This window comes from Mirounga leonina, unplaced genomic scaffold (assembly GCF_011800145.1).
Source record: "Mirounga leonina isolate KUSES-001 unplaced genomic scaffold, KU_Mleo_1.0 Mir_166, whole genome shotgun sequence".
In the NCBI taxonomy this organism is placed as follows: Eukaryota; Metazoa; Chordata; class Mammalia; order Carnivora; family Phocidae; genus Mirounga; species Mirounga leonina.
The window spans coordinates 26,545,718-26,606,665 of NW_023270418.1; the positions used below are offsets into that span (position 1 = coordinate 26,545,718).

The 60,948-nt window shown below is 40.7% G+C and overlaps 2 protein-coding genes across 2 annotated transcripts in view; both read right to left on the reverse strand.

Annotated features, from left to right (window-relative positions):
• The window catches only part of LOC118016300 (olfactory receptor 5B21), a 1,178-nt gene extending 698 nt beyond the window's left edge, over positions 1 to 480 (reverse strand). The window contains 2 exon segments of the mRNA XM_035013736.1: positions 1 to 72; positions 75 to 480. The exon segment at positions 1 to 72 is cut by the window's left edge and continues 698 nt beyond it. Coding sequence (XP_034869627.1) covers positions 1 to 72; positions 75 to 258 — 256 coding nt within the window. The 5' untranslated portion in view covers positions 259 to 480.
• Positions 481 to 19,252: 18,772 nt separating this feature from the next.
• LPXN (leupaxin) lies at positions 19,253 to 60,742 on the reverse strand. The gene is made up of 9 exons (XM_035012913.1): positions 60,637 to 60,742; positions 56,084 to 56,241; positions 51,083 to 51,129; positions 42,455 to 42,554; positions 39,229 to 39,396; positions 38,134 to 38,307; positions 37,961 to 38,042; positions 20,740 to 20,888; positions 19,253 to 20,454 (listed from the first exon to the last, which is right to left on the reverse strand). The coding sequence occupies exons 1-9, from the start codon at positions 60,647 to 60,649 to the stop codon at positions 20,185 to 20,187; spliced, it is 1,161 nt and encodes a 386-aa protein (XP_034868804.1). The 5' UTR covers positions 60,650 to 60,742; the 3' UTR covers positions 19,253 to 20,184.
• Between the last annotated feature and the right edge of the window lie 206 nt (positions 60,743 to 60,948).

Genomic DNA, 60,948 nt, shown 5'->3' on the forward strand with positions numbered 1-60,948 from the left:
CCGTCTTAGGGGCTACTGCCCCTAAATAACCCAGGTCTATGAAGGAGAGGTTACCAAGGAAGAAATACATTGAGTGTGGAGGTGGGGGTCTGAGTGGATGATCACCATCATCCCCGCATTCCCAACCAGAGTAATGAGGTAGATGAACAAAAATACCAGGAGGAGGAGGACCTGAAGATTAGGGTCATCTGTTAATCCCAAAAGGATGAACTCTGTGGCTTCTGTGCTATTGCCCATTGAGGTCAACTTGAATTTCATCTGGTGATTAAAGAAGAGTCAATGAAAATGAGAAGAAAGTGTAGGAGGGATAACGGGATGGTATGAAAATAGTAAACCAGTATGTGTTGACAATGTATAAGGCACATGCAAGACCCTTACATTATATTATAGCATCGAATCTTATGAGGTAGGTGCTACTCTACCCATTTTACAGATGAGAAAGTTAAGGCTTGAAGAGCTTAATATTGACCAAAATAACCTAATCATCAGGGGTCAGAATCAAATGTCACACCTTTATATTCCTGAATCCAAAGTCCCATACATTCACAGCTTGAATTATCCTGACTGCTTACATCATATAAAATAAATTATGAGAAGTCCAGTACCATAGTTTTTAAGATTTTATTTATTCCATTTTTAAAAATCAAAAAGAGAGGGGCGCTTGGGTGGCTCATTCGGTTAAGCATCTGACTCTTGGTTTTGGCTCAGGTCATGATCTCAGAGTCCTGGGATTGAGCCGAGCCCCGTGTTGTCGGGCTCCCCACTCAGAGGAGAGTCTGCCTCCTCTCTCCCTCTCCCTCTGCTCCTACCCCTGCTCGCACACTCTCTGTCTTATATATAAAAGATATAACTAACTAAATAAATAAATAAATAAAAATCTTTCTTAAAAAATCAAAAAGAGAATAGTAAGAAGTAAAAAGTATAAATCCCTCATTTCTTGTCTTCTTATTCCACTCCCAAAAATATAGCCTCCAAGGAGATTTCCTAACATTTTCCATGCACATATAACTAAATAGTAGTAATCACAGAAATCCTAATAATGGCTCACTATATGCTAGGCTTACTCATAGTTAACTCATTTAACTCTTCAGGTTTGATCCTGTTATTTTCCTCCTTTTACACAAGGAGAAAGTGCATAATGATAATACCCCACTCCCTCAATTCCATTTTTTCACCTTTATAAACAGTGCTCCATGATAAAGCATTTGGCTCTCTTTCTTAGATTATTTCCAGTTGGCAGTATATTTTATGCTTGCTCTCCCTTTCCTGGCTACTATCTGCTCTTAATATCTAGTAGCTTTTAGATGGGACCGGAAAGCTACAATAATAATAATAATAATAATGATAGTAACATTGTCCAAAGTCACGTAACTAGTAAGTGTTGGAAGCAGAATGAAAACCTTGGTCTTCCTGATGTTAAGTCCAGATGTGTTAATCACAACCCTTAATGTCTTTTGAGTTTATTCTTCAATAGCAATTCAATTGACATTTATGTATTTATATGGGGATATAGATGTCCTCACCTCCTATCAGAAATCAGAAATCTTTATTATTAACTCAGGAAACAGTGATGTTAGTGAGGATGCAGAGAAAGGGGAACGCTTTTACACTGTTGGTGGGAATGCAAGCTGGTGCAGCCACTCTGGAAAACAGTATGGAGGTTCCTCAAAAAGTTAAAAAATAGAACTACCCCATGATCCAGCAATTGCACTACTAGGTATTTATCCAAAGGATACAAAAATAGTGATTCAGAGGGACACACACACCCCAATGTTTATAGCAGCAATGTCCACAATAGCCAACTATGGAAAGAGCCCAGATGTCCACGGACAGATGAATTGATAAAGAAGATGTGGTGTATATATATGCAATAGAATATTACTCAGCCATCAAAAAGAATGAAATCTTGCTATTTGCAATGACATGGATAGAGCTAGAGGGTATTATGCTAAGTGAAATAAATCAGTCAGAGAAAGACAAATACCATATGATTTCACCCATATGTGGAATTTAAGAAACAAAACAGATGAACATAGGGGAAGGGAAGGAAAAATAAAATAAGATTAAAAACAGAGAGGGAGGCAAACCATTAGAGACTCTTAACTCTAGGGAACAAACTGACGGTTGCTGGAGGGGAGGTGGGTGGGGGATGGGCTAACTGGGTGATAGACATTAAGGAGGCCACTTGTGATGAGCACTGAGTGTTGTATGTAAGTGTTGAATCACTAGATTCTACTCCTGAAACTAATACTACACTATATGTTAACTAAATTGAATTTAGATAAATAAAAAAAAGAAATCTTTGTGATTGATACTGGTTATTATTAAGTCCTCCCTTCTCTGCTCCCTCAAAGCTCTAGAGTCTGGCTTGATTATCACACAATTAGTTGGGCAACCACCCAGCTCCATAACTAGCTCTAAGCCTCTTGGGATCTTTGTCTTCACTGGCTCTGGCCCACTCAGCCTACTGTGGCCCCTTGGCACACATAAATAAACACTTGATGAATAGAGCAGAACTTCAACAGCAAAGTGTTTAAACCTTTTTCATGCTACCTAACTGCACGGCAAACAGCTTACTGTTCTCTTGTCTAGCTGGACCCATGTTTCCTGCCAAAATATTAGCTTAGACTTGTGGTATGAAAAACATTCAGAAACAACAGCGTGAATGGAGCCAGCAGACCTGGAGAAGGGCTTGTGTCCTGATTCGAGTGCATGGTCTCTCTCACTGTTGTTTTCCCTCAGCCTGAGGCGATTACAGGCTTTTCCTGTCCCTGGAAGCAAAGCAGGGGAAGGGCTCAAACAGGGAGACAGAGAAAGTGTGGAGGAAGGAGAGGATGGGAGAAACAGGGATGAGAAGGGGAAAATGCCTCAGCTCTGCTTGACCTTGGCTTACCTTGGAAAGCAGCTATGGTCATCAGATTGAGGAGCCTTTTTTGGGGGGGGTGTAGTTAACACACCACATTACGTTAGTTTCAGATGTACGCAATAGTGATTCAAGCATTCTGTACTATATGCTATGTTCACCACTAGGAGCCTTTCTTATAGCATCAAACAAGGAGACAGCCAAGCCTGTCCTGTCTAGGCGAGGGTTACACACACCAGTGCTGTGCTGGGTCACAAGGACGAGCTCAGCCAGCCCGTGAAATGCTACAGGACAGGAACCAGCATCACCATTCCACTCCTTGCTTTTCAGTGTTTCCCCTTTACAAACAATGTTCCAGTCAATACCCCTGCACATGACTCCTCGTTCTTTTCTTTTTCCTTAGGATAAATCCTACAATTGTATATTTTTCATCTGCTTTTGCTTGTTGATAGATTCCCATCCCTTAACGTACCAACTAACTTTCCAAACTGTAGCACTTTCCATTACGTTGATCCTGCCCTTTGATTTTTTGTTTCCTTTTGACTTTTGGCATGTGCTTGTTCTCTATAATTTCACGGTTACTATATCCTATCATCTATGATAGGCAATTTCTTGATCTTACATATTAAAAACTGAGGTATGTGGTGCCCCCTTGAGATCACACAATTACTTAATTGCAATATCTATGCAGTGCCCCAGAGCAGGATTTCTCAACCTCCGTGCCATTGACCTTATGGGCTGAACAGTTCTTTGGTTGCAGGTGTGTGTGCAGGGGGGTGCTGTTCTATGAAGTGTAGGATGTTGAGCAATATCTCTGGCCTTTACCTACCAGTTGTGACCACCGACAATGTCTCCAGACACTCCCAAATGTTTCAAATGTTCCCCCCGGGCGGGCGGGTGGCAACATTGTCCCCAGTTTTGAGAACTACTCTTCTAGAGCTTATAAGACTCTATTTGTGTTCAGTTCTACATTTAATCACAATTCCATGAGTCACGTATACTGTACATTTTACATCACATGCACATATATATAAAAATACCTATATTCATGTAAATATATACATGAAGAAACTAAGACTTAGTGAGATAAAGTGGCTAGTTCAAGGTTTGGAGCTCTAGCCAAATATTGCTGCTCATTGGCGGCGGGGAGACCAGGGAGGGAAAACCACTTATTAAGTACTGTGATCCTTTGACTAACAAGAACTTCATCCTCCTAGCTCAGAAACCAACCTCTTCCTCAACCCAAGAGAGGATAAACAACCTGGAAAAACTCCAAGAATGAAAGGCAGCTGACAGCGTGGATTCTGAATTTTATTCCAAAGCATCTTCTCAAAATGTTTGCTTGATCAATTTCCTTGGTTAGAACTGACCACTCGATTATATTCACCTAAGCTATAGTTACCCACAGTCCCTTTACTGAACTGCCCCAGACTGCCATCTTCATATGTTAGCAATTAATATTCAAGGCATTTTCTTTGTTCTCATGATGGACAACCCTTTCCATTATGCATTGTGGTCACTGTTGATAAATGTGTCTGGATCCAGAGCAGCAAGGAGAAATCTGGAGGCTTCTTTAGCTCAGTGCCATCCCTCAAGGGTTTCAAGGACAGAATCCAAACCCCGTGGTGCTCCTGCCACTGTATTTCTCTTACCCAAGTCCTGAAAAGGCCTAAAATAAATATCAGAAGGAGCCTTGAAAGAATAAAGGCATTTTTAAATATTTAAAGATAATATGGGATAGACCACTTTCTTTAAGAAATAAGAAAGTGTGTTGAAAACTGAAAAACATTAGAACTTAAGGAATTTTAGAAGCTTAAATCACCAAGATAGAGAGTCTGGAAATAAAAGTTTCATCACAGTTGTTTCTAAAGGGGTTTGAAGACTCACCCCTGGCCATCACATCCCATTTGGGGAGTTCCAAAGAAGGTTCTCCATGGAAAAGGACTAGGCTGAATTTCACGAAGAAAGAGACAAGGTCTGTCACTGCTTTTGTGCATCATTATTCACCATCTAGACTGGTGCCAGGCACATGGAACTCTCTTATATATTTGTTGAATGAATGAATGGACTAGAAGCTGAACAACTGAGTTAGAATAATAGTTTTAATGTTTACTAGCTGGGCAACTGTAAGCAAGTCAATTTCCCTCTATCAATAGAGGAGTCAGTAAGATAAACTATGGAAAAATCCAGCCACTATGTGGTCTGTGGTGGGTGCTCAATACAAACTAATTTATCTCTTTTTCTGTTAAACTGTTGGTCAATCATACGCACATGGCTTCTGGGTTTTATTAACACCAACTGGTATCAGTATTCTATCTGGCAATGACTATGTCAGTTCCTGTTTAAGACAAGGTGAGCCAAAATTACCTATGGGAGGCTCACTCCGTCTCCATTTTTTATGAGCTGTGGCAGAGGTGAATGAAGAAAATAGAATTGAGTCATTTTTTTATACCTACTTCTGAGCCCCTTTCTCCCCCAGGACAAACCCATTATTTTCACCCACAGCGTGAAGAATGCCGCTTCAGAAAAGGTCAGGGAAAACATACCTGGTTCCTGGGGAATTATGAGATCTCAATTCAGATCTAACTGCCTTCAAGTACCAGACTTTTTGAATCTGAAAAAGAAAAGCAAAGTTGTTTAGGCTCCGAGAACCTCAGGTTTCAAATAGTGAAAGATTTCCTCAGGCTACGTAGTAAAAGTGTAAAGGCAGCTGGGCGGCTTTTAGTTTGTTTCAGAGCCCAAGGGAGTCATCCCAAACTGTGAGGGGGCTGGGGCCAACCAGGAATGGGCAGCCAGGCAGATCTGGGATCCTCTGGAGGGATGTTCCCCAAGGTCTCAACCCCAACCCAGGGCTCATCTCATGCAAACAAGCAGTCAAAACACCACTTTCCTGAGGGAATGAAACATTGGCATGATACGGAAGAGGCTTCAGGCCCGGGGGAGCCCCAGTTCTTCAAGCACAGGTGAAAAGTATTGATCTCAAGTTCCATCAAAAATGTCTTCAAAGGATCTGGACGGTCCAACTGTCCCTCCTCAGCCCACAGATTTCTTGTGGGTTCTTTCTCCAAGACTAAATGGGGAGAACTTTTTAAATGCCAAATACAGATGGTAAACATCAGAATCTCCACTACCTAAACTCAGCTCGGATTGAAGAGCTCCAAGTTTCGAGGAGCTTTGTGGATCAAAACACTTTCAGGACATTTTTTCCTCCAATCAATCTGGTTTTCAATGTGCTTTAACATGGAGCCTAGAGGAAGCAAAGGATTCTATCCTGAGTTGTCAGATAATAGGTGCTTCCTATGGTTCAGGCCCTTATTACATACATATGTTATTTCACTTAAAGTTCACACAACTCTGTAAGAAATGCATTTCCTTTCCAATTTTACAGATACGAAAACTTCAGTATATACCTGGTGCCCAGGTCTTGTTTTCTAATAATGTTTTCCAAGAGAAGGAACCAGGGTTCCTTGGAGAAATGACTGGTTTTAGAATCAGAATATACCAGACAAACCTGGAGCATCTTGTAGTTCCAGTGAGGGCATGCTCAAGTCAGTCTGACTCAGAGTCTATGTACTTTTACACCATGCAGTATAGCTCCTGTGGGAGTCAGTGTGGAAGAGCAGGGAAGCTCTCAGAATCTAGAAAAGGGTCCTATTTCTCATAAGGTCTCACAAATGCCTGTTCCAGTAAAGTCGGCCACATAAATTAAGTTTATTTACTTACTTTTTTCATGAAAATATTTTCATGGAAAAATTTCCCGTTAGAACAAATTAAAAAAAAATTCTTATTAAAAAAAAAAAAAGAAATACAAAGTGGCCAAGTAAGTGGCAAGTTAGGTCAAATGAGACCAAGGAGTTTTTGCACGATTCTTGGAATTTTGTAGCATCTAATCTCCTGATCCACACATCCAACTCTGAAGATTAGACGTCCTCCTTATTATTTTATTTGATCAATACAGCAACCAAGGGGAAAATAGAGAGAGGAAGAGGGAGAGATGAAAAAGAAAGAGAAGAAAGAAGAAGAGCAAGAAGGAGGAGGAGGAGGAGAAGGAGGTCAGAAAGGGAGGAAGAGGAGGAAGAGGGTGAAGGAAAGAAAGAAGAGGAAGGAGGACAAGGAGAAGAAGAAGGGGGGAGAGGTGGAGAAGGAGGAGAAGGAGAAGGGGGGAAGAAGGGGGAGAAGAAGGAGGAGAAGGAGAAGAAGAAGGAGAAGAGGGGGAAGGAGAGGAAGAAGAGGAAGGAGGAGAAAGAGAAGACGAAGGAGGGGGAGGATGGGGAGAAGGAGGAGAAGAAGAGGAGGAGGCAGAGGAGGAGGAAAAAAGAAAGGAGAAGAAGAAATGGAAGAGAAGGGGAGAGAATACAGAAGGGGGGAGGAGGAAAGCAGAGAAAACTTCACTTCTAGGACCAACACTAACAATTGAGACAATTTAGCCAAAACACCTGGCTCTATAAAATAATTTAATACTCTCCTTTATCAGTGTTTAATATTTTAAAAAATATTAACAGCTAAAAATGAAGACTATTGTCATGGTGAAGTGGAATGGTCCTGGGCAGTGGTGAGTGAGAGACCTAGAATGTGCTGCTTACTGAATGGATACTTCAGATACATGATCTCTCTGAGCATCAGTTTCTCACAGCACTGAACGTGTCCTCTTCATTTTCCCTCTGGAAGACCCTTGAGTCCCAGGGAATACGTCTGCTTTGACTTCTCTGGCTCCTTCAACAGTTGGTCTCCTCACAAGATTAAATAGTGGCTTCACATCCAAATAGTTATCCCTTGGGTTTTCAGAAAAATGAAGGGCAAGAAAGGGGCCAATTCTGACTCGGGGGGCTAGTTCAAGCCCAGGCAGCGGTGTCTCTCCTTCCATATTTGAGTTAATGCTGCCACCTTGCGGCCATTTCATGCCTTCCGTGTGGTGAGCCATTCCCAGTGGTGCTGGCTAGGAAAGAGAGCTGGTCTTCATTAAGTTAGAATCAAGAAGCTACTAGTCTGGGGCGCCTGGGTGGCTCAGTTGGTTAAGCGACTGCCTTCGGCTCAGGTCATGATCCTGGAGTCCCGGGATCGAGTCCCGCATCGGGCTCCCTGCTCGGCGGGGAGTCTGCTTCTCCCTCTGACCCTCCTCCCTCTCATGCTCTCTGTCTCTCATTCTCTCTCTCGCAAATAAATAAAATCTTAAAAAAAAAAAAAAAGCTACTAGTCTGTCTAAAAAGTTAATTTCATGGACACAGCCTATGTCAGCACATTTTACGAACTTAGAGATCACTGGGTGTTATGATACACAAAACACCAAAGCCCAGAGGAGATAAGCACAGCCCCCCGAGCAGCTGCGTGGGTTCGAATCCCAGCTCTCCCCATTAATGCCTGGAAGGCTCATAAAGTCAGTTAGCCTCTCCATTCCTTGCTTTCTCATTACAGGGTTCTTGTGAGAATTAATTAAGTTAATGGATGCAAAGTACTCGGAATACTAAGCACCGTATAAATGTGTGTTATTTTGTAAATATCTAATTTTCTCCAGGAATAAACAGACTCATACAGGTGAAAGTGATCCACCTAAAGCCATGCCACTGATTAGCAGCATAATGGAAACCCAGGGCTTTAAGATTCCCAGCCTGTGTCTATCCATTGATTCCCCAGAATTTCCTGAGCTTCTCAACTACCCTACCCCTTCCACTGAAACAATATATTTTTTTAAAGATTTTATTCATTTATTTGACAGAGAGACACAGCGAGAGAGGGAACACAAGCAGGGGGAGTGGGAGAGGGAGAAGCAGGCTTCCCGCGGAGCAGGGAGCCCGATGCGGGGCTCGATCCCAGGACCCTGGGATCATGACCTGAGCCGAAGGCAGATGCTTAACGACTGAGCCACCCAGGCGCCCCTGAAACAATATTCTTAAAGGTCACTCCAGGGCCAGCTTCACAGAAACATCCAGTGGAGTCACGCAGGGCCCTGTGCCAAGAAGGGCCCCATTCTTGGGGTTTAATGCTCTGCAGTTCCCATCTTCAAATTATTAATAATTTTATCTTCGAATCTGTGCTTTGTAACTAAAACCCAGTGGGACGATGGAGCGTGCATGGGAAGCTTGGAACCTCAGCTCGTGTGTGGCCAGTCCCCCTCCCCCACTGCCTCCCACTCTCTTCAATCCACCATGTTCAAAACCATGATGGCTCGCTTGTTGCCCATGGGATAATGTGCAGCTTCTGCCTCCTGACGTTCAAAGCAAACTAGACCCAACCAACATTTCCAGCTTGATTTCTCTTCATAACCACTGTGTATTCTACCTCTTATCCTCACAAACCCCAAAACGGCTACCACAGTGGGCGGTCCAAAGAAGATCCTCAACAGATGAGTTCCTTTCTCCAACTCCCACACCATGCACATTTCCCCCTTTGCCTTACTTCATGCTTTTCTCTCCGGTTGGAATGCTCAATTTTATCTCTTTCACTGGTAGGTTCAAATTATAGCCATCTCCACCATGAAGTTTTTCTCTGGGGTTATGGAAAACCCATGTGGCCTTCTATTTATAACACTTTCCCAAAGTGCCTTATAATATTTAGTTCTGTACATTTTCTCTCTCCTTTTGTTTCCTTTCTCAGAAGTTAATGCAGACAGTCCCCAACTTATGATGGCTCGATTTATGATTTTTTGGCTTTATGATGGTGTGAAAGTGATACACGTTTAGTTGAAAGTGTACTTTGAATTTTAAATGTTGCTCTTTTCCTGTGGCCAGTGGTATGCTATTCAATCCTCTCTCAGGATGCGGGGCTAGGGCTGCAAGTCACAGCTCCAAGTCAGCCCCACCATCACAAGCGCCAACCATCAATATACCCACAACCATTCTCTACCCACACAACCATCCTGTCTTTCACTCTCAGTTCAGAATTCAATAAATTACATAAGACCGACAACACTTTATTTTAAGGTAGGCTTTATGTGAGAATATTTTGCCCAATGGGGGGCTAATGTCTGTGTCTGAGCACAGGTAAGGTAGGCTAAGCTAAGCGAAGATCTTCCGTAGGTTAGGTGTATTACGTACATTTACAGTATTTTCCACTTAAGATGGGTTTATCCAGATGTGACCCCATTGTAAGTCAAGGAAGATCTCTACTTTCGCTTCTCCCACCCCATGTCCCTATGTCTTTCATGACCTTGTTGTCAGGGAAGAAATTATCCTGTGTGGACAAGCTCATATTAGGACTGAATGTGCAACCCACCCTTCCTCAAGCTCCTTGAGGAGAGAGACTGTGTCTCACTCCTCCTAGGCTACCTCCTGGAACCTAGAACAGTGCAGGCGTAGACAGTGTAAATCCCACCGGATTCTCTATTTAATAAATTGGATGAGACACAGAGACCTAGGCACAGAAATGTCACTTGAGGGGTCATTTATGAAAAATTTGTCCTTAACTCACCAGACACGGTAGTTTAAAAACAGCACTATGTGATTCTCACTAGGAATAAAAATGGAAAGGGGCACTTGGCTGGCTCAGTAGGTAGAGCATGAGACTCTTGATCTCAGGGTCACAAGTTCAACCCCCACGTTAGGCATGGAGCCTACTTAAAAAGGGGGGGATAAAAATGGAAAATTATCTCTTTGTAAGTTTGTAAACCTTGAAGGCTTATTTGTTAGTGAAAAATAAAAAGGAACAGTTTAAATTGGTGCCTTGAAATATATCTCCCACCATTGAAAAGGAAACCAACATCCATCCTCTGTATCACAGCCCATTTGCATATATAAACACATAGAAGATAGGACCATCCTCCTTCCTAAGGATAACACTCTCATCTGGGCTCTTGCCTCCACCTCATCTGTCTCCTCTAGAACTTGGTTTAATTAAATTTTCATCTTAAATCTCCATATTCATCTTAATATTCACCTTAAGCTCCAGCATCCCCATTGCTGCAGCCCTCACCCTCTCAGCATACAAACATCTAGAAAATACTTCTCCACTCAGGTTACCCTTAGAGCTACCTCTCTGATGCACCTTTCTTTTCCACAAAACATCTCAAAAGAGATGTTCATGCTCATGAAATGAATGAACAAATGATCAAAACTCAAGGGATGCTGCACGAGGTAACAGAACGAGCAAGCAGCAGAGCTGGATGGAAACCCACACCCGAAGGCAAGACCCACTCCCAAGGTCGTCGCAAGTGAACCATGACTTCTTGTGTTAACTCAAAGAAAATGCGATCACCACACAACAAGCAGAAATCATTATGTACTATATATACATCGGTCAAGACCATGGAGGCCAACAGGAATATCATGTCAAAGATTGGTCACCAAGATGCAGCCGAGATCACTCTTCGGCAAATAACATCTCGGGGTGCTAATGTGGAAAAGGGAGTAGCTGTTTTGGAGAAGAACAAATTTTCATCCCTCAGAGCAGAAAGTGAGAAACTAAAACGGGAACTGCATCTGTTAAAAAAATAAGTAGTGGATGAAGCAATGAAAATCTGAACAGAGAGCAAGTTTGATTTCAACCTAGAAAGAAGCAGAGTGAAAGAATTGTGTTCAATGAATGAAAGGAAGCCTCTGGAAGTGAAGACAGAAAGGGTGGCATTTCATGCCAAGCAAAATCACACCCTCATCCAGACAGACAGGAAGATAGACCCGTGGTCGACAGCCTCAGAACCATGCTCCAGTCACACATGCTTGATAATATTAAACATTTAGCAGGTCTGTATTTACCTGCCTATCGGTGGCTCTGGAATTTCATCACCTGTGGAGATAGTAAGCTGTGTCTTTAAAAAAAAAAAAAAGACCAAAATTTGCCCATTGGTGAGTTTGGGATTAGCTAACAGAGCGACACCACCGATCTGGCCATCAGAAAGCATGTAGAATCGTATCTTTGCCACTGTGTTCTTTGAAGTAATGTTTTGGACTGAGTCATGTCCCCATAAAATTCCTATGTTAAAGCCCTAGTCCCCAGTGTTTGGAGAAGGTGTCTTTAAAGAGGTAATTAAGGTTAAATGAAGTCAGAGGGTGGGGACCCAATCCAATAGGACTGGTGTCCTTACAAGAACAGGAAGAGATACTAGAGAGGCACGCAGCAAAAGGGCCATGTGAGGACACGGTGAGAAAGTGGCCAGAGAGAGAGGCCTCAGGAGAAACCAAACCTACTGACCCCTTGATCTTGGACTTCCCACATCCAGAACGGTGAGAAAACACATTTCTATTGTTTAAGTCACCTCGTCTGGTGTTTTGTCATGGTAGTCCCAGCAGACTGATAGAAGTGATGATGATAAGGATTTTCCTGGGTATTTCCCTTGAATTATGATTAGGCCAATGACAGGCAGTGAAAATCATAACATTGGAAGGTTCCCGAACTTCCTCCCTGTGGCTCTGCTTCCTCAACCCAGGTTCTCTGTTTTCTATCTGTGGCAAGCAGCTAACGGGATGGATTTCCTGCGCAGTGGAAATCACTCACTCGAGAGCATTGCTTTGTCAATATGTTGCTGCACAGGAAGATTATGGGCTCAAATTCAAGCTCTTCTAATCTCCCAGCATTTTCAATTCCATCAGCTTTCATCCTGAGCTTTAAAAAAGATTTCTAAAATCATACAGAAAGAACGAAAAGCCTGCCATGGTTTCACAGTCTCCACGGCAATGCCAGAGATGGAAGCGATGTTGACTTCATGTGGCTTGGACCCTTTTGTCAATGCCTTTTATGTATGGCTTAGGGTGGTTTACAAAGCCCTTTTTTCACTTATTATCTTGGTTAATCCTCATGGCAAACCCACGTGGGAGGTATTATTCCCCACATTTAGCCTATTATGAAACAGGTTTGGAGAAGATAAGTGGCTTAACCAAGGTTTACACAGTTTGCTAAATGGAAGAATCAACATTTGAACTTTGATTTGTCTGGTGCCAAAGCTACTGTTCTTGATACCATAACCAAAAACAGCCCAGGCTGCAGCAGTGGATCACTTTCCTGCCCTGGTGCCCTCCCTTGTCTCCTGAAAATGTACCGCCCAGGGCCATATTTCTGAGATGGGCTTTAAATCATTGATGTAGAGCCCCAGCCTAAGAGCCAGTGAGTGTCCCAGGCAAAGACGAGGCAAACTTTGGTCTGGTTCTAGTGTTATCGCTAAAACTGAGTGATCTTGGCCTATTCGTGTAATTGATCATTTTTTCCATAGGTGAACTGGAAATCATAATCCTTGCCCCCTCTCCTTCTCAATCCCCTCTACCACTTACTACACTAGATGAAATTCATTAATCTTCCCAGAGCTGGGAATATTTTGAAGCTTTGCAAACAAAAGTATTGTTTCAAAGTATTATGATTATCAGTGATCAGAAGAACTCTCTAATGAGTATTTGCTCATATGCTCACCCCTTCGTAACTTCCCCAACAGACGCTGTGAGTTCCCCACCCGTATCTGTTGGCATTGCTGCAGGGTGCACACTGATGCTCTTTGAAAGTGCTCAAGCACCCGTGACTTTGATGAAGGTCTTTCTTTGCCCACAGAAACATGTCCAGCTTGCAAAGTGGTGCAGGCTAGAAGACGCAGAGGTGGGGTACGGGCACTGGTTGACATCCCATGGGTCCTACAGTAAATTCCAGAGATCCTCAAGAACACTGAACTCCATCTTCCCGCACGCAGCAGTAACCTGTTCATCAGTGCACAGTGAATTGGCCTGCTTCCCTTTGCTCTCTCATTTCCCCCTCTCTCCTACCTATAAATCCAGAGATCCCCTCCTCAATAGACTATTGCACACAAATCCTAGCCTCAGGATCCACTTCTAGGAAAATCCAAACTCAGAGACACTCCAGAATAAGTGATAGCTTCCCCTGGCAGTTTGTATAAGGGGACGAAGTGAGTGACAGACAACCCACTCCCCGCCCCCGCCATCCTCACTGCCTTTCTTTACCTCACAGAGAGTGTGTTGTATGTCACTTTCTTCTTACCCATGTTTCTTCCTTTGCTGGAAGCTCTGGAAATTTCACCTTGTCTAACTCACAAGTTCCCTTATATATCCTACAATTTTCTCCCCTCCCACTTGCCCTGCTTTTCAGATTTTTCAGATTATTTTAGGAAAATGTCTCTCCTAAGCTCCTCACTTTATTTTTAAGCCTCTAATATTTCTTAACTCATGTCTGAAAATGCAAGAGCACCTGGAGAGGGAAAGTCATATTTTCCAAGTGTCATTGAACATAATGAAAATCATCACCCTCAACCTCCAAAGCACTGAAAAGTATCCTAAGATTGCCTCTCAGAATCACTATAAATGTCTTCCTTCTTTCTCTTCCTCAAACTCAACCTCTTGTAAACCCAATTTCTGTCAAGTACCAACTTTTAGGTTAAAGGTAAATCCAATCTCCTAAAATTTTCTAAATTTTCTTTTTTTGTTGTTTGCAAGTAAAACATCAAGATTTTTCTAAAATTATTTTCCTTATAAATACATAGCATTACATTAACATTAAAGCTATAATAGTTTTCTATGGATGAGCACTAGATAAAGCAGCACATTTAACATGATTTCGAACACATTTTTGCATAGAGAATGACAGCACCCTCTCCTCCCTCCTTCCCCTTAGAGATATTGATACACATTACTCAGCTTTACTAACAACTTGGGACAGGAACAAGAAGTTTGTATTTTAGGTATACAGCTATCCACAGGATGCCTCAGACTTAAAATACAAAGTGTTTCTTTGTGCTCTCATGTAAAAAGCATTGGGAAGATCAGATGTTTGTCTAATAGTTTTGCAAGGTGACATGCAATGTACATAGAGTGTCACTCTTGGGTTTGTTCATTCATTTATCCATTCTTTCACAAGACTTTAAGTCTATAAAGGAGACTTGTTCTGCTTACACAATTCTTTGGTGATAGTATTCCAACTCAAATCAGTATAAGCAAAAAAGATTTATTTGCTCACGTAACTTCCCAGTCTGGGGTTAAGGTGTTAATATGGTAGGACTGAGTGGCTCAAGAAAAGAAGGCATGGCCTCTTTTTTTTTTTTTTTTTAAGATTTATTTATTTAAGAGAGAGAATGGGGGGGAGGGGCAGAGGGAGAGAGAGAGAATCCCAAGCAGACTCCCCACTGAGCATGGAGACTACTCGGGGCTCGATTTTACAACCCTGAGATCATGACCTGAGCCCAAATCCAGAGTCCAACGCTCAACCAACTGAGCTACCCAGGCACCCTGAAGCATGGCCTCTTCATGACTCAGCAATTCTTTCCTCTGTGTTGGCTTCTTTCTCTCAGGCAGGCTCCCCGTAAGTGACCATAAAGCTATTTCTCAGCAGAGATGGATTTTTATTATGGTCAGAGCTAGAATCTCAACAAAATGAGAATACTTCTTTCCCAATAAACCCAGCAAAGGTCCTGGGAAAATCCAGTTGGCTTTGTTTGGGTCACACGACTATTCTTGATCCAATCACCTTGGTCCAGAACAAAGTACACTTACTGGTCAGGCCTGAGATGTGTGTCCATCCCAAGAGCTAAGGGATGGACAGCCCCACTTAACCACCCGTGCCAGAGATGGGAGCAATGTGGTACTCCCATTCAATTTCACATCCCCAATTATGTCCAGTCATAGGACATAACTTAGGTTTAATTAAGTTAAGTTGACATACTTTAAGTCAAGTTCAAAGGAAGTCAAGTCCTCTTTGATTTCTTGGTCTGCTCATGCTGAGCTATAGAAGATTTTCCATCAGCACTTGTGACCTGAGATATCGTCTCAGTGGAATTGAAATAGTTATCCCAGGCCAAAGTGTTCCTGCTAGAATACAGTCTTTGTTGAGATGTGGTGATATTCAAAATAGGAAGGAAGAAGAATTGCTCAGCAGGATGCCAGCAGGTCTGTTCAATTGTCCAGAATCCACGATCTGTGAACCTAAATGCAATTAGGATATATCTTCCCACAGAAAATTAATTTAGGTACCGTGTGTTTACTATATCTAGGAAGGAGAAAGCTCTTACATAAACTGTCTCATTTCTAACAGAATAAATTTGAGATGTTGCTGCCTCCTGGCAAAGTTATACATTTGTAACAAGCACAACTCAAGCCCCAGCTCTTATCTGAGATTTCTTTCTTTCTCATCCAGTGGATCCCAGTAGATTTCCATTTCTCCTTTGAGCTCTGGGTTCTCAGCACTTAGGTGCTGCCCTAATAGTGAGTTCTACCTGATAACACAGCCTCCACAGGATTTAGGGGGCAGGTGGTCACTTTTTCAGCCCTGGGTGTGAGTGGCTGTCACCACTGCTCTTAGTAGGGACCTGCTTGTGCCCAAGACACTTGCCCCTAAAGAAAGATGTCACTCCTTCTCATCTTCATTTCAGCTGGAAGAGCTCCCTCTTCAGATTCACAGACTGAAGCTGCTTTTGATGCTTCTGAATGCTGTATCTCTAGGGTCCCAACGAAGACTAGTACTTCTGCCCCCTGTTCTTCATGACACCATCATTCCTGGTTGTCCTCTGCTTTGGATTTCTGTTAAGTTCTCAGACATGTTCCCTTGGGGCACTAGAAATATCTGCTTGTTTACCTTCTGTATTACCTTGAAACTCAGAAATATTTTAATATTTTTGCTTTTAAATACATATAGTCATTCAATTTTGAGATTCATTACCCCCTTCTTACCAGTACCCAGATTTTTAAAGTATTCACATCTCCTGCACACAGCCCTTGTGCTTTCAGGAACTTAGCCCTGCCCCTAACTCTAGGAATGGTATGGTTTGTCTTAAGCCAAGCTGCATAATCCATTTTCCCAGTAAAAACTACTGGTGAGTAATGACCTAAGCTACTCCAAGTGAGGATGAATCTTAGGACTTTCACTTGCAAAGCTGGAGAAAGGGCTCTTCCTCCCTCTACTGATGATGAAAGAGACAGCATGTGGCTGGTAGACATCCTACCACTATAGAAGAACTTGTACAGAAAAATAATTGTTGGCCTCCACCTTGGAGTACTCTATATTTATCCCAAAGAATAACTGGCCAAATGAATGGAGAAATTTATCTTTGAAAAAAATATATATGTGGATATAGATATATAGATATAGATACAGATATATAGTGCTCACTGGTGGAAAAGCCCCGTTCCTTCAAGGTAGATTTTATCTTTTCAAGGCTAGAAGTTACTTGGAACCAAGAGTAAACAGGTAGATAATCAGCTTGAATAACAGTATTTCTCGTTTTGTTTTGTTTTTTTTTAATTTTTTAAATTTATTTATTCATGAAAGTCAGAGAGAGAGAGAGAGGCAGAGGCAGAGGGAGAGAAGCAGGCTCCCCACCTAGCAGGGAGCCTGATGCGGGACTCGATCCCAGGACCCTGGGATCATGACCTGAGCCGAAGGCAGACGCTTAACCATCTGAGCCACCCAGGCACCCCTCTTTTTTTTTTTTTTTTTAAGGAAAACTTCTTGTGAATGGTTTCCTTGCTGCTGAAACGCCCTGAATGCAGCAACTCTTCTTGAGCAAATATTACCACTTACATTCACTATTGTAAGGAGAAAAAGTCTTCACTTCTTAGTTGCACCTGGTCAACACTGCCTTTTCTCTGGCTTTTTAAGTCTATAGATTCTGCCCATATCTCAAAATAGCCAATCCTTAAAAAAGAAAAGGGTTAGCACCTGAACATTCTTTCTTTTTTTTAATTTATTTTTAATTTTTTTTATTATTATTATTTTTGGACATTCTTTCTTAAGGGCTACAACCTCAAGCGAACTTTGTCAAAGTGCCAAGACAGCCATGAACGCTGTCATGTTGGCGCCTGCACATGACATCATAGAGTGCAGCTACTGTAAGGACGGTGTTTGGAAGAAGGAATACTCTGCTGAGTCTGGTCTCAACCAAACAGGGCAGGAGGCCTGACAGCTCCCTGCACAAAACTCCCACACAGCTTGGCTATGTTGAAGTTCTTGTTAACTGGTACTGCTTCCTTGTAATTCTCAAAACCCCCTTACGATCCATTCCCATGAAGGAGACAGATGTGATCACGTTTAACAAGAATCATTCTCCAAGAAACCTGTTCCTATACCAGTCTAAAGACATTAAATCGGTCCTATTTTTTTTTGGTTTTGTTTTTGGTTTTTTTTAGATTTTATTTATTTATTTGACAGAGAGAGAGACAGCCAGAGAGGGAACACAAGCAGGGGGAGTGGGAGAGGGAGAAGCAGGCTTCCCGCGGAGCAGGGAGCCCGATGCGGGGCTCGATCCCAGGACCCTGGGATCATGACCTGAGCCGAAGGCAGACGCTTAACGACTGAGCCACCCAGGCGCCCCTCGGTCCTATTTTTTTTATTAATATATAATGTATTATTTGTGTCAGGGGTACAGGTCTGTGACTCAACAGTCTTGCACAATTCACAGCGCTCACCATAGCACATACCCTCCCCAATGTCTATCACCCAGTCACCCCATCCCTCCCACCCCACCCCCCACTCCAGTAACCCTCAGTTTGTTTCCTGCGATTAAGAATTCCTCATATCAGTGAGATCATATGATACTTGTCTTTCTCTGACTGACTTATTTCACTCAGCGTAATACCCTCCAGTTCCATCCACGTTGTTGCAAATGGCAAGATTTCATTTTTTTTTTTTAGATTTTATTTATTTATTTGAGAGAGCGAGAATGAGAGAGAGTACATGAGAGGGGGGAGGGTCAGAGGGAGAAGCAGGCTCCTCGCTGAGCAGGGAGCCCGATGCGGGACTCGATCCCGGGACTCCAGGATCATGACCTGAGCCGAAGGCAGTTGCTTAACCAACTGAGCCACCCAGGCGCCCAGCAAGATTTCATTTTTGATGGCTGCATAATACTCTGTTATATATATATATAAATTGGTCCTATTTTTAAAAATACCCCTGGTGAAGGAATTTTCCTCAGTACCTTAAACTCTGGGTTTTGTTTTTTTTTTTAAATAGTCACATGGGGCGCCTGGGTGGCTCAGTCATCAAGCATCTGCCTTCAGCTCAGGTCATGATCCCAGGGTCCTGGGATCGAGCCCTGCATTGGGCTCCCTGCTCTGCGGGAAGCCTGCTTCTCCCTCTCCTACTCCCCCTGCTTGTGTTCCCTCTCTCACTGTGTCTCTCTCTGTCAAATAAATAAAATCTTTAAAAAAATAAAATAAAATAGTCACATAATTATTTTAAGGCCATGGTAAGAAAGACATAGTACAGATCTTATCAATATCCTTCGGGGAAGCAGGACTCCTGAAGCTTACTTGAGACAGGACATGAGAAAGATTTGTTAATAACTGACAAGCTTTTCTACAAATATACTTTGATGTTTTGCAGAGGAACAAATAATTAAATGGAGATTTCCTTTGGGGCTTAGATTTCCTAATCCAAACTGGAAATTATCAAATGATCATTTATAGCAACTTTCTTTAGAGATAAAACAGCCATCTTGTTTGTCTTTTGAGATAATTGTGAAGTTGAGGAAGATGTATGTTTCATTCTTTAAAAACAGCTTTATTGAGATATAACTGATATAGAGAAAAACTGAACTTATTCAATATACACAATTTCATGAGTTTGTAGAAATGCATACAAACATGAATTTTCAAGTGTCTAGTGGAGATTTGGTTTTTCACTTTGGGTAAACAATTTTAAGAGGCTTTGCCACCTTTTAAGATGATTCAATCATCTCAGTTCAAAATACAAAATAAAATGAATATTATGGGCCCAAACTAAGAGAAAAGTTAGTGAACAGGAGTCCCTCCTTTCAATTCCTTTCGATTAAGAAAAAGTGCCTATTGTATGGAAGTAAACAAGAGATATGATATGGATTTAACTGCACACAGTGCTGAGTATGTAACACAGGAAGCACTTTATCTCCAAACATGACTGTAAGACATTAAAACTGAAAGCCGTTTTATTTATCAATGATGTCAGGACTCAAAGTAGCCCAGTTAAAATCTACTTCCTCTTGAAAAAGAGAAGTACACTGAAGAGAGGTGCAGAGAGCTTTGGAGGGGCATCAGGATTCCTGACAGCGAGGATAATGCACTGGTCATGGGAAAGTGAGTCACGGGGAAATGAGGGAGGTGTGAAAAGGCCCAGGGAAGAGGGCCACCGCAGGAGTGGAAACGGGAGAAATCTGAGGAAACCGGGGGTGGAATGCATGTGTGCATGTGGAAGATGCACCTGTAGAGGCACGAGCAACAGGACCCAGATCTAAACCCAAGTACCTGATTGAGAAAAAACACAAGACTGGAAATCTAAAACCTAAGACTACAAGCCTAGCCATGTAACAACTACAGGTTCATTACCTTTACTTTATACGCCCACTGAGCTGAAGAGCAGTAACAACAAAGTATACTCCTTCCCCTCCTGGTTTAAACTCTGTAGGGGATCTGTGGGGACCGTGGGTTCAGCTGAGATTACAGTGGGAAGAGTTTCACGAAGCAGGGCTGACAATAGGTCTTGTTGTCCTGCTCCTTGAAGACGCCCTTTGACAGCTGTGTCAGGCAGAAAGCACAGACGAAGTGCTCGGGATGGAACTTGTGGCCAATGGCACTGATGCAGCGGCCAGTGATGGGCTGCCCACACCCGTGGCAGAGCGTGCCCCGCCGCTCATGGTAATGGAGCTCGCAGTAGGGACGTCCGTCCAGTTCAAAGAAGGAGCCGGAAGGAAAACTGCTGAAGCAGTCCTGCGGCATAGAGCAAAGGGGAAGAAAAAGGGGCAGATGTCAAGAAGCAGAACATCAGCCAAGTAAAACTTGCAGCTTTGAAACTCCTGCCCGTTACCGGACCAGTGGAGGCGAGAATATTACCCACTTGCAAAAGACATGAGCCAGTGCCCCCAGCCTCCTTTACCAGGCCTGCATCAATCCCTCACCCCAAGCTGTGGACCCTTTTCCCAGTTGCTGTTCTGCCCCTCAGAAAGGAAGGCTCTTGACTTTCCCTCAGTCCAAAAGAGAAGTGAGTGTACAGACCCCACACACAAAGCATTCCGGGTGCCAGACGGTGTCCATGGCTGAAAGGTAGTTTTCCAACACGGGGCGGTTGCAGCCGCCACACTTGGGTGAGAACATGGCTAGGAAATCCTTCCGGCAGTATGGCTTCTTGTCCTTCTCATGAAAGCCTGGAGAGGTAAAATCAACAGTTCATGGTGCAGGGTGACACCTTCCACCAAGCTGGAGGCTGAGAAGAGGCCAGTGATTTCAGCTCTCCCAAACTCAGTGTCCTCATATTCAATACCAACCTCAATAGCTCATTATAAGAAATACGTGAGAGAGAAATACATAAATACATAAATACAGGAGGGAATGCGGAACAGGTGCGTTAGTGCTAGGCCTGGCTCATACCCAGCATTTAGTATTAAGGTCTATTCCTGCTCGACATCTCTGTACTAAGTATCGTGCTGGCCTGCACAGTTTTGCCCCAGGCTTTGGTGTGGCTGATCTCACCTGATGATTCAGAAATTGGTTCAAATATCACCCTATCAGAGGCGCCTCTTATCTATCCCATATCTATCACTTCATCTTTTCTAAAATCATCTTTCCAGCATTTACCATTATCTGAAACCACCTTGGTGGTCTGTCATCCCACACTGGAGTGTAGCTCTGAAAATAGATACTGTTGGTCTTGTCATGTTATAACTCTAGTACCCAAAACAGCACCAGCACAAAAGGGCTTAATCTTTAAAAAGAAAGTGCTATGAAATAATAATTTCCAAATGGATGCAAGATTCTAAATGTAACAGTTCAAGCCATACAAAGACGTGAATCAAAACTGAGTGGGTCCCTCTTTAACCTGGGAATGAGAAAACTGTAGTAAACATGGCTCAAATTTCAAAAGCAGGTTAAAAATCAGTAAATTAAAAAAATATTTTAAAAAATCAATAAATGTAGGTCCATTAAAATATACATATGAATGGGGGGAAGGAGCAAGATGGTGGAGGAGTAGGAGACCTAAATTTCGTCTGGTCCCAGGAATTCAGCTAGATAGGGATCAAACCATTCTGAACACCTACGAACTCAACAGGAGATCGAAGAAAAGAATAGCAGCAACTCTGAACAGAAAAGCGACCACTTTCTGGAAGGTAGGATGTGCGGAGAAGTGAATCCGAGGCGATATTCTGGAGGATAGATGGCGGGGGAGGGGGCCTCCGACGGCCGCTTCTGGTAAGTGATAGAGCCGCGGAGCACAAAATCGGAACTTTCAGAAGTTGGCTCCGCTGAGGGACGTCACTCCGGTGGCTAAGCGGGGGGTGGAACCCTTGTGGGACAGTGTGGTCTCAGGACCCTTGGGGTCAGAGAAAGACTGGGGGTGCCTGAGTGCAGCAGAGCTCCCAGGTATCGGAGCGGGGAAGCCGGCTGCAGAGATGGAGCAGAGGAGCGGGCTCTCAGCTCGGGGTTGCCATAAATCGTGGTCCGGGGCACAGTTGGGCCACTGCTCCTCCAGCAGGGACCCAACAAGTGGCAGATCCAGGGAGACTCCCCTTCCTCCCCCGGGAGGAGCAGCAGGGGAGTGCACTGCAGGGATCTGCTGGGTTTGGAGACTCCACACGTTGTCAGGGGCCAGAGATAGAAACGCTCGGTCACAGGCCAGGTGAGCGCGGAGTGCGGCCAGAGACCAGGGAGATGGGAGTGACTGATGGCTTTTCTCTGGGGGCTCACTGAGGAGCGGGGCCCTGAGTTCTCGGCTCCTTGGAGGCAGAGATTGGGAGGCTGCCATTTTCACTCTCGTCCTCCAAAGCCAAACTGAAAGCTTGCAGGGAACAAAAGCTCCCGAGAGCAAACCCAAACAGATTACTTAGCCCGGACCGGGCAAGGGCAGGGCAATTCCGCCTCCGGCAAAGACATTTGGGAACCACGGCAACAGGCCCCTCCCCCAGAAGATCAGTGAGAACAGCCAGCCAAGACCAAGTTTACTGATCAATGAGAATGGCAGAACTCCAGCGGTAGGGGAATACTGCACATAGAATTCATGGCTTTTCCCCCATGATTCTTTAGTCTTTCAAAGTTAATTTTTTTCCCTTTTTCTATATATTTTTTTGAATTTTCTTTTTCCCTTTTTCAACCAACATCTTATTAATCCCTTTTTTAAAAATCTTTTTTATTTTTCATTTTTAGAGTCATATACTATCCCTTCATAGTAGTCAACCTTATTTTTGGTGTATATATATGTTGTTCTCTCTTTAAAATTTTGGGATAGTTTCTTCTAACAGACCAAAATATACCCTAAATCTCTAGTGTATGGCTCTGTTCTAGTCTGCCTGATCACATTCTCTCCCTTTTTTTTAAATTTCTCTTCCTTCTTTTTTCAACCAACTTCTTATCTTACCAATTCCTTTTATAAAATCTTTTATAATTTTTATCTTTACAGTCATATTCCATCCCTTCATCGTATCTACCCTTATTTTTGTACATATATAAGTTTTTATTTCTTTAAAATTTTGGGTGGCAGTTTCTTCTAACAGACGAAAATACACCCAAAATCTAGTGTGTGGCACTGACCTATTCACCAGCCTGATCATATTTGACCATATTCTTTTCTTTTTTTATCACTTTCTTTTTCTTTCTTTTCTTTTTTCTTTCTTTCCCTTTCTTTTCCCCTGGTTTCAGGTCTCTTCTGATTTGTTTAGTGTATATTTTTCTGGGGTTGTTGTTACCCTGTTAGCATTTTGTTCTCTCACTCATCTATTCTCTGGACAAAATGACAAGATGGAAAAAATCACCTCAAAAAAAAGAACAAGAGGGAGTACCGACTGCCAGGGACCTAATCAATATGGACATTAGGAAGATGTCGGAACTAGAGTTCAGAATGATGATTATAAAGATACTAGCTGGGCTTGAAAAAAAGCATGGAAGATACTAGATAAACCCTTTCTGGAGAAATGAAAGAACTAAAATCTAACCAAGTCGAAATCAAAAAGGCTATTAATGAGGTGCAATCAAAAATGGAGGCTCTAATTGCTAGGATAAATGAGGCAGAAGAAATAATTAGTGATACAGAAGACCAAATGATGGAGAATAAAGAAGCTGAGAAAAAGAGAGATAAACAACTACTAGATCATGAAGGCAGAATTCAAGAAACTTAAGTGATACCATAAGACAAAACAATATTAGAATTATTGGGATCCCAGAAGAAGAAGAAAGAGAGAGAGGGGCAGAAGGTATATTGGAGCAAATTATAGCAGAGAACTTCCCTAATTAGGGGAAGGAAACAGGCATCAAAATCCAGGAGGCACAGAGAATCCCCCCTCAAAATCAATAAAAATAGGTCAACACCCTGACATCTAACAGTAAAACTTTTGAGTCTCAGAGACAAAGAGAAAATCCTGAAAGCAGCTCGGGACAAGACGTCTGTAACCTACAATGGTAGAAACATTAGATTGGCAACAGACCTATCCACAGAGACCTGGCAGGCCAGAAAGGACTGGCATGATAGCTTCAGAGCACTAAATGAGAAAAATCTGCAGCCAAGAATACTATATCCAGCTAGGCTGTCATTGAAAATAGAAGGAGAGATAAAAAGCTTCCAGGACAAACAAAAACTAAAGGAAATTGCAAACACGAAACCAGCCCTACAAGAAATATTGAAAGGGGTCCTCTAAGCAAAGAGAGAACCTAGAAGTAACATAGACCAGAAAGGAACACAGATAATATACAGTAACAGTCACCTTACAGGCAATACAATGGCACTAAATTCGTATCTTTCCATAGTTACCCTGAATGTAAATGGGCTAACTGCCCCAATCAAAAGACACAGTCTATCAGACTGGATAAAAAAAACAAGACCCATCGATATGCTGTCTGCAAGAGACTCATTTTAGACCCAAAGACACCTCCAGATTGAAAGCGAGGGGGTGGAAAACAATTTACCATGCTAATGGACATCAAAAGAAAGCTGGGGTGGCAATCCTTATATCAGAGAAATTAGAATTTAAATCAAAGACTATAATAAGAGATGAGGAAGGACACTATATCCTACTTAAAGGATCTATCCAACAAGAAGATCTAACAATTGCAAATATCTATGCCCCTAACATGGGAGCAGCCACTTATATAAGCCAATTAATAACAAAAGCAAAGAAACACATCGACAATACAATAATAGTAGGGGACTTTAACATCCCCCTCATTGAAATGAACAGATCATCTAAGAAAAGATCAACAAAGAAATAAAGACTTTAAATGACACACTGGACCAAATGGACTTCACAGATATATTTAGAACATTCCATCCCAAAGCAACAGAATACACATTCTTCTCTAGTGCCCATGGAGCACTCTCCATAAGAGATCACATCCTAGGTCACAAATCAGGTCTCAACTGGTACCAAAAGATTGGGATCATTCCCTGCATATTTTCAGACCACAATGCTTTGAAACTAGAACTCAGTCACAAGAGGAAAGTTGGAAAGAACTCAAATACATGGAGACTAAAGAGCATCCTACTAAAGAATGAATGGGTCAACCAGGAAATTAAAGAAGAATTAAAAAAATTCATGGAAACAAATGAAAATGAAAACACAACTGTTCAAAATCTTTGGGATGCAGCAAAGGCAGTCCTAAGAGGAAAGTACATAGCAATACAAGCCTTTCTCAAGAAACAAGAAAGATCTCAAATACACAACCTAACCCTACACCTAAAGGAGCTGAAGAAAGAACAGCAAATAAAGCCCAAACCCAGCAGGAGAAGAGAAATAATAACGATCAGAGCAGAAATCAATGAAATAGAAACCAAAAGAACAGTAGAACAGATCAACGAAACTAGGAGCTGGTTCTTGGAAAGGATTAATAAGATTGATAAACCCCTGGCCAGACTTATCAAAAATAGAAGAGAAATGACCCAAATAAATAAAATCATGAATGAAAGAGGAGAGATCACAACAAACACCAAAGAAATACAAACAATTACAAGAACATATTATGAGCAACTATATGCCAGCAAATTAGACAATTTGGAAGAAATGGATGCATTCCTAGAGATGTATAAACTACCAAAACTGAACCAGGAAGAAACAGAAAACCTGAACAGACCTATAACCATTAAGGAAATTGAAGCAGTCATCAAAAATCTCCCAACAAACAAGAGTCCAGGTTTCCGAGGGGAATTCTATCAAACATTTCAAGAAGAATTAATACCTATTCTTCTGAAACTGTTCCAAAAAATAGAAATGGAAGGAAAACTTCCGAACTCATTTTATGAGGCCACCATTACCTTGATCCCAAAATCAGACAAAGACCCCATCAAAAAGGAGAATTACAGACCAATATCCCCGATGAACATGGATGCAAAAATTCTCACCAAAATACTAGCCAATAGGATACAAGAGTACATTAAAAGGATTATTCACCATGACCAAGTGGAATTTATCCCTGGGCTGCAAGGTTGGTTCAACATCCACAAATCAATCAATGTGATACAATACATTAATAAAAGAAAGAACAAGAATCATATGATCCTCTCAATAGATGCAGAAAAAGCATTTGACAAAGTACAGCATCCATTCTTGATCAAATCTCTTCAGAGTATAGGGATAGAGGGTACATACCTCAATATCATAAAAGCCATCTATGAAAAAGCCACAGCAAATATCATTCTCAATGGGGAAAAACTGAGAGCTTCCCCCCTAAGGTCAGGAACACGGCAGGGATGTCCACTATCACCACTGCTATTCAGCATTGTATTAGAAGTCCTAGCCACAGCAATCAGACAACAAAAAGAAATCAAAGGCATCCAAATCGGCAAAGAAGTCAAACTCTCACTCTTTGCAGATGATATGATACTTTATGTGGAAAACCCAAAAGACTCTACCCCAAAACTGCTAGAACTCATACAGGAATTCAGTAAAGTGGCAGGATATAAAATCAATGCACAGAAATCAGTGGCATTCCTATACACTAACAACAAGACAGAAGAAAGAGAAATTAAGGAGTCGATCCCATTTACAATTGCACCCAAAACCATAAGATACCTAGGAATAAATCTAATCAAAGAGGCAAAGGATCTGTACTCAGAAAACTATAAAATACTCATGAAAGAAGTTGAGGAAGACACAAAGAAATGGAAAAATGTTCCATGCTCATGGACTGGAAGACCAAATATTGTGAAGATGTCAATGCTACCTAGAGCAATCTACACATTTAATGAAATCCCTATCAAAATACCATCATTTTTTTTCGAAGAAATGGAACAAATAATCCTAAAAGTTGTATGGAACCAGAAAAGACCCCGAATAGCCAGGGAAATGTTGAAAAAGAAAAGCAAAGCTGGCGGCATCACAATTCCGGACTTCAAGCTCTATTACAAAGATGTCATCATCAAGACAGCATGGTACTGGCACAAAAACAGACACATAGATCAATGGAACAGAATAGAGAGCCCAGAAATGGACCCTCAACTCTATGGTCAACTCATCTTCGACAAAGCAGGAAAGAATGTCCAATGGAAAAAAGACAGTCTCTTCAACAAATGGCGTTGGGAAAATTGGACAGCCACATGCAGAAGAATGAAACTGGACCATTGCCTTACATCACACACAAAAATAGACTCAAAATGGTTGAAAGACCTAAATGTGAGACAAGAGTCCATCAAAATCCTAGAGGAGAACACAGGCAGCAACCTCTTCGACCTCAGCCGCAGCAACTTCTTCCTAGAAACATCGCCAAAGGCAAGGAAAGCAAGGGCAAAAAATGAACTATTGGGACTTCATCAAGATAAAAAGCTTTTGCACAGCAAAGGAAACAGTCAACAAAACCAAAAGACAACTGACAGAATGGGAGAAGATATTTGCAAATGACCTAGCAGATAAAGGGCTAGTATCCAAAATCTATAAAGAACTTATCCAACTCAACACCCAAAGAACAAATGATCCAATCAAGAAATGGGCAGAAGACATGAACAGACATTTTTCCAAAGAAGACATCCAAATGGCCAACAGACACATGAAAAAGTGCTCAATGAGATACCACCTCCCACCAGTCAGAATGGCTAAAATTAGCAAGTCAGGAAATGACAGATGTTGGCAAGGATGCAGAGAAAGGGGAACCCTCCTACACTGTTGGTGGGAATGCAAGCTGGTGCAGCCACTCTGGAAAACAGTATGGAGGTTCCTCAAAAAGTTGAAAACAGAGCTACCATATGACCCAGCAATTGCACTTCTGGGTATTTACCCCAAAGATAAAAATGTAGTGATCCAAAGGGGTACATGCACCCCAATGTTTATAGCAGCAATGTCCACAATAGCCAAACTGTGGAAAGAGCCAAGATGTCCATCGACAGATGAATGGATAAAGAAGATGTGGTATATATATATATATATATATATATATATATATATATACACACACACACACACACACACACACACAATGGAATATTATGCAGCCATCAAAAAAGAACGAAATCTTGCCATTTGCAACGATGTGGATGGAACGAGAGGGTATTATGCTTAGCGAAATAAGTCAATCAGAGAAAGACATGTATCATATGATCCCACTGATATGAGGAATTCTTAATCTCAGGAAACAAACTGAGGGTTGCTGGAGTGGTGGGGGGTGGGAGGGATGGAGTGGCTGGGTGATAGAAATTGGGGAGGGTATGTGCTATGAATTGTGTAGGACTGTTGAATCACAGACCTGTACTTCTGAAACAATACATTTTATGTTAAAAAAAAAAAAAAAGAAGAAGAAGATAGCAGGAGGGGAAGAATGAAGGGGGGGAAATCGGAGGGGGGGACGAACCATGAGAGACTATGGACTCAGAAACCAACTGAGGGTTCTAGAGGGGAGGGGGGTGGGGGGATGGGTTAGCCTGGTGATGGGTATTAAGGAGGGCACATTCTGCATTGAGCACTGGGTGTTATACGCAAGCAATGAATCATGGAACACTACATCAAAAACTAATGATGGAATGTATGGTGATTAACATAACATAATAAAATAAAATTTAATAAATAAATTAAATAAATAAATAAATAAATAAAATGGAAAGAAATATATATGAATGACTTGTGCACGACCAAAAGCACCATAAGCAAAGCCCAGACAAGAGACAAACCGAAGAAAATATTTGCCAATTATATCTCAGAAAAATAGGGTGTGGGCTGATAAAGCAAATAAGTTAAACAATATCAGGAGGAAGCAGCCAGTCAAATCAAGAATATGGAACATTTTACAGGACACAGGTTCCAGTTTCTTAACAAATTAATGGTATTTAAAAAATGGGGAAGAGAGGATCCTTACAGGATTTTTAAATTTTGAGAGACAGAACAGTCAAATGCAAGGCATACGCTTTGCCTGGACCCAAGAGATTCAAACAAACCAAGTAAATGATGTGTTTTAGAAATTTCAGAAGTTTAGACGTGGGTTTTATATGATAATGAGGAATTAATAAATTCATTAGTTGTGAAGGTAGTTATGTTAAAAAAAAAAAAGTCCGGATAATCAGTTAAAGATGATGCAGATTGAAGTTTTTAATGGCGACATAAGATTTCTATTATTTGTTTTTAAATATTCCAGCAAGAAAAAGGGGTAGAAAGGTGGGTGGAAGTTAGAGGAAATTAGTTTGGTAAAACACACATACTTGGTGAAGCCAGGCAGGAAGCAATTTCCACAATAAAAAAAAATTAATCAGTTTGTTAATGTGTAAGGGCTTTCTCTTAAATACTTTAATACTGGATATTTTCACAGCTGGGCTCATGTTAGAAAACCCCTGGCTTGAGTCTTACTCCTATGCCCGGATAAAGAAGGATGAGAAACCCAAGATGATGACTTTTTTAAACCCTTTAAAATAAGTTGTCCTGAGGGGCCCAGATGGCTCAGTTGGTTAGGCGTCTGCCTTCAGATCAGGTCATGATTCCAGGGTCCTGGGATCGAGACCCCACATCAGGCTCCCTGTCAGCAGGGAGTCTGCTTATCCCTCTGCCTCTCCCCCTGGCTTGTGCTCTCTCTAGCTCACTCTCTCTCACAAATAAATAAATAAAATCTTTTAAAATAAATAAAATAAGTCATCCTCATAAAGAGACGAATAACATAAGACGAAATACTTTTAGTAGTAATATGTTCAACGTGAGTAAACGAAACTGAAAAGAAAAAACTAAAGTTCTAATTTTTGCTAATTAGTAAGTTTAATTTCTAATTTCAGCTAAGTAGTAAAAACAGTGTTAAATAAGTCTACCTAGTACTGGAAAATACATGGAGTGATTCACGATTTATATATTCCCATTGATAAAGTTAAATGTTAGTATTCTTTTGGAAAATCATTTGGTAATGTGTATCAAGAATTTAAATAAGTATATAGATATCTTTCTCCCGGGAATTAATCTATACAAATAACTGAAAGAAAATGTTACGTTTAAAGATATTCACTAACACACAAGAGGTAATCTAAATATACTATTATGAACACATTTGTTTACAATATTTGGAACTATAAATAAAGCTTCAATGAACATCTTTTTTTTTTTTTAAAGATTTTTATTTATTTGACAGAGAGAGAGGGAACACAAGCAGGGGGAGCGAGAGAGAGAGAAGCAGGCTTCCTGCTGAGCAGGGAGCCCGATGCGGGGCTCGATCCCAGGACCCCGGGATCACGACCTGAGCCTAAGGCAGACGCTTAACGACTGAGCCACCCAGGCGCCCTCTTCAATGAACATCTTTAAGCACATATTTTTTATAATTTGTTTACATGAAGCCCTAAAGGAATAATTGATACTATTAAAATTATTATTATAAAATTATGAAGCCACATGAGGAAATGCTTAAGGATAAAAAGGACTTTTAGGTACACCTAACTAAGGTATGCATAAATATTAACAAATGTAGAAAAATATTATTAGGGAAATTTTTTTATGTTGCATTAGGTTAACAAGGGTAATAGGTTGTAAGTGAAGATTTCTGCAAGGTTTTTTTTTTTTTTTATCGTCTTTACATTTTAAAAGGAAAAATACCTCTGAAACAAATAATGCAATATATGTTAAGAAAAAAAAAAAGAAGAAGAAGATAGCAGGAGAGGAAGAATGAAGGGGGGGAAATCGGAGTGGGGAGACGAACCATGAGAGACAATAGACTCTGAGAAACAAACTGAGGGTTCTAGAGGGGAGGGAGGTGGGAGGTTGGGTTAGCCTGGTGATGGGTATTAAGGAGGGCACATTCTGCATTGAGCACTGGGTGTTATGCACAAACAGTGAATCATGGAACACTACATCGAAAACTAATGGTGTAATGTATGGTGATTAACATAACAATAAAAATTAAATATAAAAAAATAAAACCCATATAAAAGAATTTAAAAAAAAAAACTGTCAAAGTCATCAAAAACAAGAGAAGTTCTGAGAAGCTGGTACAGCCAAGAGGAGCCTAAGGAGACACGACAACTGAATATAATGCATCATTCTGGACGGGATCCCAGAACAGAAAAAAAAAAAAAAATCAGGTAAAAACTATGGAAATCTAAATGAAGCATGGACTTTAGTTAATAATAATATATTAATACTGGTTCATTAATTGTGACAAATGTACCATACTAATGTTAATCTGTTAGGGGAAACTGGGTAAGAGGGCATGGGAGAATTCTCTGTACAATCTTCTTAAATTTTTTATCAGTCTAAAACTATTCTAAAAAATAAAGTTTACTAAAAACAAAACAAAAAAAAGAAAAATATAATAAATCAATTCATCTTCAAGCACCTATTTAAGTAATATGTGCCCTCTGCTTTGAAAATCACTTCTCCAAGATTCCCAGATGGTTTGGCCCTTCACATCACTGAGGGATCTGCTTAAGAGAACAACAGACCCAACCACCCTATCTCAAACAGCACCCTATCCATCATTCCCTCTCCTAACATGTAGAATAAGTTATAAGCGAATTATAAGCATAGAGTAAGTTAGTTAATTAGTTGGCTAGTTTTGATGATTACCTGTCTTTCTCACTAGAATATATGCACCACGAGGGCGGGAACTTTGTCTTTTGTCACTGTGTCCCTAGTACCTAGAACAGTGCCTGATACATCGATAGTAGTTTCTCAATAAATATTTACTGAACGAGCAGACATGTCAACAATATTACAACTGGCACAACTGAGACCATCGGCTCCAGAAGTATGTTGTAGCTTAGAGTCTCTCCAGGACTAACTAGAATATGTGTAAACAGGTGAACTCCTCTGTAAGGAACTCTCCTTAGCATCTATCAGGAGAACCTGTGTAACATGAAGATGACTATCAGCAATCCCACTTATGCAGCACTTGCTTTGTACCTGTTCCACTGAGGGCTCTAGCTGCGGTACTAAATTGAAATTAAATTCTTCACAGCAATGCTCCCATCTTACAAATGAAAAAAGGGAGGCTCAGAGAAATTACAAATAACAAACTAGTCAGTAGGGCACCTGATGTTCAAATCTAGGCCTAACTTCAAAGCCTAATTTCAACGTCATGCCCCTAATTTAAATGCTCCTGGTGGTGACCTCTCTGTGGGGACTGATAGCATCAGCTGAGCCCAAATATCACAGCCCAAAAGCTTTGTAAATATGAGAGCTCTACCTGTATCCCCACTAAAAGAGCATGTAAGCAAAGTGTGCCCAGTGGATTGAAAAGCAGCCCACCCAAGAAACATTACTTCTAGGACCCATTTTGATAGTAGCAGCCAGATCCAAAAAGGCAATGGGAGCAGCCAGGGGTTGGGACCCAAATCATGCAACTACAGTTTTTCTGTTCTCTCTGGTCACTTTTTGATATCCCTTGCTTTGTTTAACTAGGCTGTCTTTGAAGAGCGGACAACTGAATAGACTTCTGAGGCCTACAGATCTAAGAAACTAAACTAATAATTTTATAAACTGTCCTGTGTTCTTCTAAAGCCCCTAGACACAGAACTCACTATACTTTTTCCACTTTATCAAAGAATGTCTAGAGTCTAGAGTCTGATCAAGTGATAACTGAATGCAGGAAGGCCTTCCATTTAAGAAAAACAAACGCATCCACAACCATCCTCCTTGCTTTTATGTGGCAAGGTATTTCTCACACTTCAGCATGCATCCAGCACCTGGAGAGCTTGTCAATATGCAGATTGCTTGGTCCCACCCCCAGAGTTTCTGATTCACTAGGTCTGGGGTGGGGCCCAAGAATTTGCATGTATAAGCAAGTGACATAAAACTGAACTTGCCTATAAGTAGGTGTTACTTGAGAAAATTGTTAAGACATGCCAAGTGACCTAGGAATGACCCTCATCTAGGCATTTGCAGGGTAGCTGATCTCCAGAATGACACAGCAGGGAAGGAACAGCCTCTGTTTCAAGTAGGGTGAGTCTCAGGAGAGGAATCAAAAGCAATCAGCCAAACTTGCTGTGATGCCCCTGCATTTAGTGATCCAATAAACTGAGAAAGTTTCAGCAGTTACTTTCCTGGAGGCTCTCTCTGGGGCCAATTACCTCTGCAGAACGGATAAGAAACACTAACAATTAAAAGTGCCACAGAGAGAGAGAGAGGTGTTTATACTCTGGTGAGGCTCCTAGCCACAGGGGAAATTAGGGAGCACCTGCATGGCCCGGATAATGAACAATTTCAAAAGAAAGACACAGGCACTGAGGACCTGGTCCCTACGGGAGGATGCTAAGGCCTGAAATGCTTAGAAACTTGAGCCTTAAAGAGGAATTTTCTGAACTGAAACAAAAATGAACATGAATTTAATTTCCCAGAAGGCTCAGTGGTTAAGCTCTCATTATAGAAACTCCATGTGAGACTATGGAACTTGGGATGAGCCCGGATGCCACCCAACTAATGGACCAACCATATGGCAGGAGACCCACTTACAGAAAGCAAAGGACAAAAACAAAAACATAATCTAGGAGGAGCTTCTGATGAACAAATGGCCTTCTTTTGTCAGGTGTCTCAATAAATATTTTAAGTGTGGCCTGATGAGGACGTAAAGTCATGAAAGACTTGTCTGTTTAGAGGGGGCTGAGGTCAAGAACAATGAGTATTAGCTACCTTTGTGGTGCTTTCTGGTCATCCTATGGATGGGATACTTTTCTTTTGTATCTAACTTATGTCTCTTCTTAAAATATGCCTGTATTCTATTGCTCTGCTCTCAGGCAACTTCCACATCATAATCGTCTGTGGGCAGTATTCACTTGCTGACTGTTCTACTCAACTAACTCTCACACTTCTATGGCTACCAGTACAATATAAATTTACCATGACACACTTTAATATGATTTAGATTAAATCTCAATAAAACAAATCCTGCTTAACTAAAGGACAATCTAGAAATGAAATATCTAATGATTTGTGAAAAGCACTGAATAAGCTTCAGTGAACAAGCAAATTACTACAAAGCACTTTGTTAGTGGATTATGTCAATGCTACTGTATCTGGGTCTATTGTCAAATAAAGTGGACCACGGTGGTGCCAAGAAAGTAAAGGGATCCAGCAGCAGAAGAATTGAGTCTCTGTCAGGGAGCAGTTGTGGTGATATAGAAACAACACAGAACTTACAGAAATGGGACGTGAGCTTCAGTTCCTACTCTTTGACTTTCTGGCTGTATAACTTTAAGAAAATTATGTTACCTCCCTGAGGCTCAGTGTTTCCATCTATAACTAGGTAAAATGTGGGATAAAAATACCCTCATAAGACTGTGGTGGGGATTAAATGAATAATATTTTAGGAATATTAATAACACGCCTGATACTTAGGTGAGTCTCTGTGCTGGTGAAGGGCAGGATACATGGGATTATTTTCACTCCCTCTTGAAATACCACCAACACGATAGTTAAAGAATTATTTAATATAGAAACACCCACAGGAATAAGAGAAAAGGAGAGGAGATGCCATAGACGAGATATCAATAAGATTTTCCAAAATTTTAAGTAGGTGTAACAGTGGTAAATAGCTTGGCAAACAGGAGAACTGAAGCCTGCATTTCTCCAGAGGAGAGGGGCTAAGACAACTCAAGCTGGGGTTCTCCAGAGCATCAGAGGGGCTCAGAAAGTGAACGTACAAAATAGTCTTCAAGGCTGGAAATGGGTTGGCTGAAAGTCTGAAGAGCAGTGATTAATTCTGAAAATATCAAACCAGAGAGTCTCAGGCACTAAAAGACCTAACATACTAATAGTCAGGAGTCTCCCAGCAAAATGGCCAGAGCATTGAGTACCACCCAGTTGAGTCCATCAGTCGACAAGTTCTGCTTATACCCACAGAGTTTCCAATTAACATTTTTGTGTCTCATTCTAAAATAGGAAATGGGCAACCAAAGATCAGCAGCATTTGGCCAAGACCAGTATAACAAGGTGTAAGGCATGAGACGTAATGGATGTCAAATTGCAAATTGAACTTCAAGACATCCCTCAAAGTAGATAGCCATGGACTGTTCACATGATTCTTGAACCCCTCATGCACTGTGAGGATATAAAACAGGGAGATAGGAAGGGAAACTGAGAGAGGGATTTCTTTGGAGAAAGCTATGAGTGCTCTACCACCATCGCACAACCAAGAGGGATGAGGTATGGCATGGTTCCAGCTAACCTCAAGTCAAGAGAGGGGCTTCGATAGAGCCACTCAGAGAGCTGGATATATGTCCCGAGCCATCAGTGGGATATAGTTAATGGTATTTGACTCACTCCTGGAAAAAGGCCATGAATGAGTCTGGCTGAGTAGAGAGACACAGCTGTTAACTGACTACAATCTCACTGAGTATAAGAAAAAGGTGCCAGTTTCCCATAGTCCATATAGGAAAGTGTGAAAAAGATATCTGGGACCACTGTAATCATTTCTAAGAGATCACCAGGAGGGAACAATGAAAACCCAGCAAAACTAATCTGTGTGGAATGGGTCCTAAAATGGGCCAAGCAGAAAACAGCTAGCTAAGACAAGTGAAGGGTAATCAAGAGTTTGAAGCTGGACCTGTACTGAATCCACAAAAGCATCGGAGAAAAAAAAAAAAAGTTAGTTAAACATCTGCCAGGTCCAGAGAGCATGAAGCAAATTTATGATGGCACTAGGCGAGTTAGGACTTTCCTGCCCTCCAGGCTCATCACCGTCCCCTCCTATTTCAGCCGTGAAGGGGTCAGATATCAAGATTAGCAACAGCGGTGAGGGTGGTGGACGCTAAAGGCAGGAAAGGACGGATGAAGGGCCATAATGCCCTTCGCTGGTCACCAGCAGCTTAAAGGCCCGACCAGGGGAGAGTAACGGTCACTTTATTTTTTACTTGTTTATTTATTTTTAAAGTGGCGGTCACTTTAAATAAGTTGGATGCCTTAGCTATTACACAGATGGAATTACCCAAGGACTTAGTTTTGTGTTTTGTGTCTGAAATTGATTTTCTATTTATAACTGTTTTATTAAGAGTCATCAGAAAAGACGAGGATGGGACTGCCCAAGTTTTTACTTAGGAAAGAGGTGAATAGTTTCCCCACTGAGTTAATTCAAAAAGGACAGGAAACAAACAAAATAAAGAAGCTTTCTGATTCCACGCATGAGTCATACTTGTTCCAAACAAACATAAAAAGAAGTCAGAAAAAAAAATCAAGGTAATTCAGAAAAAAGAAGGAAAAAAAAACTTGCAAAGAGAGAAAAACAGATCACACAAATAAGAACAAAATCTTAAAAACCTCAACCACAGAAGTTGGAAGACAGCAGCAACGTCTTCAGAATTATAGGGGAAAATAATTTTGCCTAGAATTCCATGCCCAGGCAACTTAAGGTAGACAACAGAATTACAAAATTTTCAGATATTTCAAGGTCTCAAAAATTTTACCTCCTATTCATTCTTTCCTAGGAGCTGCTCCACCAAAATACAGGTAGCAACATGTATTAAAAGGGGATCCAGGAAACAGAGGATCCAAAGAAAAAAGCAGTCAAGCAGTAAAAGGAATTCCCAAGAGAATGGCCCAGAATAAATGCTTCACAGCAGGCCTGAGGAGAAACCATTTCAGGCTGGGGTGGGAGGATGGAGGTCTCCTGGACAGACTTCTCCAAGACAAAACAAGTGGAACTGACCTACTACTAGATGCGGCTGGCCATTTTGAGAATGATCTCCCAGTTCTGTCACATAAATTACAGCTAGGTACAATGAAAATTAAGTTAGTGAAAAAAGAAATCTAAATATTAACTTCAGGGGGCGCCTGGGTGGCTCAGTTGGTTAAGCGACTGCCTTCGGCTCAGGTCATGATCCTGGAGTCCCGGGATCGAGTCCCGCATCGGGCTCCCTGCTTGGCAGGGAGTCTGCTTCTCCCTCTGACTCTCCCCCCTCTCATGCTCTCTCTATCTCATTGTCTCTCTCAAATAAATAAATTAAAAAAAAAATTTTTTAAATATTAACTTCAGGAAAAAATTTATATGAGAAGGATACCATGATAGTAATACTAATTTTTACTGAGTCTCCATGTGCCAGGCACCATTCTAAACACTTTATAGCCATTGTATCTTAAAATCCTCATAATTATCCTGTAAGGTAAGATTACAGGGTAGGAATTATGACTAGGCCCATTTCATCAATGAGGAAAGCAAGGTACGAAGGGGTTAAATGACTTGAATGATATCATATAGCTAATAAATACCGCAGCCCAGATTTGAACCATGTAGTCTAAACTCTGTGCTCTGTTGTAACCATAGGTCTGCTACAAGGCTCAACAATGAACAATATTTTCATAGTTGTCAATCTGTGCACATTGAATACTGGTCTGACCTACAATTATGACCTGATTATATACTGAGAGAATGGGAGGAGAGGAAGTATGTTGGGATAAGGTGGGGGAGTAAATCCTCATCTTCCCTGGTAGAAAGTTAATACAAATGATTAAAATTAGAAGGAAAAAAAAGTAAGCCTATAATAATTTAAGCATATTCCTTAAAATACACAAATAAGTAAAAGAAGAAAAAGCTGAAAAAATTTGGAGAGGATAACTGGATTTGGGGGTAGAGAAAGGAAAAGCAAGGGACTGATGCTTTTCACTATTACCGTTAACATACTTCAGCTTTTAAACTATGCATTCGCATTTCTTTGATTTAAGAGACCAATTTAAACAAAGTTTGTAAATCCTGGGGAAAGGTAAGGAGGGATGGCATCTAGTACCGAAATGGGCACTTGGACTACCAGGACTACCAGGACTACCAGGACTACCAGGACTACCAGGACTGCCAGGACTACCAGGACCACTGCAGCAGACCAAGGAAAAGCTCTGCTGGTCTTCTTGTAACTACCCAGGCGTACCTTCTGCACCAAACACCTCTCCGCAGTGAGAGCAGAAGAAGTGCTCTGGGTGCCAGGTTTGGTTCATTGCCGTCAGCACTTTCTGGAAAAAGAACACACGGAGCCATGTTAGAAAGCCCCAGAGCTGTAAATCAGGGCCGCGGTGCGGAGGCAGGGGAAGGGGGGCGACTTACATCCAGGATGGGTGCAGCACAGTAAGCACAGCGTGGGGAAAAGAGATGGTGGTAGTCCTTGGGGCAGTAGGCCAAGCCACTCCGCTCAAAGAAGGGGTGGGAGCCAATCTCCTCCTTGCAGTGAGTGCAGACAAAGTGCTCCGGATGCCACGCTTGCCCTAGAGCATGGACCACCTGGGGAGGAAATAAAGCATGGCAGGTGATGGCAGCTGGGTGCTGGAGGGCCTACAGGTCACACAGTTCTGGACAGAACTTTTCACACAGTATTCCATGCAAACAGCGCCCCCACGGGGTTACACAACACGGAGGCCTAGACCCAGGTCCCACCTATGCGGTCTGGTGTCCATGTTTTACGGACAGTAAAAGGGTGCCCAGTTTCCTGACTAATCGTGCTGATGAAAGTCTGTAAATGTTCGTTACCATGACACTGCCCTGGAGGATGAGGGGATCAGAATCGAGCACAGTAGTGACAGACAGGGATAACTACAGTCTGGCCTGGAGGAATTCCTGGAAGAGGAAAAGGCCAAATGAGAGTTTTTATTCCTCTGGTCTGAACACCTCATCTCCTGCCCCACGCTGAGTCAGATCTCAGAGCCCTTTATTGTGGTTTTGGTGAAGGATGATGCAGAAGAGGAGTCTGTGGCCATGATTCAGAGCTGAGTCAGCTGGAAGTTACCATCAATCAACTTGACTGGGAATACTGGGACGGAGTGGGCAGTGGGAAAGTCCCTCCCAGGACCAGAAGTACAGAAAGGCAGTTAAGAGTCACACCTGGAGTCAGGCTTTCCCGGTTCAAATCTTCCCTCTACCTCTTTCTAGACTTGGACATGTCAGTTAACATCCCGGAGCCCTTGGTTCCCTCGTCTTTACAAAAGAACAATAGTAGAGTCTCCCTTGAAGGGCTGATGGGACCATTAAAAGAGAGAATACTTGCAAAGCGCTCAGCTCAGTGCCTGGAGCACTGTAACGGATGAGTGATTATTAACTATTATGAAAATGTCTTAGGATAGGTGACAGAGCAATCCTTGGTGAGACAGAGACAGACATACAAGCAGCCATCCATGGCGGCAGGACCAACACCTCGGCCCACCGCACCTTTCCTGCAATCGGTTTCTGACAGGAAGCACAGTGGCCCTTGGGCACTGTGGCAACTCCAAGGTCCTGCAGATCCTGCTCCAAACCCCCCAGCATTGAGTCCAGGGAGGCCTTGGGATCTTGCTTATTTGCTGTGTGTTTCTTGCTGGCATCTGCTTTCACTGCAACCTGGCACCAGGGAAAGAACCATGAAAAAGAATCAGCTCATGAATATCTGCCCTCATTGGCATCTTCTACATGACTCCACAAGCTCACCCCTACTGACTGATGCTTTCTTCTGTACCTAACCTCCGGCCAAGGCACTGGAAGACTCCAACATTGTAACACCAATAAAAATGCTTCCATCTCCCTTTTATCCTAAATTCCTCGGGCCGGGTGAAACATGAGTAATCTTCCTCCATTTGTAAATCTTTTCTGACCATGGGAAATTGAGTGTATGAAGATGATACCTTTCCTCACTCCTACAATGACCACAGGTCAACAAATAATCATATCTTCTTTTTACCCATTTATTCTGCAATGTTTATTGAGTACCTAGTTTGTGCCAGTCACAGCTCCAGGCTCTTGGTTTAGAGCAACGTACATGGTGACTGAGGAGTCTGCCCTCATGGAGTTTACTTTCTCTGGGTGATAGACAATAAATGGATTAAATAAATGTATGATGTGATGTCAGGTAGAGATAAGACATAAGTTATGTATCAAGATAGACGTGCCAGAGGGTGGGACAGATTATTCCATGATGTTCTTAGGGGCTCAGAAATATTGAATCAGTGGGAAAAGCATTCCAGAGGGAAGGGAGGCCCAGAGGAAGGGAACAGTTTGGTACGTCAGGAGAAAGTCAGAAAGGTCGGGGTGGGGGGGTTGGAGCAGAGGGAGTGAGAGTAAGCGTGGCAGGAGAAGACAATGGAGAGAGAGGCAAAGATCATGTGGGGGCCTCATGGTAAACTCAGGTTTTATTCCAAGGGTGATGGAGCCTCTGGAGGAGTTTAAGCATGAGAGCGAAAGAATCTGATCCACGAGATCCCTGTGGTAGCTGAGTGAGGAGTTAAGTGTAGGCAAGCAAGAGTGGAATAAAAGACACTAGTTTGGAAGGAGATTATTGTTAACAGTTCAAACCAGAAATAATGACTTGGTCCAGCGTTAGGGGAGAAGGTGATGAGAAACTGTCAGATAAGACTAACTGATGGACTGGATTTATTTAAGCAACCCCCCCAAAATAGTCATTATAATTCATTCAAAGGAAAAGCCTCGAATTACAAAAAAGATGCGATGCCCAGCTTGTCCTTCATCACGTCATGTCCTGATTCTCTCTCTCTCAACTCCTTTCCGACTGGGCTACTACTACCATCGACCTAATACTTCCTGATCAGGAAACAGGTGCTCTCTACGGCCTCCACGGCATCAGATTTGCATGCACTAGACAGACATTCAAAGTCTCCCATCCGCCGCCCTCACTTTACCTTTCCAATCTCATCTTTCATTACTCACTAAAAGCCTCCATTGTTTGAGGCCAGCCAGGCTCCCTGCAGTCTCCTGAATGTGATTTGTTACTCTCTGCCCTCAGGCCTCTACGTATCCTATTTTCACTGCCAGGAATAACCTTGCATTATCTCACTAATCCAAAATGCTCATTTCCCTTCAAGAAACTTATCAACTGACAGATTTCCTTCCTCCTCTATTATATAATGTTACTTAATGTTGAAGAGATTAGTGTTCCAAAGGTTACCGTCTGGAAAGTCCAAAAGGGTCATCAATATGAAGTAGGTAAAAACACAATTTTATATGTATATACACATATACATATATACACACATATATCTATCCATATCCACATCTGTTTGCTTACATATTCCAGAATACTTCTGAGTGAATATATAAGGAACAGGGAAAGAGAGGTGCCTGGGTGGCTCAGTCGTTAAGCCTCTGCCTTCAGCTCAGGTCATGATCCCAGGGTCCTAAGATCGAGCCCTACATCGGGCTTCCCTGCTCCATGGGAAGTCTGCTTCTCCCTCTCCCACTCCCCCTGCTTGTGTTCCCTCTCTCGCTGTGTGTCTCTCTGTCAAATAAATAAAATCTTAAAAAAAAAAAAAAAAAAGAAACAGGGACAGAATTGGATGGCTGGGGACAGGGCTGATAGGGAAATAGCTCACTGCAAACTTTTGCACTTTTGATTTTTGCACAGTGTGAATTATGGCTCATTCAAAAAATAAACAGGTATTTTAAAAATGTAAATAAACCATGACACACACTAAATCAATTAGGAAACACAATTAAAACTCCTAATGTAGATTTTTTTTCCCCAGTATTTTCAGATATACAATACAATGAGGAATATACCCAGCTCTACTGTAGGCACTGAAGAAAATTTGTTCCTGACGTCATTCATTTGTTCCTCTAATATGTCAGGAACTGTGCAGGCATTGGGAGTCCAAAGGTGAGCCACAAAGATCAGGTTCCTGACATCCCCAGCGACACACCTTTTTATATACTGCCTTGCAATTATTTCATAGCCACTCATGTGTGCATATCAAATCCTCCAATTTAGAGTGGTTGAATTCTCCACCTTAAGAATTCTAGATGATTTCCCTTAATAAATTATTAAGCCCACTTCTCTGATTTCCACCCCCTGCCAGGCCACGTGAGCTCACCACTCATGCTCTAGAGGCTAGAACAAGGAGGCGGATTTTATCTCTGTATGGGGCTCAAGACTCCTCATCCTCCCTACTTTCAAAGCCATACTCTGATCTCCCTGGGTCTGCCTCTGTTTGCTCTCCTCTGTCCCATTCAGGTAGGTCTCTCACGGTCCCACCACATTGCATCCAGCTGTAGATGCCCATGCCCTTGGGGCTCATGCCAACTGGAAGGGCCTCTTCTCTCATCTCTTTGTGTCCAAACCCTTTCCATTCTTTGGAGTCCGTCCCACATCCCATCCCCACCTCTGATAAAAGTCTCCACATTCCTAATGTTGGCTGCACATATTTTGATAAACCATCTGTGTTTTAATCTACAAATGTTACACGGGCTTCTGCTTCATCTTACCAAGCACATTCCACATTCCTTGAGATCAGAGCCTGCATCGTATTATCTTTTGTGTTAATACATAATAGAAAGTTGAGTTCATCTGCTGAATTAAATTTAGTCTGGGAAAAATGAATGACAACCAAGAGTGCTGAAAGGGGACGGCAGAGCTGAGCTACACGGAGACACACTCAGGAACTGCACTCACCTGGGTCTGCATCTCACACAGGTGGGCCATGAGCTCATCCAGCTGAGCAGCTGCTGAGGTTTTAGGAGGATGTGGTGATTTCTTTGGCTCTTGGACCTCACTACAGGGAGAAAAAAAAAATCCTAACACATCAAAACTCAGATAAACGTTAAGCCACACATAAAATACCAGAAAATGCAGTTTTAACTATTAACCCCTTAGATGTGAGTAAAACTAGAGAGAGAGAGTATTTAAAAGTAGGTAGTGACTAAAAATCTGAAAAAGGTCTCCTTGCCTTTTGTCTCTATATCTCCGTTCTGGTCATCTCAAAAACTGACCATTGTTCTCAAGTGAAGAAAAGCACTGGACAGGTAGCTGGCAGGCCATTGTCCCCCAATGGCCAGGTGCAAAGCAGCTTCTGAAAAGACCTTTAAGAAGACAATGGCCCAGGGATGCCTGGGTGGCTCAGTCAGTTAAGCATCTGCCTTCGGCTCAGGTCATTATCTCAGGGTTCTGGGATCGAGCCCCGCATGGGGCTCCCTGCAGGGAGCCTGCTTCTCCCTCTCCCACTCCCCCCTGCTTGTGTTCCCTCTCTAGTGGTCTCTCTCTCTCTCTGTCAAATAAATAAATAAAATCTTTAACAACAACAAAAAAGAAGACAATGGCCCAATATACATTTTTTATTTGCAAAGCATTATTTTTGAAATTATAAAGTATTACACTTTCTCTCATTGTCAGATGAAAGATAAAAACTAAGAATAAAGAGCAAGCATCAGCAAACTAAGGTCAAATTTGGCCATGCCCATTCATTTACATACTGCTGCTTTCTTACAGAGTTGGATAGTTCCAACAGAGACCTTGTGGTCCAAGGTCAAAATATTTACTGTCGGCCCTTTACAGAAAAAGACCACTGAGAGAGTTTAGACAATGTACATGATGTTCATTTTACAACCATATAATTGTGAATAAAATGATGATTAAGATTTGGACCCAAGAAACAGAATACAGAGTCTATTCAAATACTTGCCCAACTGTTAGTAAATTTTTTTTAAAGATTTTATTTGTCAGAGACAGAGAGAAAGCACAAGCAGGGGGAGCGGCAAGCAGAGGGAGAAACAAACTCACCACTGAGCAGGGAGCCCCGACGAGAGGCTCGATCCCAGAACCCCGGGATCATGACTTGAGCCAAAGGCAGATACTTAACCAACTGAGCCACCCAGGCATCCCAGACAATTGTTAGCAAATTAACTGTGTACGAGAGCACAGAATAAAAGCTCAATAAATTCTAAGAAGTAAATACAGACCATATTCTTCTATTGCTTTAATACAAATTAATCATAAGAAATCTACCCGCTTAAGAAAAAATAAAGCACTTCCAAATAATTCTTGTGAAGAAAAAAAATAAATTGAATTTTCAACCTATTTAGAAATAGCAATGAAAGCACATACACACACACACACCCTTCAAAGTTGAACCAATATATATTTTTTTTAGATTTTATTTATTTATTTGTCAGAGAGAGTGTGCACACGTGTGTGTGGGCGCATGAGCAGGGGGAGGGTCAGAGGGAGACAGAGAAGCAGACTCCCCGCTAAGCAAGGAGCCCAATGTGGGACTCGATCCCAGGACCCTGGGATCATGACCTGAGTCAAAGGCAGACTCTTAACCAATTGAGCCACCCAGACGTCCCACCAATATGCTATTAACAGGAAAAAATACAAATGGATTTAAGTGCAATATTGAAAAATAAGAGACTAGAAGCAAATAAACAAAACATTCAACTCAAGAATCTAAAAAAAAAAAAAAAAAAAAACCCTAAAATAATTAAACAGAAGAACTAAAAGTGTAAATTATTGAAACAGAAAACAAACAGAAATTGAGGTTTTGGGGAGAATTGTGTAAATTTCCAGTACATAGAAAAATATGGAAAATCACCAAATAAGTTCTAGCAATATCACAGAAACTCAATACTAACACCAGACAAAAAGAGCACAGTGTATGTGTGTATGTGTGTATGCATGCATGCATGGGGGGGGAGGGAGGGAAGTTCAATAAAAACAGCAAAAATGAGTTTTAAAAACATCCTGGCTAGATAGTGTTATGCCAGTCTTTCAAGTGTGGTTCAACATTAGAAAAAGGATTACTATAATTCATTATACCCAAGAACAGAGAAAAGCTTTATAAACATATTGATAGGTGTTGAAAAGCAGTAGGAAACAAATTCCACCACCATTCCTGTTGTTGAGGATCGAGGAAAAGAAGTTTCATAACCTGATAAAATATAAAATCTATAATGAACCTCATGTTTAATGTGCAAATACTAAACACATTTCTAATTAAGAGAAGAGCTCCGTGTTCAGCGGTGAGTCTGCTTAAGATTCTCTCCCTCTCCCTCTGCCCCTCCCCTACCTCTCTAAAATAAAATAAATAAAATCTTTAAAAAAGAGAGGGAAGAGAAGGACAAGGATCCTACTATCATTGCTGGTCTGCAATATTATTGCAGACTGCATTACTGAATGCATTTAAGAATACAAATAAGAGGTTTATACATTGGAAAGAAAAAGGCAAAGCATTCTCATTCCTATTTTCTCTTTTAAATAGATGGTATGATCACTTACCTGGAAAATGTAAGATAAGTGACTGGATAATTATTAGAATGTATAGAAAATACCAGGATGGTTACTAGGTATGAGAATAAAATGAGGGGGCGCCTGGCTGGCTCAGTGGGTAGAGCATGTGACTCTTTTTTTGTTTTTTAAAGAAAGAACATGTGTGTGGGGACATGAGCTGGGGAGGGGGCGGGGGGGAGCAGGGAGCAGGAAGGGGCAGTGGGAGAGAGAGACTCTTAAGCAGACTCCACGCTCAGCCTGGAGCCCTGCGATCATGACCCTGAGATCATGACCTAAGCGAAATCAAGAGCCAGAGCTTAACCCACAGAGCCGCCCAGGGGCCCCAGGGCATGTGACTCTTGATATTGGGGTCATGAGTTCAAGCCCCACACTGGGCATGGAGCCTACTTAAAATAAAAAAAAAAATTAAAAATTAATTTAAAAATAGAAAAAGAATAAAATGAAATAATTAGTATCTTTCCTATAGACCGGTAGTAGCTGATTTAAAAATCCACTGGGAAAAAAGAACATGTTCATAATACCAACAAAAAAATTATAAAATATTAAAGAATCACTCTAATAAGACTTCTATGAAGAAAAACCCACTGGTAGACATACGAGATGCACATAAATGATGATACATAATATGATGTCAATTTCTCCAGTTAAACTATAAATTCACTGTAATTCATACAGAAATCCTAATAGAATTATTTAAGTTCATTAATAAGTTGATGCTAAAATTCATGGGCTAAAACACTCAAGATAATTTTGGGGGAAAAAAAAGAGATGAAGAGGGAAGATCTGTCCAATAGCTGTGCGTTCCTATAAATTGACAATAAAATTTGTGTGATGTTGGTAAAGAAACGGACAAACAGATCAAAGGAATGGAACAGAGAGAAAGCCCAGAAAGAGACTCCTGAACCATGAGAATTTTACATATGCTAAATGTGCCATTTCAAATAATCAGAAATAGACTATTAGACACAAAATGCATGACAACCTATCTGAAACACAATAAATTTAGATCTTTAACAAACTCTACACATGCATAAGTTTTAAATGAATTAAAGACATAAATTCATTTAAACATTAACAAAAAAGAAAATGGAGGACATTTTTTTATAATTTGGGGTGATGAAGACTTTCCTAAGAAAGGCATAAACTCTGAAGTGAAGGCAAAAAAAAGAAAAAATATCAATAGGGCTAACCTCAAAAAAATTTAAACATACATAAGTATTTAAAACATAAATAATATCCAAATATTAAAAAGTCTACAAATCAATAAGGCAAGCTAATAGAAACATGGGCTAGGGGATTAAAAGAAAAAAAGCAAGTTTCAGAAAAAGAAATTTAAATTTTTATTACCATATAAAAATATGTTCAATCTCAATCTTTAATATCCAAATTAAATAGTGAGATACCAATTTTTACCCATTAGTCCAAAATCTGAAAGACTGATAACATGCAGTGGTGGCAAAAGTCAGGATTATCTTACACATATACATTTACATACATCATAGGTAGCAATGTAAATTTATTATATCCTTTGCAAGGCAGTATCTATCAATATTTCATATGCATATACCCTTGGATTCAGCAATTTCACTTCCAAGATTCTATCCTACAAGAAAATGAAGATATACATAAAAAGGTATATGTAGAAGTATGTTCCTTAAGACATAAAAAAGTACAGTCTTTATGAACAAATTAAAAATAAAATAGACATATAGCTAAATAAATTATAGATACATGCTACAGAATACCATGCAGCTGCTAAAAAGAATGCAGGCATAGATTTATATGAATTAAGGAAGACTTCTTTTTTTTTTAAAGATTTTATTTATTTATTTGACAGAGAGACAAAGAGAGACAGAGAGAGCGCACACAAGCTGGGGGTGGGGCGCAGAGGGAGAAGCAGGCTCCCCACTGAGCAAGGAGCCCAACGTGGGGCTTGATCCCAGGACCCTGGGATCATGACCTTAGCCGAAGGCAGACGCTTAACCAACTGAGCCACCCAAGCGCCCCAAACTAAGGAAGACTTGAAGATACATTGTTAACTTAAAAAAGCAAAGCCCACAACAATATGAAAACTATCCTTCCATTCATGTGAATTTATAAGCACATAAACGTTAAGTGTGACTTTGCATACACAAAGGTCTATAAGTAAACATCTGACAGCAGTTACTTATGGGGATAACAATTAATGGTGGTAGGAGGATACGTTCAAAGGGAGATGGTCTAACTTTTTACTCTGTATATTTCTGAATTCTTAGTTATTTTTACCATTAAAAGGTTAAATATAAAGTTAATGTAAGTATAGAAAATTTTAAAGCTGCAGAGAGATATAAAGAAAAAATTAAAATCACACTTAATTCTCCTTTTGAGAGGCAATTAATCACTGTGGACATGTTGGCTTAAACCATTATGCCCTTCTATGATTGTGCCTAATTTTGGAAAATGAGAATGACCTTTTTTCATATTTTAAAGTATCTTTATGTATTTTCTTATCCAACTTCGCATCCATAGCTAGCACTTTCTGTCCACTCTATGTCAGGCCCTCCATAAAGGGTTTTACACATGTTCTCCTTAAATCCTTATAACAACCTTAAGAGCTAGGTATTCTCACCCCCAGAAGAAAACACTGGGGCTTAGAGAAGTAAAAAGCTTTGCTCTATATAATACAGCTGGTAAGTAACAGAGTTTGGGCCCACAGACTGCAAAGCTTATGTCCTCTAGCACCATGCTCAACTATCCTCCAAAATGATCTTTAAAGGCTATCCAGCTTTCAAATGTAGAATGTACCATACTTTATTAAACCAATCATTTATCACTAGACACCTAGATTGTTTCTGATTTTCACTGTTATAATACAGTAAATAAATATTTGCACCCATATTTGATTATTTCCAGAGTCAATTTTGAGAAGTGGAATTTGAATCATATAGGTAACTGACTCTGGAGTAATGTTGTAACCAACATTAACTAAGCTTAGCTAACAATCCACCAAACTGACTCTGACACTCTCTCTCTCTCACACACACACACGCACACATGCGCGCAAAGCCATAAATAAAACCAAATATTGTAAGTCTTCCACTAAATATATTTTCAAAAATGAAAACATAGATATATTACTGTACTTATTTTTGTGTATTTATCAACCAGCAAAAAGGCAGAAGGAAAATACCTTCCTCTCTTAGGGAAAAAAGACTGTCTTTTGGGTACCACATGTCCCACTACTGACTTATGTTTGAGTATTTAGCTATAAGAAAAAAGTAGGAGGAAGTGGATATCTTCCCCTGCAAAGATAAAAGATTTTGTCTTTTAGGTACAACATGGCCTTCTGCCAGGCATAATTTTTTTTTGTTTAATCTAGAAACAAAAACGGTCAGGTATGCAAGTGCTTGATTTGGTCCTTGTTGGCTTCCAAGAAAGTGCAGGGGAGCTCCTCACAACACTTTCAGGTCATAATCCCTTAGTCATCGCTGCCACAGGCGTGTGTCTTGAAAGTACAAAAGGCAGCAGGGCTGTCAGCACATTCTCTGCTCTGCTTCCCCGTGTAGAATAAATGTAAAATGTAGCTTATATGGGTCTGTATGACCCTAAAAACCTGTCTCTCTCACAGTTGGGGCATCCTTGTGCTTACTCAAAAAAATTCTTACTGGTTTTTAGCAAGATTCCTAGAGCAGTATGGAAAGAGAAGTAGATCATATTTGTGATACCCTAATAGTAACTGAGTCAACAATATAATATTCTAACTAAGAATGGAAAGGCCTTAAAGAGTTGGTGATTACATCACTCCAGGAAGTGTTCCTGAAAAGAAAGGAACCTCAAAATCAGAACTCCTTTGAATTGTTCCCTCATGTCTTGAAGATGGTAAAAGTGCTCTGCTATGTCATGAGCAACAGTGTAATTCATGAGTCAGAGATTTAAATAATATCCAAATACAAGAGATGTGTTTAAAAGAATACAGACTCCTCACGTGAGGGGCTTCACTGTGCTGGAGTTTTCTCCTGTTCATTCCTCTGCAAATGTTTTTATGAATTTTTTTCTCCTCATTCTTACCAAAATTACTTTTGTTCATGTGTACATTTCTAAATTATTGTTCATACTGCTATTGATATATAACTACATTAGAAATATTATCACGTCACTATACTCGCAACTAGTACTGAATAGTTTCAAGCTTGACAGCAACATTCAGTTCACTTAAACAAGACAGAGGAAATTGTGAAAGTGGGACGCAGGAATCTAGTTTCTGAGTCTCAAGCTCTATCTATACCTGCGAGTGTTTCCGGCTCTGAGTTATGCCAGCCATACGGATTTGTATCAGTCTATTACATATTGACTAGGCCACCTGGATTTCCTATCCATCTCCCACACAGATCTTCAGGGCAAGTATCACTCCGTACTTGGGGAGCTGTATCAGTCACGGCCCACTCAGGAAAATGCAAACATACTGGGAGTAACCAGGAGGAATTTAATCCAGAAATTTGATTACACAGGTGATGGCAGAACTAAAGAAGTAAACAGAAGATATTGAGGTAACTCAGAGATAAGCCACAGCAGGTAGCCATTAGGCCAAAGGGACAAAAAAAAAAAAAAAAAGGCAAAGTTACTAAAAGCCAGGGGCCAAGGCAGATAGGCACATGCTGGAACCACAGTGGCTCTGTCTCGCTCCAGCTGAAGCCATAAAGGAGGTGTAGCTTGCTGACCTGGATGACGCTGTGGAGAGAGACTAGGGGAAGAAATGTCCTGACTTGCCCTGCCTTTCGCCCTCCAGCTCTCTCCGCACAGTGCCTCCCATTGGTCAAAGCCAGCGAAAGCCAACTAATCCTGGAGCCTGGAAAACCCAACCGACAGGGGTCAGCTCCCCTGGAATACAGAGCAGAGCAAAAGAGAAAGAAATGGGAAAAAGATCAAAGACTTATACATTGGCATGCCATCAATTGATCACAATGCCAGATACACAGAAAAATCGCTGTCAGTCGTGCTGGCTTTTCTGTTCTGGGTGCCTGTGTTCACTAATATTTCTACTGAAGTCTTGGTTTCCTAGTTTTTAAAAATCAATATTTACTGCAAGCCTATGTGCACCAGGCACTGTTTTCTTGTTGTTTTGCTTGTTTTATTTTTTTTACAAGAAGGATGGACAGGGTGGTCTAGGGGCCATCTCCTGGAACTGGAATAAACTGGCAATTATATTCATAAACTGGCCTTACTCCCATCGAAGTAGAAAGAGTCCTCAGGTGAGAAGTTATAAAAAGACTTCATGATAACACAGGTCCTTCCCTTATTTGGCGTCATGTGTCTGCTACTGGCTGCAATTCTAGAACCAAATAAGGTGTGGTGTGGTACTCTTTACCACGCATGAGCCTTTGCTAGCTTGTTTCCCTTTTAATTTCTTAAGCCCTTCCATTTGTTTCCCAGAAAGCTGATTTTTTTTTTTTTAAATGACAAGCACTACCTGAAGAGAGAACAAGAAAAGCAGCCTTGGCCAGAAGAAATGATTTAGTAAGTGGGTCTGTTTCAGTATGTAATGTTTTTAAAAGGAAACCCCCTTCCCTGGCTAAATAAATCTTGAGCAAATATAGAAAGAAGAAGTACAGATTCATTAGAAGTACATATTCGGTAGTATGCTGCAGAGACCCTCTTGTCTCAGTTTGACCCTGATCCTAGCTCTGGTTTTGTTGGCATCTTGCTGAAATCTCATTAGGTACTTCCTGTTCCATGATCTGGAGCATGCTATTTAGAGTAGCCCGGCCAAAACATGTGTGGTGACTCAAACTATTTACACTTTTCTCAGGTGGTGAAGGAAATAGCAGAGCCCACCAGCCTGGACAACCCATCTAGAAGCCACGTACCCTGAGAAACTGCCAAGTGAGCTTGGCAGAATTCCACCTCTGCTCAAACACTGGGGAAGAGGAGGAGGGACTTAGCAGGAGTTCTAATAACGTACACACGCAAAAGCATCCAAACACAGATTGATAAAATTATCTAATAACTTTAATTTTTTTAAGTATTTAATAAAAAACATACCTGTAGATATTGTGCTCCTGGATATGGGTAGTATACACGAGCTGCACCTAAGACATGTAAGTGACAGAGAAGAGCAGAGAATGAGTGTCTGTTAGGAGAATGTTGGCACTCATCTACACCCAGAATTAGGGGATGTTTTTAGCTTCTAAACGGGACTGGTAACTAGCGTATCTCTGAGATCTTTCACAAGGCAGAGGAATAACAGCCATCCCACAGCAAAAGGCCACGTTCTAAGCAGAGTAGTCAGCAATGGGACCAAATAATAATGTCCCTCTCCCTGCCCCAAAAGCACTGAAATCGAGAAGTTGATCGTACTCACATAGGAACCACAAAACAAACAAAATGAATCAGAACAAAGCCCTTTAACTAGACAGGATGGTGTCTAGGGGAAGACTATAACACAACTAAATTTAACATACAAAAAAAAAATAATAATGTGTGTCTCTAAAGGGTAGTTGACCAGCAACTCACTATTTATTGAACAAATATTTATTGAATGCCTGTCATGTGCCAGGGCCAAGGATGCAGCAGTCAAAAAACAAAACTAAACGAACAAATAAAAATTGTCTATCCTGACCTTACATTATGATGGTGAGAAACAGGTAATAAAAACATTAATAAGAAAAAGAATAAATCCATTAATATGTAAAACTCATCAGGAGGTGGGAGATGAGAAATGGGGGAGAGATGGCAATTAAAAATATATTGATCAGGGAAGGACTCACTGAGAAGGGGACACTTGAGTGAGGATTCATAGAAGGTGAGGGAAGTAAGCAGGTATCAGGGGGAACACGGTTCAGGGGGCCAGCACCCTGGAGCATCTGTGGAACAGAAAGGAGGCCAGGGTGGCCTGCACAGTGAACTGGTGAGACAGGGATGGGAGTAAAAGGGGCCAGATCAAGCGGGTAGGGTGACCATATAATTTATTGTTCAAACTGGGATGTTCTTGAAAGTGAACGAGGGGAAGGTACCAAAAATAATACTCTATAATTTTTTAAATATATATTTATTGACCAAAAGTTTGGTTTTATTGTATTGATGGACCTACAAAATAATTCTGTTGAAAACTTATTTTCAAAATAAAATTTTCTAGAATATTTTTAAACGACACATAGCTAAAAACATTAATTTCTTTTAAGATTTATTTATTTATTTGAGAAAGAGAGTGCAGGCATGCGGGGGAGGGGCAGAGGGAGAAAGAGAATCTCAAGCAGACTCCCCACTGAGTGCAGAGTCTGACTTGAGGCTTGATCTCACGATCCTGAGATCATGACCTGAGCCAAAATCGAGTCAGATTTTTAACCAACTGAGCCACCCAGTCGCCCCTAAACATTAACTAAAAAAAAAACCTTTTATATTATTTGAATATTTTTAAACAGCACAGTAAATAATTATTCTTGATATAGATTCAAATCCCTTAATTGGTTACCTAGCCATTGCTGTCTCTAACATTGTGATGTGGAAATTTTTCTGAAAGATGCCTTTTTTAAATCTGATCTTATTATTTTCAAATTTTTAATAAAATTGTAAACTTCTGCAGAGCTGCATTTTATAATTAATATATTTTGAAGTTGTTGACACTTTTAATTGATGCTTCTCTATAAACCATAATTTTTTTAATTAAGAAAATACTCCCACTCAGCTGCTGCTAATCCTCTAAATTCAGGGCATATTCTGCTAAATGGAGAATATCCTCAATTGTTTCTCATATTAAAATGTATAAATATTTCTGCCCCAATATTTTCACAGGCGCTGTATTTCTGCCTCCATCCGGAGCACCTTTCTTCAGTAATGTTTTTACAAGATGAGCTCTTAAGTTGTCTCTATTCATGATTCTTTTTAACATTTTGCCAAATGTAGATACTGCAAAATCATAGGCCTTCACAATTCCATCCCATTCTGGTGGAGAATATAAATTTATCCAATTAAAATTAGAAACTCCACCAAAGGCAAGATTTTTCCAAAGCACGATTTTCAAATTAGGTAATTAAACCATTTGAGCTCTCATCTTTTAACTTGTTCAGTTCCTCCCCAGCTTTTGTCAAGAGACATTTGAGCCCTTTCCTTTTTGCAAGCTTTGTTTTACATAATTGCAACTTGCTAAACGCTTCAAAGCTGAATTTTCATGCTACATTCACTGAATAATTTGATTAAATATTTCTGACTGATCTTGCACATAATGTAACCTATATTTAAGTTGCTTTACAAAGCATTTTTTCAAAGGCTCAGGCATTTCTAAAATCTGATGATGACAGGCAACACAGAAAAAGCATATGCAACCATACTGAAATGTTTCTGTATTCAACATCAGCTTCTGTCACGAGAGCTTTGTAGATGAGTTATACATGTACTGTGATTATGTAAATATATATTTGTAAATTTTGACATTTGCAGTTTCTAGTCTGACTGGTGGAATCCTGCAGCTTCTTTGGATGCAGTCATGAATTTTGTGTACATCACAACCAATTCCAGGCACGTTTCTGCTTCATAGGTTTTTAAGTCTGTAAAGAACATTTTTTTTTATCATAAATCTGTGCTCCACCAAAATTTATATTCATATTACCACCAAAAAAAAAAACCCACTTTTTCTTCAATATTGAACTTCTCAACTAAATTTACAATGGCATTAACAATATCGGATGTTTCAATTCTTTTTGACAGAAGAATGAATTTCCAAGTACTTTACTTTGATCCTTTGGATTGGATGAAAAAACGAAAGCTTTTGGAATTAACAAACGTTTTGACTGAGGTGGCACTGATATAAAGCTGACATTATTTGGTGGTTTACAAAGGGCATCAACTCAATCATCACGTTTACACTTTAGTTACAAGCACAAGATAACTTGAAACTGACAATGAGCAAAACCAATTTAGAGGTGTTACTTGACCCAAATGGAAAGGTGTGCTTCGCCATGACATGTAGACACACCTCCTGCAGTTGTACATGTTAAATCATCGGGCACACTCTTCTTAAACTATTAACTTCTGAAGTAGATGCTGATGCTTCTTCCCCATACCTGTGTTCTCCTGACTTCCAAGGGGGCAGTAATCTATTTCCCTCCAGGGTGGCCAGGAAATGTTGGCAAATATTTTGGGCAAATTACACATTTCCCATCAATTTCTTGAGAAAACTAAACATGTAATTTTGGATTTGGTTTTCGTTTGAGCCAAAGGCTGCTCAAAGCATCTACTGCAAAAATAAAAACATTGCCAAATAATAAAATAAATAGCTACAGCTTTACATATACCATTAAGGCCAAAACTGCTTTACCGAGAACTTCTAGATTATGCTACACTCAACGGCAAGAATGCTTAGCCTCTATCCCCTAAACATAATTTGTATGACATTAAGCCAAAGTTTCCCATGTTTTTTTCTGATCCTGAGGAGGATCTATGCACCTCATGAGCACGAGTGGTGGTATACCAAGTGGCCAGCTGGGGGAAAAGCCTCAAAAGTTTTCCTGCCACCACCTAACACCAGAGGAGTTGGCTGTTCCTGACTGATTGTGCTTAAGCTCTTAGCTTTAACAACCAGCACTCTGCATATTATCCCTGAAAGGGTGCTTACCGGTTAGGATTTGTCTGAACAGGATCAGGGAAAGAAGAGATGAGTTATCATTAGCCATCTTTTGGATTTAGCCATAATAAAGTTAGAATTCTGTTCACTGAATATATTTCACATGCTACTAGATGAGACGTTGGAAGAAGCCAGAAGAACCAAATGGAGGTCTATCAACCCAACCTGATTTACGTTAGTGAAAATGCTAACAAGAAAACTTCATAAAATATGGAAAATCTACAGTAAATGGCAAAGCCAATAATAGAATGTTGAGAAAACAAGCAAAAACCCAGGGCTCTTCCGAGTGAACAAGGACATACAGTCACCCCACTAAGGTCAGCATAAAGACCATGGCTTTTACTTCAAATGGAGATGGAAATTCACAGTGGGGTTCTGAGTAGAGGAATGATGAGATCTGATTTAAGTTTTACGGGATCACTCTGGCTGCTACTCTGAAAATAAAATGCAGGGGGCAAGTGTAGCAAACAAGCTAAGAGCCTATGGCTGTGATCTTGCATTGAGGAGAAAAGACAATAGCTTCCTAGGAGGGAAATAAATGTGCATCCTTAAAACTGTATATATGAGAAAAAAAAAAACTGTATATCTGTAGCAGAAGGAAAGAACAGTTAAAGGGGGAAAGAAACACAGGCTCAAATTTCAGGTCCATGCAACCTGTGATTTCATACCAAGTGTGCAAGGATGAATCAGAATACTGTTCAAAACACTGCATATGAAGAGTATCTACTTAATTCCTCTTAAACTAATTCCATTTTCATCAAGCAACTTCCTAATTATAAAGTAGATTCATGTAGACTTACCAACAGGAAGGGGATATACGAATCAGCAAATACTGTTCTCCATTCTACTTGATGGTTTTGACTCTAACCAGAAATTAATAAATTGGATTTCTGGGTTTTTCTTATATACCATCTCTTATGAGTATAGCTTGTTTGTGTTGGTTCCCTAGAATGTCATCATCTGTAGGTACACTACTAATTGAGTTTCCTAATACATTCAACAGAAAATAAGACCTGGAAAGTTGTGACTTTAAAAAGTCACCCTGAAAAGACTTGTCTGAGCTGCCACTCGGCCTTGCCCAGGTGACCCCCAGTCTTGGTGAGTGCCACTCCAGTCAAACCGCAACATGCAGCTCTGATGCCCAGATAGTCCTACCAGAATAGTCTGAGTAAAATAGGGAATACTGTGTTACTATGCCCTCATTAGAAAAAATGCAGTTCTCAAAGGCTTACTCTTCTATGATTATTTTCTCAATTCTCATCCTTTCCAAAAACAGCCACCTTCAAGTTATCATAGAGGGATTTTTCTTTCTCTTTCCTGGATACATGATTCCTCCTTCACATCATTTTATGTAAGACACAATTAATTTTCAGAAAGGCACTCAAACATGTATATTCAAGGTACTGCAATAAATGAAAAGTTACCGGCAAGGGACTTGCATCATTCTGAACAGAAAGGGTCTCTGAAGTCTCAGTAAGGTTACTCTCCTTTCTGGAGTGCTGATCCAGGGAAAGAGGAGCTGGGCTGGAGGATTCATCACTGTCTTGGAGGGTGGAGCGCTCCAGTTCCTCCAATAAGGCATCTATATCGTAAGATACAAGAGAATCATAATACAGAACATGGGATGATTCCTCTTCTGGGATGATTTCCCCCTTAAATATCGCTCCTGTGCCTCCATTCACCTCCTTCTTCTCTTGGGTTAAGGCTATCTTCAAATATCTTCCCTTACTCTTTATTTTACTTCAAGAATGTGGTCTATTCTCCCAGAGGATGTTTAATGCCTCCACATACTGTGACCTATTTCCTATGGCTGCATCCAATTTCACAGCATCACTCAAGCATTTGACTTCTTATATTGCAGGGTATTAATTTTTATCATTCATTAAGGGTGGGTTTCCCACAAAGATCCCCAATTAGAAAAGAAGTAAATCCTATATATTTTTCCTATCAGAAAAGTGTAAGTAATTACATTTTTTTCTAAATGTACCAACACAGTAATGCTTCTTTTTTTAAATTTTTAAATTTTATTATGTTATGTTAATCACCATACATTACATCATTAGTTTCTGATGTAGTGTTCCATGATTCATTGTTTGCGTATAACACCCAGTGCTCCATGCAGTACGTGTCCTCCCTAATACCCATCACCAGGCTAACCCATCCCTCCACCCCCTCCCCTCTAGAACCCTCAGTTTGTTTTTGAGTCCATAGTCTCTCATGGTTCGTCTCCCCCTCCGATTCCCCCCCTTCATTTTTCCCTTCCTGCTATCTTCTTCTTCTTCTTCTTTTTTTTTAACATATAATGTATTATTTGTTTCAGAGGTATGGGTCTGTGAGTCAACAGTCTTACACAATTCATAGCGCTCACCATAGCACATACCCTCCCCAATGTCTATCACCCGGCCACCCCATCCCTCCCACCCCCCACCACCACTGGAGTGGTGGGGAGTAATGCTTATTCTTAACTTGATTATTTTTTTCTTATATCCCAAGCACATAACAAAATTTTCAAAACAAAGTAGAAGTATTCTGTCTTTTAGGGCATATAGGGTAAAAAAAAAGGGGGGGGGATAAAGGAGAAAATAGATATTGCAAAACCAAGCAAGAAGATGTTGCAATCCAAATCTTGAGATTTGTTTCTCCTGTAGTTTTCTTGGAAAAAACCAATGCACTTTACAAGTATCACACTACCACTTTTCTGTTATGATGAAATTAATAATAATTAATAAAAATTTACACATTACAGGCACTATGCTTAGGAATTTATATATTTAATTTAGTCACCCTAATGCTTTAAGGCAGGTGATATTATTGTCCTTATCTTGTAGATCAAGAAAGAGACTGGGGCTCCTGGGTGGCTCAATTGGCTAAGCATCCAATTCTTGATTTTGGCTCAGATCAGGATTTCAGGGTTGTGAGATTGAGCCCCGTGGAGCCTGCTTAAGATTCTCTCTCTCCCTCTTCCTCTGCCCCTACCTCCCCCCTCCCTCTAAAAAAAAGAAAAGAACAAAAGAAAGAAAAAAGTAGTGTCACTGCTAGTGATGCAGATCCTGTCTGATCCTGGGCTATCTGATCCCAGCCCCTGCACTAACTTCATGTCAAAAATTCCAGTCCCCATCTTCATGTGGATTCTCAGGATCATCCTGGCATGATATGCTCTTCTCTGAAGCCATTTCCTCATCTACATAATGAAGCAATTCTATTACAAATTTTTTCAAATTGTGGGCTGAGACCCATTAGTGGATCTCTAAGTGGATTTTTTACCACAGGTCATGATTTTTAAGTTTGCAAAACAGTGGATTCTATTATTTGACATTATTTGATTCCTGCAGATGAAGGGCTATAGGGAAATATTCACCAATGAACATGACATTATCTGATATTGCTTTAAAATAATCCAGGAGTGAAAGGAATGGGTGGGTGTATTAATGAAATAAGATTGGCCAAGAGTTGATGACTGTTTAAGCTGGTTGATGGGTATACTAGACTTCATTAAACTATTTTCTTTACTTTTGTATATTTTAAAATTCCTCATAATAAAAGGTTTTTAAAAAGAGAAAACTAATGTAGAAAGAGAAAGAAAAATTTGTTTTCTCATAACTTTACTAGCTAGATTGAATGCCAAACTTCTGGGTTCCCAATTTTTGTTCTGTACCCCTCTATTAAGATATAGCCCTTTTCTATTTTCTAAGCTTTGCTCCAATCAGAAATCATGGATCTTCTTGTATTCAAAATAAAAAGACATTTACAGTAAAGATTAGGGGAGAGGGGAGACCCCCTGTAAGAGAAGCAAACCATATCTCTAAGAGGAAAAGGTTACTTTTAGAAGCACCAGTGAACCAAAGTTAGTGAAACTCTACCCTCTGGGTCATGAGTTAACAGGCCTTTCTCTTCCTGTTTCCTAGGAGTGCACATAACACCAACACCCAAGATTATCTTGCCTTCTGCCAAATTCCATAATTTGCAGATGACTAATTTCAGTATGACAAATGTGGGTTTATAAGGGGTGGGGGGAAATATTATACGGAAAACTCTGTAGTCCTTCCCTATAGCCCTTCATCTGCAGAAATCCGATAATGTCAACAGTAACATGAAAGGAATAAAGTGAGGTCTCTTGGGGGATCTCACTGGATTGGAATGATTTCATTCAGAGCCAGAGTCTGCTCCTGGTTCTCCTTTATCTAGCATCCCCGAGTAATGAAGGTTTAGGTAAAATCTGCTGGGTGGAAACAAACCATCAACGTTGGAGGAAGTACTGCAAAAAGGAAATATCCGCCTGCCTTTGCTGACCTGTCTTGCACCCTATTTCTCTGCAGCAGGGAAGAAAGACCCACCCTAAGTCTTTTGGGTAGTTACTGAGCTGCTGACAATCTGAAGAAACAGGTGAGGTTTAGCCACCCAGATAGATTATATGAATGTTACCTTCCAGACGGCTTGGTACTTTCTACATTTCTGGACCAGATTTCTCTACCATTCATCCTGCTCAAGTAGTGCAAAACTGTGCAAATCTAATTTTTAATTTTTTAATTATCTGGGTTGTTCTATTGTTTGGAACACCTGAGCCAACGCACTGCTAAAATAGGAGATTGCCTTTAGCTTAATCAGTTTTGGTGTCAGGGGCTCCTGAGAGTGAGATTGAACACATTTATTTTTTTCCTTAGTTATCTCATTGGGAAAAAAAAAGTGGACAATACTTATTTTAGAGAGTTGCTTCAGACACTAACATGATTAATATATGCAAAAATGTCAAGTTTTAGTTTAAGTCACTAAATACGTATTACTTCCCTTTTGAATGACCTGCATGAAAGCCATTAGGTATTGCTAAAATAAGAAAGAAGGGCTAGATTCTAGAGCACTGGACTTTGAACTCAGGCAGAAATGTGAACTTCCCCAACTCTGACACAGTAAGAATCTGGATTCTACTCCAAGTCTAAAACACATTCTACCCCAAGCATTAAAATAGACTTTGCCTCCAAAACAGTTCAATATTTATTAAATAACACCTTTCCCTCTTCATTAACATCTCTTCCCTCCTGTAATTTGCCTATCTTCCTTTCTCTGCTCCTCTAGCCCTCAAATTACACTCCAAACAATTAACAACAACACAAAGACAATATGCAAAATATGTTTTTCGTTGTTGTTCACACTTTTGACATACCCCAAACATACAAAAACCCAGAACATTGTGGAATTAATACAGCTTGGAAATTGAGTAAAAGGTTAGTGACTCAGTGTTAGTAAGGATGCCAGCAACAAAAGTCAGCAAAGGATAAGGAATGAATCCCAAGAATGACAAACCTTCCATTACTCCAAAGATTGGAAATCAGGGATCTGTCTGAGCAATGTGGCCAATTGTTTCACTGCTGGTTTTAATTGTTTGAAATGGAAAGAGTATCATATTTGCAGGCCACAGTAATCTGTTCCTTCAGAATTCCTCTGAATAAAAAGCTTAGCAACAGAATCATTGGAGTTTTAGCACTAATTCTCCTTGATTTAATACTAAACCATGGAACAAATGAAACTACCCTGGCCTTTGTCCAATGTTTACAGATGCCTCATTCTTGTTCTTCTATTCCATTTCTTCTCCTCTCCCTTCTTTTTTTTTCTTCCTAAATCACAAATCTGCAGGTGCCAACTGTGTGACCACCCTATGACCTGCAACAGCCCCCAAGAGGCAAATAATCATAATAAAATGACAATCTCAATCACAATTTGGTCCAAAAGTATTTGTGCAGTTTACTGTGGTGAGCACCAAACTCTCAGCCTATTTGTGCCACTGAAAAGAGTGAACCTATAGTTCCCCAAAACAATCATAGTTCCTCATGCTTCACTCTTGGTTGGGCTGAGGTCATGAGAGAAGTGGAAACAAAATCTTCCAGCACCACCCTCCCTCTGGCTAGAAGTACACCCCACCACAGAGATGGCAGCCAAGTCTTCATTCCCTCAGAGTTTCTCCTCCAAGAAGGTCCTCACTCACCCAACTCTTCCATTGTCACACACCCAAGATGCTCTGGTCCCACAGGTTGTGAGGAACTGCTTTGGCATGTGCTGAAGAAGAGGACCGCAAAGGAACTAAATGAGACAGCGTGAAGCAGCCTCTATAACCCTTTTTGGTTCCTGTATTTGCTTAGCACTTCCTCTCTTTTGATTTGGTGAGTTTCTTTTTTTTTTCTTTCTTTCTTTCTCTCTTTCTTTCTCTCATTTCGATAAGTTAGTTTTGAAAATGGGACATAGAAAGGTGGGTAGTAGGATTTGAGTTCTGTTACTGCATTGGTGAGGGTGAGAAAGA

What these genes read in the sequence shown, in the direction of transcription:
- LPXN (XM_035012913.1), bottom strand. An exon ending in TGTGTGAGATGCAGACCCAG is followed by an intron (nt 39,397 to 42,454) that starts GTGAGTGCAGTT and finishes CCCTGGTGCCAG; the next exon opens with GTTGCAGTGAAAGCAGATGC. An exon ending in CGGAATGCTTTGTGTGTGGG is followed by an intron (nt 20,455 to 20,739) that starts GTCTGTACACTC and finishes TCTATGCCGCAG; the next exon opens with GACTGCTTCAGCAGTTTTCC.